The sequence below is a fragment of the Marmota flaviventris genome, chromosome 7 (genome assembly GCF_047511675.1).
Source record: "Marmota flaviventris isolate mMarFla1 chromosome 7, mMarFla1.hap1, whole genome shotgun sequence".
Taxonomy (NCBI): Eukaryota; Metazoa; Chordata; class Mammalia; order Rodentia; family Sciuridae; genus Marmota; species Marmota flaviventris.
This window is the reverse complement of record NC_092504.1, coordinates 128,653,480-128,725,568: the sequence shown is the minus strand read 5'-3', so window position 1 is coordinate 128,725,568 and position 72,089 is coordinate 128,653,480. Positions and strand designations below refer to the sequence as shown.

The following is a 72,089-nucleotide window of genomic DNA, read 5'->3' as shown; positions in this document are numbered from 1 at the left end:
TGTGTATGTTGAGCCAACCTGGCATCCCTGGGATGAAACCCACTTGATCATGGTGTATTATCTTCTTGATGTGTGTTTTGAATGAAGTTTGCTAATATTAAGAATATTTAGAGGCAAATTATTTAATTTTTTTTCCAGAAAAACTGTACAATAATATGGGTCCATTTTGATACTGTTGAGTCTTCCTGCCCAATAATATGGCAAGTCTCTCCATTTATTTAGGTTTTCTTTAATGTCATTCATAATTTTCTTCTAAAAAGATTTTTTTTTTCTAAAAAAAATTTCTTTTTTTTTATTTTTCTTTCTTTCTTTTTTTTTTTTTTTTTTTTGGTACTGGGGATTGAATTCAGGGGCATTTGACCACTGAGCCCCATCCCCAACCCTATTTTGTATTTTATTTAGAGACAGGGTTTCACTGAGTTGTGTAGCACCTGGCTTTAGCTGAGGCTGGCTTTGAGCTCCTGATACTCCTGCCTCAGCCTCCAGAGCTGCTGGGATTACAAGCATGAGCCACTGTGCCTGGCTCTAAAAAGATTCTTAAAATTTTTTTTCTAAAGTATTTTTTGTTGCTTTTTAAAGGCATCTTTAAGTTTTTTCATTTTCTATTTGCTTGCTGCTGATGTATGGAAATACAATTGATTTTAGTATATTGACAGAGTATTGAGGAGACAAAAGAAACATTTTTTAAAAAGTTTTTATTATTTTTATTTTTTAGAGACGAGGTCTCAATATGTTGCCCAGGTTGAACGTCATCTTCTGGGTTCATAGGATCCTCCCTCAGCCTCTCAGTAGCACCAGCACACCTGTAGCTGTGAAACACTTATTAATTCTAAAGATTTGTTTGCAGATTTCTTTTGGTGTTCTACATAAGTAATATCATCTGCAAATAACAACCAATTTTTTAAAAATACTTTCCAATTCCTATTCTTTTTATTTTTTATTTACCTTATCTTGTTCTACTGCACTGGCCAGATGTCCAACATAATATGAAATGGAATGACAACACAGCAGTCTCTACTATATTCTGCTCTTGTCCAACTGGAATTGCTCTCCTACTTTTTAATTTTCCCCAGTAAGTTGGCCCTCCTGATTACTCTTCCTGGAAGTCATCCAGCCATCACGCATGTCCTGTGTTGATACTTGCTTTTCTCACCCCTTACTTGTTTAGTGTCCCATTTCCTTTGATGAATCAATAGAAGGTGAAGATTCACCAGGAAGGCTCATTCATTTATTTAATAAATATTGCATGAGTGTCTCCCAGGTTTTAGGCACTGTGCAAAGGACTAAAGAGGTAGCAATGAACAAGACAAAGACCATCCCACCATGATGCATATGCATCTTCTAGTGGTAGAAGACAGACAGCTAACAAGTGAACAAATACACACAGTAGAGGAGGAAGCCGCCAGGGGCCAGCCAAGCCAGACCGGAGGAGGAAGCCTGGCCCCGCCCCGTGTGCTAGTACGGAGGAAGCCCATCAACCCTAAAAAACCCATCAAAGGGGGTGTGGCTACCAGCACGGTTCTGCGGCTGATCCAGGTACCTGGTTTCCAACTCCCCCACCCTTAGCTGTGATAACTCAAAATATTTCCCACAAGCTTTTGGGGGTTGTAGCTATCAATGCAAAACAACAACTGTACAGGCACCTGGTTTCTACCTCAGAGACTAGAGTAGGGAAGATACACGTGGAAGCTCATTTCCTTTCACACTGGCTACACCCACCACCCTGAATACAGAGGCTCAAGCTAGGAATAGACAACGCCACCTACTGGAAGCAAGGAAAACAGTGTTCTGAGAGACTTTTTTTTTTCTCTTTCTTTCTCTCTTTTCTTCTCTCTCTTCCACAACTTCAACATATGTGAAACCAAGAACTGTGCATGAACAACTGAATTACCAAAGTAATATAATATAGAGGAATTGCATATACCCCACCTTCCCCCCATTTTTTCTTTATTTCTTACTTTCCTTTTCCTTCTCTCTTATTTCTCTTTCCTTCCTTGTTATTTTTTTCCTTTTTTTCATTCGTATTCTCTCTATCCCACTTTCAATCTCCTAACTTTTGCTATCTATACATAGGGTAACTATCTAAATACAGATAGGAGGTTGAGTCTATACATTCTTCCATAAATTACCACTTTATTGGTTAGGGTTCTCCAAAGGTGCTAAGTTAGTTTAATCTCATACCCTCACTCCTTTCCCTCTAAGTATAACATCCTTCGTCTGAAATTAAGTTTTCTATATGCCACCAGATATGGTATGCCTTTTATGAAACTAATGAATATATTCTTAATTAATAATTAAAACCAATATCTATAGACTTAGAATCTAACTATAAATGTATTAATAATGAAAACTTGTGCTTAGATAATGTACTGTTGATATTGGGAACTGTTAACACTGTCTTTCTCCGCAAAAGAGAGATTTTGGAGCTATACAAGAACAATACAAGTATATAAGGGGAAAAACGTTAACACAACAGTTTCACAAAGCTAGAAAGAATCATGAGCAGTATGAAAAGACAAGGAAAGAAAGGACCACAAACAATACAGGTCAATTCAACATTAGATGAGGTAATATCTGCAGCTGATGGAATGTCAGACAAAGAGTTCAGGATATACATGCTTCAGATGATCTGGAGTCTCAAGGAAGACATTATACAGCAAATTCAGACAATGAAAGATCACTTTGACAATGAATTACATAAACAAATCCAAGAAGCAAAAGATCAACTCTATGGGGAGATAGAGGATATAAAAAACAAACAGAAATCCTGGAAATGCAGGAAACAATAAACCAAATTAAAAACTCAAATGAGAGTATTACCAGCAGAGTAGAACACTTAGAAGATAGAACATCAGACAACAAAGACAAAGTTTTTCAACTTTAAAAGAACATAGACAGCTCAGCGAGAATGTTAAGAAATCATGAGCAGAACATCCAAGAATTATGGGATAACATAAAGAAACCAAACCTAAGAGTTATTGGGATACAAGAGGTCATAGAGGTCCAAACCAAGGGAATGAGAAATCTATTCAATGAAATAATACTAGAAAACTTCCCAGACTTAAAGAATGAAAAAGAAATCCAAATACTAGAAGCTTACAGGACACCGAATGTACAAAATCATAAGAGATCCACACCAAGACACATTATAATGAAGATGCCCAACATACAGAATAAGGAGAGAATCTTAAAAGCCACAAGAGAGAGGAAGCAGATTACATTTAGGGGTAAACCAATCAGGATAACTGCTGATCTTTCAACACAGACTCTGAAAGCTAGAAGATCCTGGAACAACATATTTCAAACGCTGAAAGAAAAAAGGGTTCCAACCAAGAATCATGTATCCAGTGAAATTAAGCTTCAGGATTGAAGATGAAATAAAAATCTTCCACGATAAACAAAAGTTAAAAGAATTTGCAGCTAGAAAATCAGCTCTTCAAAACATCCTCGGCAAAACATTACAGGAAGAGGAAATGAAAAATAACAATGAAAACCAACAGCGGGAGGTAGTACAGTAAAGGAAAAACTCATCATAGAGGAAAAACAAATCATGTTAAGTAACATACATAATCAAATATGGCTGGAAATACAAACCATATCTCAATAGTAACCCTAAATGTTAATGGCTTAAATGCACCAATCAAAAGACATAGGCTAGTAGAATGGATTAAAAAAAAAGATCCAACAATATGCTGCCTACAGGAGACTCATCTGATAGGAAAAGACATACACAGACTGAAGGTGAAAGGTTGGGAAAAATCATATCACTCATACGGACCCCGGAAGCAAGCAGGGGTGTCCATACTTGTATCAAATAAAATAGACTTCAAGCCAAAGTTAATCAAAAGGGATAAACAAGGACACTACATACTGCTCAAGGGAACCATACACCAACAAGACTTGACGATCATTAATATATATGCCCCAAACAATGGTGCAGCTACGTTCATCAAACAAACTCTTCTCAAGTTCAAAAGTTAAATAGACCACAACACAATAATCATGGGAGATTTTAACACACCTCTCTCACCACTGGACAGATCTTCCAAACAAAAGTTGAATAAAGAAACCATAGAGCTCAATAATACAATTAATAATTTAGACTTAATTGATATATACAGAATATACCACCCAACATCAAGCGGATACACTTTCTTCTCAGCAGCACATGGCTCCTTCTCAAAAATAGACCATATATTATGTCACAGGGCAAATCTTAGCAATTACAAAGGAGTAGAGATACTACCATGCATTTTATCTGATCATAATGGAATGAAATTGGAAATCAATAATAAAATGAGAAAGGAAAAATCCTACATCAAATGGAGATTAAACAATATGCTACTGAATGAACAAAGGATTACAGAAGACATCAAAGAGGAAATTAAAAAATTCTTCGAGGTAAATGAAAACTCAGACACAACATATCGAAATCTCTGGGACACTATGAAAGCAGTACTAAGAGGAAAATTCATTTCATGGAGTTCATTCCTTAAAAGAAGGAAAAGTCAACAAATAAATGACCTCACACTACACCTCAAAGCCTTAGAAAAAGAAGAACAAATCAGCAGCAAATACAATAGAAGGCAAGAAATAATTAAAATTAGAGCTGAAATCAATGAAATCGAAACAAAAGAAACAATCAAAAAAATTGACAAAACTAAAAGTTGGTTCTTTGAAAAAATAAATAAGATTGATACACCACTAGCCACGCTAACAAAGAGAAGAAGAGAGAGAACCCAAATTACTAGCTTACGGGATGAAAAAGGCAACATCACAACAGACAATTCAGAAATACAGAAGATAATTAGAAATTATTTCGAAACCCTGTACTCTAATAAAATAGAAGATAGTGAAGGCATCGATAAATTCCTTAAGACATATGAACTACCCAGATTGAGTCAGGATGATATAAACAACCTAAACAGACCAATATCAAGTGAGGAAATAGAAGAAGCCATCAAAAGACTACTAACCAAGAAAAGCCCAGGACCGGATGGATATACAGCAGAGTTTTATAAGAACTTTAAAGAAGAACTAATACCAATACTCTACAATCTATTTCAGGAGATAGAAAAAGACGGAGAACTTCCAAATTCATTGTATGAGGCCAATATCACCCTGATTCCCAAACCAGATAAAGACACCTCAAAGAAAGAAAATTACAGACCAATATCCCTAATGAATTTAGATGCAAAAATCCTCAATAAAATTCTGGCAAATCGGATACAAAAACATATCAAAAAGATCGTGCACCACGATCAAGTAGGATTCATCCCTGGGATGCAAGGCTGGTTCAATATACGGAAATCAATAAACGTTATTCACCACATCAATAGACTTAAAGATAAGAACCATATGATCATCTCGATAGACGCAGAAAAAGCATTTGACAAAGTACAGCATCCCTTTATGTTCAAAACACTAGAAAAACTAGGGATAACAGGAACTTACCTCAACATTGTAAAAGCTATATATGCTAAGCCTCAGGCTAGCATCATTCTAAATGGAGAAAAACTGAAGGCATTCCCTCTAAAATCTGGAACAAGACAGGGATGCCCTCTCTCACCACTTCTATTCAATATAGTTCTTGAAATACTGGCCAGAGCAATTAGACAGACAAAAGAAATTAAAGGCATTAAGATAGGAAAAGAAGAACTTAAATTATCACTATTTGCGGATGATATGATCCTATACCTAGAAGACCCAAAAGGGTCTACAAAGAAACTACTAGAGCTAAATGAATTCAGCAAAGTAGCAGGATATAAAATCAACACGCATTAATCAAAGGCATTCCTGTATATCAGCGACAAATCTTCTGAATTAGAAATGAGGAAAACCACCCCATTCACAATATCCTCAAAAAAAAAAAAAACTTGGGAATCAACCTAACAAAAGAGGTGAAAGATTTATACAATGAAAACTACAGAACCCTAAAGAGAGAAATAGAAGATCTTAGAAGATGGAAAAATATACCCTGTTCATGGATAGGCAGAACTAACATCATCAAAATGGTGATATTACCAAAAGTTCTCTATAGGTTCAATGCAATGCCAATCAAAATCCCAACGGCATTTCTTGTAGAAATAGATAAAGTAATCATGAAATTCATATGGAAAAATAAAAGACCCAGAATAGCAAAAGCAATTCTAAGCAGGAAGTGTGAATCAGGAGGTATAGCAATACCAGATTTCAAACTGTACTACAGAGCAATAGTAACAAAAACAGCATGGTACTGGTACCAAAACAGGCGGGTGGACCAATGGTACAGAATAGAGGACACAGAAACCAATCCACAAAATTACAACTATCTTATATTCGATAAAGGGGCTAAAAGCATGCAATGGAGGAAGGATAGCATCTTCAACAAATGGTGCTGGGAAAACTGGAAATCCATATGCAATAAAATGAAACTGAATCCCCTCCTCTCGCCATGCACAAAAGTTATCTCAAAATGGATCAAGGAGCTTGATATCAAACCAGAGACTCTGCGTCTGATAGAAGAAAAAGTTGGCTCCGATCTACATATTGTGGGGTCGGGCTCCAAATTCCTTAATAGGACACCCATAGCACAAAAGTTAATAACTAGAATCAACAAATGGGACTTACTCAAACTAAAAAGTTTTTTCTCAGCAAGAGAAACAATAAGAGCGGTAAATAGGGAGCCTACATCCTGGGAACAAATCTTTACTCCTCACACTTCAGATAGAGCTCTAATATCCAAAGAACTCAAAAAATTAAGCAATAAGAAAACAAATAACCCAATCAACAAATGGGCCAAGGACCTGAACAGACACTTCTCAGAGGAGGATATACAATCAATCAACAAGTACATGAAAAAATGCTCACCATCTCTAGCAGTCAGAGAAATGCAAATCAAAACCACCCTAAGATACCATCTCACTCCAGTAAGATTGGCAGCCATTATGAAGTCAAACAACAACAAGTGCTGGCGAGGATGTGGGGAAAAGGGTACACTTGTACATTGCTGGTGGGACTGCAAATTGGTGTGGCCAATTTGGAAAGCGGTATGGAGATTCCTGGGAAAGCTGGGAATGGAACCACCATTTGACCCAGCTATTGCCCTTCTTGGACTATTCCCTGAAGACCTTAAAAGAGTGTACTATAGGGATACTGCTACATCGATGTTCATAGCAGCACAATTCACAATAGCTAGACTGTGGAACCAACCTAGATGCCCTTCAATAGATGAATGGATAAAAAAATGTGGCATTTATACACAATGGAGTATTATTCAGAACTAAAAAATGACAAAATCATGGAATTTGCAGGGAAATGGATGGCATTAGAGCAGATTATGCTAAGTGAAGCTAGCCAATCCCTAAAAAACAAATGCCAAATGTCTTCTGTGATATAAGGAGAGCAACTAAAAACAGAGCAGGGAGGAAGAGCATGAGAAAAAGATTAACATTAAACAGGGACGAGAGGTGGGAGGGAAAGGGAGAGAGAAGGGAAATTGCATGGAAATGGAAGGAGACCCTCATTGTTATACAAAATTACATATAAGAGGATGTGAGGGGAAAGGGAAAAAAAATCAAGGGAGAGAAATGAATTACAGTAGATGGGGTAGAGAGAGAAGATGGGAGTGGAGGGGAGGGGGGATAGTAGAGAATAGGAAAGAGCAGAATACAACAGTCATTAGTATGGCAATATGTAAAAATGTGGATGTGTAACCGATGTGATTCTGCAATCTGTATACGGGGTAAAAATGGGAGTTCATTACCCACTTGAATCAAATGTATGAAATATGATATGTCAAGAGCTTTGTAATGTTTTGAACAACCAATAAAAAAATAAAAAATATAAAAAGGAAAAAAAAATACACACAGTAACTGGGGCTCGGGGATAAGGGATGACAAATGAAACAACCTGGGTGATACGCAGAGGGTAAGTGGGGGAACGTCTAAGACAGGATGGTCACAGAGGAATCTCTAATGGGGACCTGTGAGTTGTGAGTGCTGAAGTTGGGGAAGGGGGACCCAGGTAAAAGGCTAGAGGAGAATTTGGGCAGAGGAGCCAGCAGATAGCCAAGGAGCCAGGAGCTTACTTGGCGAGTTTGAGGAACAGAAGTTTTGGCTGGAGCACAGTGGGGCAGGGTCGAAGCAGGGAGGGACTGAATGAGACTGTAGAGGCCGAGGGAATCTGGATTTTACTCTGTGATGGAAAGTCATAGAAGGGGCTCTGCAGGGCAATGGCATGATCTGCTTCCCTGTCTTAACAGACCAGTGCAGCTGCTGTGAGGAACATTAGCTAGGGGTGGAAGTCAAGAGCAAGCCAGCACAGGCTACTTCCTGTCCATAGCTTTGCGGAGGCTTAGCCTGTGACCTGCTTCCCAAGCCCCACTGTCTCAGGAAAGAACAGGATCTGGTGGAAAAGCCTAGCTGCAAGAGTTTCTTGGAATGTGAATATTTAAGGCACAGAAAGGCAAGGGGAAAATGTCCTGTGAATGGCTTTTGAATAACCAATCCACAGCGTCTGCAGCTAGGAGTCATCTCCACTGTATCGGAAATGAGCCTACAGAAATAGACGGGACAATTTTTATTTATCTCATTTATAAAGGGCTAAACCATTAAAAAGCACACAGGTTGGTGTTGTAGCTCAGTGGTACAGTGCTTCCTAGCTTATGCTGGGCCCTGGGTTCAATTGCCACACTGGGAAAAAGCAAACATACAAACAACAACAACAACCAAAAGAAAAAACCCAGCACACAGTTAAAAGGGAAGATCAAGAGCTAGAGTTCAGATTTCCTCCCCCCCAGTACTGGGTATGGAACCCCAGGCTTCCTGAATGCTAGGTAAATGTTCTACCACTGAGCTGCATTGCCAGTCCTTTGAAAGAATTTTATTCTTGCTGGGTGTGGAGAGGCATGCTTATAATCCTAGTGGCTTGGGAGGCTGAGGTAGGAGGATTGCAAGTTCAAAGTCAGCCTCAGTAATTTAGCAAGGCTCTAAGCAACTCAGTGAGACCATGTCTCTAAATAAAATATAAAAACGGGCTGTGGGGGGGGGCTGGGACTGTAGCTCAGAGGAAAAGTGCTCGCCTGGCATGTGCGGGGCACTAGGTTTGATCCTCAGTACTGCATAAAATAAAATAAAGTTATTGTGTCCATCTATAATTGAAAAAAAAAATTTTTTAAACCTTAAAAAAAAAAAAACAACGGGCTGGGGATGTGGTTTCGTGGTTTAGCACCCCTGGGTTCAATTCCTGGTACCAAAAAATAAAAAAAAAAAAAAAAAGGAATTTAATGCTGAGTCAGGGTCTCCCTAAGTTGCCCAGGCTGGTCTTGATTGTGATCCTCCTGTCTCAGCCCCCTGAGTAGCTGGGATTAATGAGTTCATATCTTTTGATCTCATATTGAATGTGCTCTCTTATTACTTTAAAGCAATAAGAGCCCTGCAAAACGCTAATCTGGTTACACATGTCCTGGTGTGTCTACTAGTGACCCTTTCTTGGAACTCTGTGAGCAACATCTATCATGTGTGCAATTATTAAGGCTGGACAGGCACTGAGGGATGCCAGATCACCAAACTCAACTTTAGAATGAAAAGAAGCCTAAAACAGGAGACGAAAAAGCAAAGTGATAAGCAGTGTCTTCTATTAAACTCGGAAATATTGTTTCACCAAACAATGATAAAATGGAGAGATATACCCCAAAGGACAGGAAGGACATTCCCCTGGATGCGGGGAACATTAGAGGTAAACATCGGCCTCCTCACCCTCCATTCGTCAGTGGATTATGACAAAGGGCCTAGGCAAGTGGCTTTATGATAATGTATCTTAAACTCCTCCAATTCCTTTGTAATGATATTGGGAATTTCAATGAAATTCTACCCAGAAATAATGCTTCATAATGTGATGTATGTGTGTCTCACATACACACTATATATATTTAAGAGATAATAAGTATATTTCATATCTGTCACATGGCACTGTAGGCAGAATGTGGCTCTGTAGATTACTTGAAGTATTTAACTCAAGCAGTGAACCATCTCTTTCATTCATTTCCTTCGTTTAACCAATTTGGAAAAAAGTCTTGCTAAGGAATTGCATACCATAAAACATGCATATGGAGGGCTGGGGTTGTAGCTCAGTTGGTGGAGTGTTTGCCCTTGTATGTGTGAAGCCCTGGGTTCGATCCTCAGCACCACATAAAAACAAATAAAAAAATTAAAGGTATTGCATTTGCCTACAACAACAACAAATTAAAAACAAACAAACAAAAATCATGTGTATAGAAATTAAATGAGATAACCAATGGGAAGGCCCCAGCAGAAGGTTTGCTGCACCATGAGCATTCAATAGGTTATAGCTATTGTTTGTGCAGAAATTCAAGGAAGGAACTGTGAGCTGGAGGGGTGTTTTTGCACCTTGGTGGCTGCTTGCTCTGGGTCACCTGGGAGATGTTCATTACGTTGGGAAATCTTCCTTGATTTAGTCCCTTTCCTGGTCCTTAAAGGCTCCCAAACTTTAAGTTTTCAGCCCACTCTGAGCAGCCATGCCTTTTGGGACAGACTCACTAACCAAACTCATAAGACCAATGTTCAGAACCAGAACCCAGTGTAGTCACAAATAGAAGGATGTGATTGTCCCATCAATTGAGGGGCTATGCTGACATGAGCCATAAAACATGAATATATGTTTTATATTCTATATGCATGTTTATGGTATGCAAAAAAAATGAAATATTTTCTCCTTGGTGCCGAATTGTCAACCAGAGAATCACTTGGTGAGCAGGGAATCTGGAACAGAGGCGTTTCCACACATGTAAATGTCATGTTTAATGATACCTGATGTATCCATTTTACAAGAGAGATTAGTTGCCAGGGGGCTCAGGAAATTCAAGGTAAGGCTTGCCTCTGTGACTCCTGTTTTTCGACATGTTTGTAGCTCATAACCTTCTGGGTTGTAGATATATATAAAACCTTTATTTTATGTATTTATTTTTATGCAGTACTGAGGATCGAGCCCAGTGCTTCACACCTGCTAGGTAAGCGCTCTACCACTGAACTACAACTGCAGCCCTGGGTTTTAAAATTCTCTTCCCCGCCCCCTCTTCATTTGTTTTTATTGTGGAGACTTAAAGACCTGCACAACTCCACCTCTAGTGCTGGGCTTGGTGCCCAGCCCCCATTACCCACACATGGCCAGTCCAGTTTGTCCACACCTCCAGCCACTTCCCTCACCTCCTGCATGATTGTGAAGAAAATTCTAAACATTCTCATTGTTTTCAAAGCTATTTACCCAGTCTTGCAGGTTTGAGAGTTGTTTTTTTCTTTCTCTGGTGACTTTAGATGTCTCTGCTCAGATCTTAAAATGGCTCCCAGAGAGTGATCTTAATTTCTTGGGGGGGGAGGCCAATGTTCTGTCAACAATCACATGGACATTAAGCCGACTACTTCCACTTACTTTTATCTCTTCATAATCACTTGGGAACATTAGGAGTATCAGTTATGGGTCTGCACTGGAAAGCAAGGATGCCAGTTTTTCTGTGTTCCACCCAGGGGACAGCCCAGATCTGCGGGCTCTCTGCAAGTGCAGCTCAAGAACCTGTGCCTTTAACAAACTCCCAGGTGATGCCTCTGCGGCCGGAGTTAGAGAAGCACCTGGCTGAGGACGTTTTCAGAGATTATTACGGTACATAGGTCACAAGCCTGGTGCGGAAAAACTGGAAAGGAGACTTTTAGAAAACCAAGTGCATTTTTCTAACCCTTCTCCCTCTGGCTCTTGGTCACTCCTCCCTGGGCCAGGGCTCTGAGGCTGATCTCTGCTGTTCCGCGATGGTGTGCCAGGGCAAAGTGCATGAACTCTGGAAAAGCTCTTGACTGCTCAGAGGTCACTTGGTCCCTGGTTTCTGGCTGTGCCCCAGCTGTGGGTCTCCACACACACCCAAATGCACACAGGTCAAGGGCTCGAAGCCTTCTCATGTGTAAAGGAATTTCTTTACTGTCTCAATCCTGTGGGGCTCTTTTAGAAATCAGTTTCAGTCCCCGTGGGATGGACACGAATCTCCAGCACACAGCCCACTCACGAGGCGAGCCTGAATATGACTTGGTTCATCTCACTCTCCCTTTAAAGGTCCTCAAGCCTTCCCTGTTTTGGAGACATTTTCTCTTTCTGTCCCAGATAGGGGCTAAATTCTAGGATCTAGAAGAAACCCAGGAAGTGGTTGATGGCACATTGATTTAATTCCAGATGGTTTGTGCCTGTGATTAACGAGAGGGCAAGGCAACTTCCTCTGGTGAACCAAGACTCATTCTCCATAAGACACTGACTCATTTGAAAAAAAAAAAAGAAAAAGAAAAAGAAAAAGAAGAAGTGATAGGTCAGGAAAGTGCAGAACTGTGTTATTTTAAGACACTTGAACCTATAACCCATACTTTGGCAAACAACTGTGCTAGCCATACAGAATTTAAAGAGCCACATAACATAAAAAATGCTTTTGTTTGTTTTAAAAGATAAACTTTTGTTCAACTTCCTTTTGCTGCAGGCTCTAAACATGCTATTTAGCCCTTTTGAAATTGGGATTTATTTAAAAAGTCCTGGAAATTGTATGTTCAGTCAGCTACTCAAAGTTCACCCTGATGATAGGAAAGAGCATTAGGCAAGAATTTTTAAATTTTTATTTATTTATTTATTGGTACCAGGGATTGAATCCAAGGGCACTTAACCACTGAGCCATGTCCCCAGCCCTTTTTTGTATTTTATTTAGAGATTGAGTCTCACTGAGTTGCTACTAAGCACCTTGCCATTGCTGAGGTTGGCTTTGAACTTGGGATCCTCTTGCCTCAGCTTCCTGAGCTACTGGGATTACAGGTGTGCACCAAGGAGCAGGCTAGCCAAGAATTTGTTTGTTTGGGGTTTCTTGTTTAGCAGTGCTGGGGACTGTATCCAGGACCTCACATGTGCTACACCTCCACCCCACTGGTCAAATTTCCACATTTGCTTTTAAAATGTGTTAAATCATCCTCTCCCTTACTGCTCTGTTCTCGGTCTTCTTGTAAGAAACAGTGTAATAAATTCTTACCACAAGAGGGAGCTGGACCATGAAGAAATTCATGGATTGTTTTGGAAACAAAAACTGGAGCGTGGGAGATTGAGGTTAGCCCAGGTGACAGTTTATTTTCACTAAGTGATTACTTCTGTCTTAGTGGCTCAGACCCAAAACCATAGACCTCACGCTTGATTCCTTACTTCCTAATGTAGGAGACATGTCTTTTTCTCTTTTTGGAGCTGGGGATCAAACCCAGGCCTTTGGGCAATGCCAGACAGGTGCAGTTCCACCACGTAGATGCACCCCCCAGCCCTGAATCCTGTCTTTTTTTTTTTTTTTTGGTGGTACTGAGGATTGAACCCCTCAATCCTCTGCTTCTTAAAGGCAGAGACAGTAGAATTTGCTGAGATGTAGGGTCAGGCATTTTTAGATGTAGATCTTATTAAGGTACTATGAGACCAAGATCAGGAGAAGAGTGTCGAGTGAAGACAGTTAATCACAGTTCCCGTGAGGTGGTGGTCTTCTTTGTTACATAAGCCTATTGAGTTGGATTCTCTTTCCTCTTTCCCTCCCTCCCTCCCTCCTTCCTTCCCTCTTTCCTCCCTTTCTTTCTCCAGGGATACTTTACCAGTGAGCCACATCCCCAGCCCATTTTTTTTTTTTTTTAACTTTGAGACATGGCCTTGCTAAATTACTTTGAGCCTAGCTAAATTGCTGAGGCTGGCCTCAAATTGGAGATCCTCCTCTTAGCCTCCCGAGTTTCTGGGATTACAGGCGTGTGCCACTGAGCCCAGCTTGGATTTTTATATCTTGAAGCTAGAAGCATTCTCATACTTGTAGAAGTAAAAACCTGGTACCAATTGAGATGACTGTTAATCCCCTTTCTCTATACTGTACACTATAAGAGGTGAAGCTCTGAAATCAAATGTTGCCTTTTTTTCTTTTCCTCCCACAGCAAAACAAAACTTTAGGAAAAACACATTTACTGAATTCATCAACATGTTTTGGGGGAGTTAGACAAAAGTTATTTTCTGTAATATTTGGGAGCAGAATCTTATTAAACAACCACAAATCAGTCATATGCTGAGTTCAAACTGGATGACTATGCTATGGTTCAAATGTTGTGTTAGAACTGGGCATGCCGATGCACAACTTTGATCCTAGTGATTCAGGGGGCTGAGGCAGGAGGTTCACAAGTTCAAGGCTAGCTTCAGCAACTTAGCAAGACTCTGTCTCAAAATAAGAAGATAAAAAGGGATGGAGATGTAGCTTGGTGATTAAATTCCCAGCAGCCCCCCCAACCCCCCCCCCAAAAAAAAAAAAAAAAAAAAGAAAGGAAGGAAAAGAAAAAGAAAATGTTGTATTAGCTTTCCACTGCTGTGACCGAAAGACCTGACAAGAGCAACTTGGAAGAAGAAAAGTGTATCTTGGGCTCATGATTTCAGAGATTCAGTCCGTTTGTCAGCTGACCCCAGAGCTCTGGGCCCAAGGTGAGACAGAACATCATGGCTGAAGGGCGTGGTGGAAGAAAGCTGCTGACTTCATGGCAGACAGGAAGCAGAGAGAGCTTGAGCTAGGGATAATATAATCCCCAAGGACCCACTTCCTCCAGCCATGCTCTACCTGCCAACACTTACTACCCATTAGTCATGTGATTAATCCATCAAATGTATTCCCATCATTAGGTCACAGCTCTCATAATCTAATAATTGCACCAATGAACATTCCCGCATCATCTCACACATGAGCTTCTGGGGAACACCTCACATCCAAACCCAAACAAACGTGTTCCCCAAATTTTACGTGTTGTAAACTTGATCCCCAAACTCATATGCTGATGGTATTTGAAGGTGGGCCCACTGGGAGGTAATTAGGAACAGAGAAGGTCATCAGGGTGGGCCCCAGGAGGGGACTGGTGGTTTTATGAGAGTGGACACACACTTGCCCTGACTGGCCACGTGGTGTCTGTGGCCAGGTCACGATGCAGCACACAGCCCTCAGGGAGTGCTGAGCAGATTCCGGCTCGGTGCTCTCGGACTTCCCAGCTTCCAGAACTGTGAGCCAAATAATTGTATTCTCCACAAGTTACCTATCTTAGGTATTTCATCATAGCAACAGAAAATGGAGTAAGATAGCCCACTTCTGAATGGCTGGTGCCTTCACCTGGAGGTGACTGCTGAACGGGCAGGTTGAATGATGGAGGTTTCAGTAACAAGTGTACCTGGATGGTTACTGACATCAGCAGTGTTTGGTCTTGATCTTCTTCACATGACCTTTCTCTATAACTCTTGGGCCCACAGGGAAGCTGCCTGATTCACTTTTGAAAGTTTAGCTTCTTAGAATTACCTGGTTTGTATTAAAATTTTAATTCTACACCCCTTTTCCCCCACAGGGAAGGATACCACCGTTGTGGTCTAAGCCATGAGTGCTGGTGGGGACAGACCTACCTTAAGATCCGGCGTGGGATGTCCCTGTGCAAGCCGAGGAGCTGACCCAAGTCCACTTAGATCATCACCCTTGTTTCTGTTTCCTTTCTTCTGCAGAAGGAGGAGTGATGAGATCAAGGACTGGGCAATGGAAGGAGCCAGCAGAGCAGTTATGTCCTCTTCCAGGTGAGGCCTAACTGAGTCTCAGGTCGCCTGACCCAACTCCCTGAGGTTAACTGCTTTGGGGTCCTGGTGACTCAGCCAAGAGGGAAGCACCGTTTTGACTCTTTCTGTCGTTGGCTTTTGTGTTTTGGGAATAGTGGAGGGGATGGTTTAGGAATGTAGATTGTGATTGGGCAGGAATCAGTTCCTGGGTTCTTCACCCCAAATGCCTCATAAGACTGCCAAAATCTCTTGCAACGTCTAACCATTTTTTTTTTTTTTTTTTTTTTTTACATTTTCCTTAAGCCATAAGTTGAAGCTTTTTAGCTTTCAGATAAGTTTCCTTGACACTTACGTATTCACTTCTAGTGCTGTGGCTAATGGTTCAAGATTCATGAGTATTTGGGGACTCAGCTACTTCTTTCCCCTCCTGCTTTCCTCCTCAGATCTTTCTGCAAAGCTTTGAAAATGGAAAAGGCTGAAGAGTATTTTTAAACAATTTGTAATGTAAAGTTTTTTAGTAATTTAGATATGACAATAACATTGCTTTTGCAATAAAAGAAAGACAAAGGCGGATGATTGTATATTTTGTTTAATACTTGCATTGTTTCTATAGCGCAATTATAGCAATCTTTAAATTTACTTTTCATTACAAATATTTGTCAAGTTTTGTTTCAGAAACATTTTTCCTACTCTCTTGCACATGCACCCAGACACGCTACAAAAAATTCATTCATAACACAGTAAGGGCAAACATTACTCATGTAAACATCTTCCATTAATTTCCCATAATTTAAAAAAATCATAGAATTATAGATATTGAATAAGGCTCATAGATTTAGTTCAAATTCCACAAAAGACCAAAGATGCTTCTTAACTGAGATGGGGTTGACTTTTGGTTGCGGCGAATGCCGGGAAGCATCCCCCTGGCTTCCACTCCTTAAACATACCTCACAACCTAAAAAAATGCATTTTTAGGAGAAAAAGAGAACAGAGAGGAAAAACTTTTAAAGTAGGGAGCTCAGAATCATGGACATAACTTTCTTATACCATAAGCAGGCATTTATGTCATCCCTGTCATTTCTCCATACAGCAATCAAGATTAAGTAGAGTAACCCCGAAATGTAACCAAGTAGATCTGTTAGGAGACATTGGCATGTGTGTTCATATTGCTAGTATACACAGTGAAAATTTGTCATATTTATATTTCATTATATCCAGGACCAAAATGAACAAGAACAAAACAACCCACTCAAGTCCAATGTCACTATAAAGGATTTTTTTCCCCCCAGTAACTCAAGAGTCAGGGGGCTGGGAGGTATGCCTAGGGATGGGAGTGGTCTTGATATTTGGATGACTTCTAACAACTGTGAGTAAAGTCACAGCAGAGGAAGCAAGGATTCCCGTTATCCGAGGACGTCTCTCTCTCTGGTTGGAAGTTTGGTGCTGGGGTGCATAGTCTTCCAGAGCTGAGACAGGGAATGGGCTGTGCTGAGAAATGCGCCCCTGGCCGGCGGCTGCCTTCCCCTCCCTCCCTGGGAGGTGGAGGTCAGAAGGCAGGGATCGCTGGCAAAACCGTGAAGTCCCACCCTGGGGTCTGAGCCCCAACTCCACTGAGGGCAGCCTCCCTGACATTGTGACTAGGCAGTAGGGGTGGCGGTTGGTGGCCGGGCTTCACCCGGCCAGGTCTGGCTTCTGATTCTGCTGCCCTGCAAAGAAATTGTGCTCCAGATACTGCCCCGGGTTGGCTCCCGGGCCCCTAGTGAGTCACTGAAAGGCGGACACACCTTCATTAGCACCAAACTAACCACCAGGAAGCGGCGGAGGCACTGGCGAAGCCTACGGGGCTCTCTCCGGACAGACCGACAGACGGACAGACCGACAGGAGGCTGCCTCGGTCAGAGTCGTGCGTAGGCTTTTTGATTTTTAAAAATCAAAATTGATCTGCATTATATCTCAATAGACTCAGATAATTCTCACCAAAATTTTTTGTAATGTGTTTAAATAGCACTGGAATAATTCAACTTCATTTAAATATATTCATTCTACCATGAAAATATTTCATACAAACATCTATTTACATACAAACACATTAAAATTTGTGAAAAGGGTTTCCACCCCTGTGGTTGTATGGCTTGAAATCGTTTCATTGCTTTGAATATGTACGCACACATTTGGCAAAAGAAAAAAAAATTTAATTTAGAATTAAAAAAACAAACAAACAAACAAAAAACAACCCAAAACCTGACACCAAAGCTCCAAATTCCTCAAGGAAAGATCCAAGAAAAGAAACAATCTATTGAGGTACCTCAAGAACATGTAAATTTAATATATTTTGTGAACCTTTGATCTGTGGCAAATTAACATTACAACTATCCATCTTGCAACACAGTTTTGCTTGTTTTTCTACAACAAAAGATGTCTGGATTCTAAATCACTACTCTTAAGACAGAACTTGAGGCAAAGGTTTGAAAACAAAACAGAGAACTCTGTCTTCTTGGAGGATTTTAAATGCATTTTGCACTGAGTGATTTAATTTTTTACATATTAAATGAAAATTACTAAAAGTGCCACATACTGTCTCACTAAGACAACCCTTTACTTCACTGTTCACAATTAATGCAATTTTATTTTTTCCCAGTGCTGGGGATAAAACTCAGGGCCTCAGACTTCCTAGGCACATGCTGTGCCACTGAGCTAGTCCCCAGCCCAGTGAAATCTTCTTTTGTTACAATTAAATGTTGCAAATGGTTATATTTGGCCTTGTTGGCTATTTCAGGTTGTTCATGATGAGGAAATAGTTTTTCAAGTTTGATCAACCTACAGGGCAAAGAGGTTGAATTCTATTCCCAGATAGGTCCAAAGAGATCTTGAAAAACGAGTTCCCTTCTCAGGTGCTCAGGAAGACCAGGGGTGAAGCTGGTTAAAATCAGAATAGGTACTACAAAGCTCAAGTCCTCCTCAGCGGTCACTGTTAATTTCACCATTCCTTTGTGTCAGAAATTCAATCCTCCCCGTTGCTCTTGTTAGTCCACACAAATGCCAATTTGGGGACATGCTCTTACAGATTAGTTCCTATTCCTAACTCTAACACAAGATAATATTCATAATAGAAAAGATGCTAAGGCAAGGTCTAGTCATGCAGGGATTGGCTTGAGAGCTCCGAGTGAATCCCCTTGACCCCAGGGTGTCATGCACACACAGGTGCTGGCTGTTTTGGGAGAGCACAAGTCCTTATTCTGCACCATATGTGGGAGATACTATGCTAAGGCCACTTGATTCAGTTGCTTCCTGACTATGTTCTTTTGTAAAGGATGTAAAGCAGAAAAATACATTCTGAAGCTTTTCCACTTTGGTTCAACCAAGGAACAAACCCCTACCTCCTCAACAGTGAATTCTTCATGGAAACCCCACCCCATCAACTTCTTCACCTACCTACCAACACAGTGAATCTCCACCCCCTGAGTGCCAACTGTGACAGTCAGAAGTTTGGGAGAGAGAGAGAGAGAGAGAGAGGGAGGGAGGGAGGGAGGGAGGGAGGGAGAGAGAGAGAGAGAGAGAGAGAGAGAGAGAGAGAGAGAGAGAGAGAAGACTAGTAAGAGAGGAGAGGCTCTCTGCATGGAGAAAGAGATGGGCTGGCGCTATCATTCCACACGGAAGCCCAGGCAGTTCTCATGCACGGAGAGAGAAGAGGAAAGAGACACAAGAGATAGAAGACAGGTGAGTATGAGAAGAGGGAGAAAGACACAGAGAGATTTCCTCTGATTTGTTGCAAGGTCACAGACAACCGCTAGATTTTAAACCCAGACTGTGAGCATTCACTGATGTGGAGAATTGATTATCTGGTTAATCAATTAACTTACAACTCTCCAATCCCATTTATCCAAAAAATATATATTTAAAAAAAATCCCATTTGAATGGGATAAGAATAGCCCTTTAGAATAGAAATGATACCCCACTGAAACCACCCTCAGGCCCACCCATCCTCAGGCACGAAATGACTGAGCCAGCTGTGAGGAGGCGTGACCTGCATTCTCCCCTCCAGCCCAGGTTTCACTGCCCAAGGTCCTGACGGGGTGGATGAAAGCCATCTTTCTCCTGAAGACAGTCACTCACTTTGGGACACATTTAAATTAAAGCACCTATCAAATACAGATCCAGAGCCTTCGCCCACCTGTCACAGTTCACAGACCAGTCTCTTTCTACAGAATAGAAGCAATCCTATCCTGGTGCTTTTCATCTAAAAACTCTATTGGGAGATCTTTCTGGAAGCCTGACAACTTCCTCTCCTGTGGGAACTGGCAGCTCAAGCTCATAAACAGGGATCCAACTGGATTCTCCGGAAACCACTGCCATCTAGCTGCAGAGGAGGCAGCTGGATGTTCCAGGAAGCCTGTCCTTGCAAAGAGAAGAGCAGCCCTGTCATTCACTGTCCTGAGGGTTGAACCCTGAGCCCAGAGGCCGCCTCAACCAAAAATCGGGAGCAGCCTGGAATCAAGCACTTTTGTCAAAGGCTTGGTGAGAACAACGTGTCACTGACAACCAACAGGGAACTTCCTCTGCTGGGTTCCTCACTCTCTCCCACTCCCAGCAAGCATCTCTCATCAGTTGGAGCTCTCTGCACAACTTGGAAGGCATTAGCTTTCAAGACCAAACCGACAGAGGTGACAGGCGGCACAGTTGACAGCTGCAGACTGGCACAACTGCTGCTCCCAGGCCTTCCAGCCACCTCATCTGTCCAGGCGGCTAAAGAAGACAGAGCCATGGCATGTGATGAGGGGGCTTATCAAAAATGACAGCTCTCAGAATTCACTCAGAGCAACCCCAGTTATGTTACAGATCTAATATGCTAAACTAAAAAACAGGGTTTTTTTCCTTATTTCTGAAGTGGTGATTATACATGGCTTGTGAAATGGCTGAAATGCTATCAATAATGCTTTTAAAGTATGCAGGTGTGAACTCTTAGCTTACAGGTAAGTGCTCTGAAATTACAACGAGGAAGAGTTTTAGCATTAAGGTTTGATTTGTACCTAGTGATCAGTATGTCTGCTTTCATAGTACTGATTTAAAATACATTTTTGAATTCTGCATTAGAACTCAAGTTTTCTGTTTGACTTCTGAATTCAATGCACTGGGCACCCCAAGCTAGGCTGTGCTAGGTTATGTACATGTAATGTGTACCCAGGGAGAAAAAAGAGTCGCTAGCACTATTGAAGATATTGCAAAATTGCCACAGTTACTGCTTGGAAATAACTAATTTTCCTCTCTTCTTTCTTAAGGTATATATTACAACTCTTCCATAACTTAATGCAAACAAAGCAAATTCATTTCTTCTCACATCTGAAAGCAAAGATATCTTTGTTTACATGCGAGAATAATAATTCTATAGTAATATCCTGGCCTTAGGAGCCAGTACTTATATTAGGACATAATAATGAAATAATGATATAGAAAGAACCAGAGAGACGTACACATTGCCACGGATGCAGAATCCATGTGGAAGTTTCTCCTGTGAAGGGCATCTACGATAGGAAATGAGAAGAGTAACTCAAGTGGGCTTCTGTTCACTAGGAAAAAAAAAAACAAAGCCATTCTATTGCAAGATACAGATCAAAGGTTAAAAGGCAAATTATCCTACATTGAGAGAATAAAGATGTCGTCGTTCTCTACTCCAGCACGGCACAAAGACAAGTGCAACGACACAGTCTGCTTTGGCCGTAGGAAAAACATCATGGAAAACCCCCGACAAAAAAAATGACTGAAAAAAAAAAACCCTTTCCCTTTTTCAGTCTAATCATTTGGCATCTCTGAACGTGGTACAGATTTAGACTTGAACCACCAAAGTACATGGTGCTGTCTGTGTCAGCGCTCGGCAAGACCTCTCAGTAAGACGTTGTTGCAAGGCTAGCTAATTTTAAATCTGGTATGAGTAATACAGTCAAACCTAGTTAGTATGCGAGAAAGTCGTTGCTAACGCAGGGTGAGAGGATGTGATGTCACAGCATGAGCAGTCCCTGGTTGTCCCATTGTTGGATAAACGTAGTGCATAGATCCAAGTTTCTATTCCAGGTCTCTGGACTCCGGAGCCAGGCCTTTCACTTTTGCTGGGTGGCCTGGAAGGCCTTCAGCTCCACCTGGTACCACTCGGGGGCTTCAGGCCCGCTCTTTCCAGGAGGGCTGTGGTCATAGCCGTAGGCAACCGTGAGCTCCTCGTCGGCCTCCACTGCTCGCAGGGTGCGGATGCATTTGATGGGCCCGAAGCGGGGGTGGACAAACCTAGACATCAAGATGCACACGGTCATGCCAGGGCCAGACCTGGGAGGGAGAGGCAAAGGCCAGCGAGGGGCCAGCGCAGATGAGCCCATGTGCTCTTGCCTGGGCACCGCTGGAGGGCACTGGAGGTGCACGCACAGGTCAGCCAGCTTCTGCTTCACCTGGGCGCTCATTAGACTACAGCATCTCAGCCATGCCTAGACATAGGTGGGAATGTGCATTTAACAACACCTGGAGATTCACTGGCATATTCAAGTTTGAAAAGCACTGCTTTATCTTCCGTTTTGAGCATATTGGGCACTCTATTTTTTTTTGGGGGGGGGGTACCAGAGATGGAACCCAGGGATGCTTAACTACTGAGCCACATTCCCCATCCTTTTTATTTTGAAACAGGGTCTTATTTAGTTGCTTAGGGCCTCGCTAAGTTGCTGAGGCCGACCTTGAACTTGTGACCCTCCTGTCTCAGCCTCTTGAGTCGCTGGGTTACAGGTATGTGCCACTGCACTGGGCAATGGCACTCTGTATTTCTTAAGCAACAATCAGGGTCAACAACAAAAACCTGTCCTTAATGAAAAGTGAGATCCCGTGCAGCTTCCCACAGTTCAGCTCACTGCCTGGTAGCATCAGGCTCCTTGGCTATTTCTCAAGCAGAAAGAAGGCTTGATCAGATTGCTTTTTTGGAATTGTAAGGACAGCCTTGTGGCTTTTCAAAAGCAAAAAAAAAAAAACCCACTTGTATTGCACCCTATCCATAGAGAGGAAGTATTACTTTCTAGCATAAGAGTAGATGAAGATTTCTTCCCAAGAGGGAAGTCTAGACCTTTCTGCCTACCTGCTTCTTCCATATTTCCCTTGGTGGGAAGCATCCTGTGAAGGGAAGAATATCTCCTCCTAGTAAAATCCTCTCAGAACCAGAAGTGGAGTTAACATTCTATAATCACTTGCCACAGGTTCCCACCACTGTTCACCTGCCCAGCGCCCTGCATAACAGGTGCATAAATAAGTAATGGACTTAGCTCCCCTGACAGTTGCTGAAAGGGATCTAAGGCCAACAGGCCAGAGAGCAATCTACTTTATTTTTATATGCATTTGGCCAACTCAATCTCATTCACTTATAGTCATATGTTAAACAAAGGGCCCTGAGTTGGGGTGCATATGATAGTTTGGCTGACTCCCTCTGTTGGTGGTGGAGATAGGAGCATCTGAGGTTTTGGGCTATCTTCCATGTGGTATAAAAAGGAGCAACCTATACCTCACACCAAAGAGGACTCCATGTCCACCAGAACTAACACCAGAGTCTCCTGACCCCAGGTTAAATGTCCCTTTTATGAAACATCACGAACATCTCTTTTATGATAAAATACTATTTCACCAAAGGGATACTTAACTTGGGGTCAAAAGACTCTGTTGTTAGTCCTGGGTCCACACATATTACTGGGTCTTCTTGGAAACTCCACCTTGTATTTCTCTCTCTCTCTTTTTTTTTGGTGGTGGTGCTGGGGATTGAACCCAGGGCCTTGTGCATATTAGGCAAGCACTCTATCAGCCCCTCCACCTTGTATTTCTGAATCCCACTTTCTTAACCTATAAAATCATAATGATACTAGTAAGACTTACCCTATGGGGTCATCATGGTGACAAAATGGGGTCACACACAGAAAGCACCCCACACAAATCCTGGTACAATAGAGGACTTGACTAATATTAGTTACTGTGTGTGTGTGTGTGAGCATGCCTATGTGTGAACTTGTGTGTGAATGTGCGTGTGTGTGTGAGCATGTGTAAGCATGTAAGCACACAGTAGTATCAGATTGTGTCCATCACAAAGGAGCAGATGCCTACACCAGGGATTGAGGAATTCCTTGTTAAAAAATCACAACTTTGTAAATTAAAATGTTCATCATAATTTCCATCATGTTCTTTCAGGATGAAGAAAAAAACTGCACTCCTGAAATAGAGCTCTGATTAATCTTCTGACCCACTGAAAAAATCCTGGGTTGCCTTTTCCGGGCCTACAGGGTTTCTATGATCCTCTTGTATTTCCATTTTCTTGCTCATCATCATTGTTTTCAGAGTAGATAATGGGCAGATTGAAAAGAAGGAACTTATTTCAGTGTTGATCCTTGGAGAGGGCATTTCTAACCCCTGGGCCTTCCTGATCTGCATTTCCTGGTCTGAAATCTGGAAAGTAATACCAGTGGGCTCTTGAATTCCTGGGCTGATCAAATGAGATAATGCATGAAAAGCACCCAGAGTGAGGATTGGGGTGTGGCTCAGTGATAAAGTATGTGCTTAGCATGTGTGAGTCCCTGGGTGTGATCCCCAGCACCATCACCACCAAAAAAAAAAAAAAGTACCCAGAGTAGTTACTGACCATTTTCAGCTGCATGATTGGCCATCAACCCAAACCTCTGTGCTAAGCAGTTTGACCCCTGTCCACATGTTACCTACATTTACAGCTAGGAAAGACCTTGTCTGTGTCCATTTGACATTTTGTGCCTGGTTACATTTAAAACAGCTTAGGAAAGTGTTGTTTTACTTATATTAAAGTGTATGTAACAATACCAGTGTTGGGAACTAAATGAATGCCATGAATTGCAATCTGAATGTTAGATTTGATTAGTATTCAAGTAGTCCTCCCCTGACCCCAAATAACTAAGGTTTGATCACACTGAGTTTGCAAACAATCAGCCAACCAACAACCAAAGCAAAACCTGCAGAATGGGTTGGGGATGTGGCTCAGTGGTGGAGAGTTTGCCTAACAGGTATGAAGCCCTGAATTCCATCCCAAGTATCAAAAAAAAAAAGCCCTTCTGAGTAAAGAGACTTGCATTTTTGCATTTGCACCAATGGAACTTTCTCTTATCTCCTGTACTCTTTTCCTTTTAGTGAGAAAAATCATGTCCTTGCAATAGAATCATAGAGCTAGTTTGTTTTAAAGGAGTGGTCTCAGTGGCATTTACGATGGTTAGTTCCCATGCTTTAGGGGCCTTGTTGTTTCACTGTGTGCAGCTTGGGTTGATGCTTTGGCTAATGTACTGGCCATGAAAGCCTTGCTGTTAATAACAGTGTCAGTTTCATTTCACTTGACACATGTCCTTTGCCATTTCTGCCGCTCTTTGAACAGAAGTTGTAGCTCCAGTGCTTGTTATTGGCTGCCAAAGAGAGCAGATTACTGCCAGAATGATTTTTTAAGCCATCTCAGGGATGCAAGAGGAGACATTCCTGAGGAACCTTCAACTCTTGGCAATTTCCCTGCACATGAACTGCCTACGATCTGCTCTTGCTTATGCTAATAACCTGGGTGACCTGAGGAGCTGCAGTTATAATAAAGCAGAAAAGGTCATGTGCAGCTCACTGGCTCCCAGGAAAAGTTGGCAGGCTCAGGCCAAGCTCAGGAGGCAACAGAGAAGACCAGATGTATCCTTCAGAGAACAGTCAGAGATGCTTGGCTTTGGGAAGAGGACATTTGGGGGCTTGTGAAAGCTGCTAAAATATTTGCAGCGCTATCATGTAGAAGAGAGATTGACAGATTACACAGGAAAGAGACAATTAGAACGGAGGGCTGAATATTACAGGAAAACCCATTTAGGCTCAATAAAAGAAACCTGCTAGTTCTCAGAACCCAAAGGCAAATTTCATGCTGTCTCTTTCAATTGCCTTTGTGGATAACAGTAAGCTCCCCACCAATGGAGGTTTCCAAGAAGAGAGTCAACGAGCAGATGGAAGGGCAGGCTTGAACACCAAGGGGGACAGGGGTATTTGATTTTTTAAAATACAGCTTTGTCAATATATAATTCACGCACCATAAGATTCACCCTTTTAAAGTAGTCAATTCTGCAGTATTTAAATATTCACAAACTTGTGAATCGATCACCATCATCTAATTTTGGAAATTTAATTGCCCTCAAATGACACCCCACTCCCATTAGCAGTCACTCCTTAGGTGACCTCCCAGCCCCAGGCAGCCACTAGTCTACTTTCTCTCTCCATGGATTTCCCCCTTTGGACATTTCATACAAATGGAATCACCCAATATGTGGCCTTGGTGACCTGATTCTCCCATTCGGCGTAGTGCAGCTAACTCTCACCACACTGTGGCGGGTGTCAGTGCTTCATGCCTTTTTATTATCATAATTGGGGCTCTGATTTTATGGTGCTCTTCTATGAAACTTCATGCCCTTGGTGTAGGATTTTATTTCTCTCTTCACATCATAAAAAGGGTTTCCTAACTTTCTCAATTGTACAGAGTAATTTCAGATAATCCTAAATTTTTTATTTTGTGTTTTTTTTGCATTGCTGGGGCTCAAATCCAGGGCCTTATGCATGCTAGGCAGGTGCTCCATCACTGAGCTACACCCCCAGCCCCAAGTGAGAAAACTGAAGGACAAAAGGGCAGTAATAAAACAACCACTAAGTACCCTCTTCCTGTGGCATGTCCTACTGTGGGAAGCACTTGTCTATCTCTTGGCTTGCCAAGGCCTCAGTGTGGGGATGTCTGGATTTTTGTTTGTTTGTTCTTTTTAGATACAAATAACAGTAGAATGCATTTTGACATAGTTTACATACATGGAGTGTAACTTCCCATTCTTGTAATTGTACATGATGTGGAGTTACACTGGTGGTGTGTTCATATATGAACATAGAAAAGTTATGTCTGATGCATTCTGCTGTCTTTCCTATTCCCATCCCCTCCCTTCCCTTCATTCCCCTTTGTCTAATCTAATGGGGATGTTCAGATTTTGAGTTTCAAGTCATAACACAGGCCTGTGGCACAGGCCCTTTGGTTATTCTGATGGGGCATCTTTTATCTGAAATTTAGGGATACTTCCCAAGGGTGCTCCTCAGTCCCAGGGCCCCGGGCATAGATGCATCCAGCAGCTCAGGGCCCCACTTACATATCATAGATGCAGTTTGGAGTGAAGGAGTGGTTCGCCTTGTGTCCCAAGGAGGCACAGTACTTGGATACGTGGTTGTAGGGTTCAGGCACATCAATGACTGTGTCCTCATCGAGGGAGAGGGTGTTTCCATTAAGGGCCCAGTCCCTGCTGTCGACCTGCAGGGAACAAAACAGTGGGCATTGGAGGGTGCCTATCTCTCAAAACTCATAAGATGCCAGAGATATTAACTCATTTCTCCTTAAACTTCATAATTTGAGTATTATAGATGTGGAAAAACAAACACAAAACCCAAGACATCTCTCCACACATGGATGGTGCAAGCAGACAACTCAATTTACTTTTCATTGATTTTCCCCCCTCATTTTATATAGAAAAATTGAGTTCCCTTCCTTGTAAAGACACACAAAAATCTAACTAGATAACTTGAATTAAAAGTAGATGAAAGCTGAAGTGGTGGTGCATGCCTATAATCCCAGCAATTCAGGAGGCCGAAGCAGGAGGATCACGACTTCAAAGCCAGCCTCAAGCAACCTAGCAAGGCCTTAAGCAACTCAGTGAGACCCTGTCTCTAAATAAAATATAAAAAAGGGGCTGGGGATGTGGTTCAGTGGTTAAGTGCCCTGCGTTCATCTCCCAGTTCTGGGGGCTGGGTGGGTGGGGAGAAGATGAAGACGAGGCAAATAAATATATGAATAAATAAATAAAATAGGAACATCAAATGGATGTTCATGTATGAACATAGGCTAGTTATGTCTGATGCATTCCCATCCCACCTCCTTTCCCTGGGAGAAGTGGGGGGTGATGTAGCTCAGTGGTAGAGCACTTGCTTAGCAGGTGCAAGGCCCTAGGTCCCATCCCCAAGAGATCTCATCATGTATATGCAAATATTCCAAAATCGGAGAAAATCCCAAACCCCAGACATTTATGGTCCCAAACATTTCAGATAGGGAACCCTCAACCTGAATGTTTCGTTTTTCTGAAGCCACTGTTCATATGCTGAACTTCTTGGGCTTTCTGGAGTGCCTTCAGAGGTCACAGGGACCCTGCTTCTTTGGAGTGCACTGTCCCTTGGCTGGTGCACCAGCTCTGCATGTGTGAACATCTCATGGTATTTTGTTCTTTATTGTTTGGCAGGGATGAGTAAAAAAAGTGGAGATAGGAATGTGAAACATTCACCGTAAGCTTCAGTTCCACTCAGTAAAACTGAATCAGGGATGGAAGTCACTCACTGGGCAGAAGGCTTCAAATTTTGCCCTTAAGCAAACTCTCAGAGGTTAGCTGAGAAGTGAAGAAAACAAAACAAAACAAAACAAAAAAAACCCCAGAACATACGTCAAATATGTCAAAGTTTGTGTCTCAAAGGGAAGAGGTGATTCAACTGAAACATTCTATCAGCACCTAGAACTCTTCCCAGCAAGACACAGGCTGCGTATAGCTTTTGCACTACCAGGAGAAGGGGCTTTCCTAGAGGGCACCCTGCCCAAGGTCATGAATCAATTACTGACAGAATCTGACTGGATCTCAATTTTCCAGACATTGGGTATGTCTTGTACAAAGCAGTTACTGTCTCAGGGACGGCACTGCCCCCCTTTCTATGAATTAGCTGTGGAACTTTAAAGGGACCCTGTTTGAAACAAATGCTTTAACCAATCCCACAGCTTGTCACCTCTCCCCACTCACCTCTTGGTGTGTGATTCGGACTCCATTATAAAAAGACATAACAGTATTCGGTCCCACTGCTACCTTGGAAAATAGTCCTTCTCCGGCACTGGAAATGAGAGACTCAGCAACATAAACCCTACATGGGGGAAAAATAAAAATGTATATGTCACTCTTTACGTCAACCACCAAATTATCAATATGGCTACTGGATCCAAAATATCAGTTCCTAATAACCAAATGAAGAAGAAAAGAAGGAAGAAAATGTTAAACCACAACATTTTAACATCAGAAAAAGAAGAAATAGCAGTATAAAGCTACCCAGGACTTGCTATAGCAGCGATTTTCTTTTGGTGGATGGTGAATGACAATTTTGAGTCTGATTGTACAAGTCGATCAGTCTCCAAAGTTAGTTAAAACTATACCCAAGTTTGTCAATGTCAGTGATGAACCCAGCCTAATTCCATTTTAAGATTGGGAGCCATCTCATCACAAAGTCATGAAAAGTTAATTTCTGTTTTACTATAAATTACTGAGATTTCTAAACTTGTTTGGAATTCCTGCCCATGCTCTGAACTCACCCATGTCTGGCTCTTCTTGACCAGATAACAACCCTCTCTAAAACCTTAGTGGCACCTCATAAATCCTGGCTCCCCCTGACCAGATAACGATCCTCTCTGAAACCTCAACAGCGCCTCATAAATTCTGATGTTGGGATCTGAAATTACTCCCTACCTTGAAATATCATGCCATGTAGATCATTAACCTACTATCTGCCTTTGTATTATGCTTGACAAAATCCTGTTTTTTTCCACCCCCCTTTGAAACTTTTTGTGCTATAAAACCTTTTTCCTGGAGAGCTGGGGGGCTGATCTCTAGCTCAGAGTGGGGAGAGACAGTCCTGGCCAGCTTTATTTGTGTAAACAATATAAGCTTGCTTTAATTTGATTTAAAATTGGAGTTGGTGATCTTTTCTTTGCATCGTGGTTCAACAGTCAGGAGGGGAACACTGTTTCAGTTAAACCCCAAGATGAATCTTCTACATGGAGGAGTGACAGTTAATAGGAATAATTACTTCCCCCTTCTTTTTTGTGTTGCTGGGGATTGAATCCAGGGCCTTGTGCTTTTGAGACAAGCACTCTACCTACCAACTGATCTATATCCCCAGCCCTCCAACAAGTACTTCCCAACAAAGTGGTTTGTCCAGACACTGGCTAACAAAAGCCCAAGGATCAAATCTGGCTGCTGCTCATTTTTGTAAATAAAGTTTTATTGGAGCACAGCCACCCGTATAGGCTTGGTATCTTCCTGACTGCTGTAGCTCTACTAAGGCAGAGCTGAGTACTTGCAATGAAGCTCACCGGCCTACAAAGCCTAAATATTTACTATGTGGCCTTTTGTAGAAACGGGTTGCCAATCACTGGTTTATAAGAAGCAAAGACAGCATTCTGCCATAGAACTCTCTCTCTCTCTCTCTGTGTGTGTGTGTGTGTGTGTGTGTGTGTGTGTGTGTTAGTTACTGGGAATGAAACTCCAGGGTCCTCTACTATGGAGCTATATCCCTACCACTTTTTTTTTTTCCCCACAATGCCTTTATTTTGTTTATTTGTTTTTATGTGGTGCTGAGGACTGAACCCAGTACCTCCCACATGCTAGGCAAGCACTCTACCACTGAGCTACAGCCCCAGCCCCTTCCCGCTTTTTATTGATATTTTAAGACAGGATCTCACTAAGAGGCTGCCTTCAAATTTGTAGTCCTCCTGCCTCAGCCTCCTGAGTCACTGGGATTACCAGTGTGCACCATTATGTCCAGTTGGATTTGAATTTTAAAACAGAATATATGTTCCATCAACAACTCTTTCAGTTCTTTGGACACCATGATGGAATGATGCTGCAAGGATTGGTCATTTGTAATTTTTGTTACATGGAATTTGTGTTTATTTCATGGACTGAATAACAGCTTCCAATTCTACTCTGTGATAGGAGTATACATCCTGCCACTTTACCAGGTGACCTCGAGGAGTCTCCCCAGTGGTGGATCACACATGTCCGCCCTGCTGACTTAGTACTTGGCTATATTCTGCTTTGTTAGCAGAATGGACAGAAGCGACTGCATGCTGGGTCTCAGGTGGAAGAGCCCTGGAAGAGTTCTGCCAGCCTCCTCCAGCATTTCCATGAGAAGAACATGCCCCGGGGGCTGTACTCCTGTAGTCCAAGTCTTGGAATGAAGATGCACGAAACAGACCTGAACCCAACTTGAAGCCTGGAGTCCAGCCTAGTCCAGCTGAACTAGTTGATCTGGGTCCAAAGGGGCTGAACCTCAGCCAACCTGTAGAACTGTGTCACATAGAATGTTTGCTTTGGAAAACTGCTCATTGTTTGGAGGGTGTCATGAAGAATCACCCCAACAATAATAAGACTGATATATACAGTTATGATGCTGTGTTGTTTTAGGGCCAACAGAGACACAACTGTCTTCTTTGTAACTGGGCCAGAGCCTCTTGTCAAAAAGAGGCCATTCATTGCTTGTGACATTGCAGGGTCAGCCCTGTCAGCTAAGTCAGGGGACAGAGACCGAATCAGAGCGAGGCAGAGAGAAAACCAACCTCAGAGGTGTCCTTGCTCAGAAACACCAGCTGCTAGGGAATAAGGATCCCAAGCAGGGTATCAGCAAAAGCCACCCGAGAATGGAGGGTACAGTGCAGCCATCCTCAAGGATAACATGTGAAGTGGAACAGAACTTGACACTTGGAGTGAGCTTGTAGAACCAGAGACTTGTCATTTACAAGCTGGAATGTTTTTATGCTTTATATGTTCAGTTTCCAAACTTTCCTTGATGATTGAATAAATTGCCTTGCGCTCCGGACCTTCAGCTGGGCTTAGAAAAGGAACGTTCTGGGGGTGAAGGCTAGGGCTTTAAAGAACGTGAAATGCTCCCCTGGAGGACTGCATGAGTGTGCAGCAGAAACCTTGCCACCAGAGCTCTAAGAAAGGGGGCCCTTGGGCAGGGCGGAGCCACCTGGCCTATGGCTCTGATCACCTGGAGCTTCCATGCCAGGAAACATGGGAGCCCTGCTCTGCGCTTGATAAGTGTAGAAACCCTCTCTAGGGAGAGATTCTGTATGAGATTAAAAACACTCATCCTCAGAATATGTAAACATTTATTTGGAAGGTTTGCATAGGACAAGGGACACTCTCATGAGGGGCTTTGACAGAACAGAAGGAGCCCAGCTTCAGCAGAGCGTGAAAGGCATGTGAATTCCCATCACTAGGATGTTTTTGCACCAAGGATTGAACACAGGGCGCTTAACCACTGACCCACATCCCCAGCCCTTTCTATATTTTTAAATTTATAGACAGGGTCTCACTGAGTTGCTTAGGACCCCTCTAAGTTGCTGAGGCTTGCTTTAAACTTGAAATCCTCCTGCCTCAGCCTCCTGAGTCACTGGGATTATAGGCATGCACCATAGCACCTGGCTCACCACTAGGATTTTTAGCTCTACATAAACAGTACAATTAAAACCACAAGGAATTGCAGCACCATACAGATTTAATGCAATTCCAATCAAAATCCCAATGGTATTCCTCATAGAAAAAGCAGTCATGAAATTCATCTGGAAAAATAAGAGACTCAAAATAGCTAACGCAATCTTAAGCAAGAAGAGTGAAGCAGGCATCACTATACCACACTTTAATCTATACTGCAGAGCAATTGTAACAAAAACAGTATGGTACTGGCACTGAAATAGACTGGTAGACCAATGGTACAGAATAGAGGACACAGAGACTAACCCACAAAATTACAATTATCTTACATTAGACAAAGGCACCAAAAACATACATTGGAGAAAATACAGCCTCTTCAATAAATGGTGCTGAAAAAAATTGGAAATCCATATGCAACAAAATGAAATTAAGCCCGTATCTCTCACCATTTCTCACAAAACTCAACTCAATGTGGATCAAGGGCCTAGGAATTAAATCAGAAACCCTGCGTATAATAGAAGAAAAAGTAGGCCCTAATCTCCATCATGTTGTATTAGGCCCCAACTTCTTTAATAAGACTCCTATAGAGCAAGAATTAAAATAAAAAAATCAATAAATGGGATGGATTTAAACTAAAAAGTTTCTTCTCAGCAAAAGAAACAATCAGTGAGGTGAATAGACAGCCTACATCTTGGGAGCAAATTTTTACCCCTCACACATCAGATAGAGCACTAATCTCTAGGATATATAAAGAACTCAAAAAGCTAAACACCAAGAAAATAAATAATCCAATCAATAAATGGGCAAAGGATGTGAACAGACACTTCTCAGAAGATGACATACAATCAATCAACAAATACATGAAAAGGTGTTCATCATCACCAGCAATTAGAGAAATGCAAATCAAAACTACTCTAAGATTTCATCTCACTCCAGTTAGAAAGGCAGCTATTATGAAGACAAACAACAATAAGTGCTGATGAGGATGTGGGGAAAAGGCACACTCATACATTGCTGGTGGGACGGCAAATTGGTGCAGCCAATATGGAAAGCAGTATGGAGATTCCTTGGAAAACTGGGAATGGAACCACCATTTGACCCAGTGATCCCTCTCCTTGGTCTATACCCAAATGACTTAAAAACAGAATACTACAGGGACACAGCCATATCGATGATTATAGCAGCACAATTCACAATAGATAAACTGTGGAGCCAACCTAGATGCCCTTCAGTAGATGAATGGATTAAAAAAATGTGGCACATATACACAATGGAATGTTACTCAGCAATAAAAGAGAATAGAATCATGGCATTTTCAGGTAAATGGATGGAGTTGGAGAAGATAATGCTAAGTGAAGTTAGCCAATCCTCCAAAACCAAATGCCAAATGTTTTCTCTGATATAAGGACGCTGACTCATAGTGGGGTAGGGAGGGGGAGCATGGGAGGAATAGATGAACTCTAGATAGGGCAGAGGGGTGGGAGGAGAAGGGAGGGGGCATGGGGGTAGGAAAGGTAGTAGAATGAGATGGACATCATTACCCTAAGTACACATATGAAGACATGAATGGTGTGATATACTTTGTGTACAACCATAAGAAAAAAAACAACCCATAAGGAAAAAGTTACCTGTCCGATTCATAAGGATCTGGAAGGAGAGCATTGGTTGAAATGCAAGATGAAGTCGACTTATCAAAGTGGTACACGGAGCCTAAAAAGCAAAAACAAACAAGCCAACCGTCAGTGCAGGTAGAGGGTTGGGGAAGAGCATTTAAAACATTTACTTCTATCCAAGGCACAAGAAAGAGCTAAACAACCACAGAGATTATTCTGGTTATACCTTTTCGAATGCAATTTTTCCATTCAAATAGATTTATTCTTCAGTTGTATTTTCAAGTCTTAATGAACAGCCATTAAAAGTGCATCTTAAAAATCCCTATTTTGCGATAGGGATTCAAGAGAATTTTCTTCATTCAAACAATTTAAAAGATACTTGGCTACTTAATAATTGTTTTTTTTTAAATAAAAAATGCTTTGTTGTGGAATTTTCAGATATCTGGTCAGATCAAATTGAATAGTGGTTAAAAATTTTGTTGTGGTTTTCTTCATACCAGACAGTCTGTAAAATCTAACAACTGAGCCCTGGCTGTTGGTTCTTTCACTAAGAATAAACATTCAGTCTCCAGAATTCAGGAGGAGTGCACTCACTGCTTTTGATAAAGCATTAACAAAGTCATCTTATTTCTGTTGAGGTGGTTCAGAACCCAATCAGTAATTTTTTCCAGAAACTAAGATGTGCAACCATTCGAGAATTACCAATGACTTCCTGCAAAGAATAAGCCTCAGAGAATTCTCATCAAGCATAATGGAGACATATGATGTTCTGAAGACTAATAAGTAAAGAAACAAAATTTAGAACCGGGGGGCTTACTGCTGCAAAGTAAATTATTTTAGGCATTGAGACATCACTAATAATCCATTAGGCAGTTCTGCGGTGGTTACCAATGGCTACCAGGTCCTCTATTTTTTTTGTACAACCCAAGCCCAAATAAATGTCTCAAATTAAAAGTTAGAAAACAACCCAAATCAGTCAGGACTAAGTAAGAAATAGGCCATTTAAGTATTTCAAAAAGAGGGAATTTAACTCAGGTAATTAGTTATACTGGAGACAGGAGAACTGAGAAGCCAAGATGGAGTAGGGAGGAGACCGGAAAAGGAAGCCTCCACTCTAAGTTAAGGGGTCTAAGGGGACGTGGTGCACCTGGGGCTCTAGGGCTGGGGTGGCCAGAGTTATGGTGGACTTCCCTGGTGGGAGATGGAATCAGGAGGCGATGGCTAGGCTGCTGCTGCAGATGCACAGAGAGGGAGCTTCCCCAAACCCCCTCCCTGTCTGCCCCGGGGCCAGTAGCCTCCCTGTGGCCAAACCCAGACAGAAGACTGATAACAGAAAAGCCTAGGAAATGCAGAATCCCCTTGCAACAGAAGCAGGTGAGAAAGAATGAGAAATAGATCTGAGAGTAAATCAGTAAGAAACGAACCAGCAGACAATCCATGAAAGGCATTTAGTTCAAAAGAGAGAGAGAGAAAAAAAAAAAAACAAACCACACAATTTTTTTTAAACCAACCTTGTGTGTGTGTTGTGTTTGTATGTGAGTGTGTGTGTGTGTGTGTGTGTGTAGTCCAACCCAGAGCCTCACACATGCTAAGCAAGTACTCTACCACTGAGCGAAATCGCGAAATCCCCAGCCCTAAATCAAACATTTGTGTGAAAATTCTATAAATTTCCATCTCCTTCCTTAGACTAAAGCTTTCAACCCCAGTGTACACTGTGTGCCAGCTACATGTAACACAACACCTCAGGGACGCTGCCGATACAAATGGGTTACATCTGTCCTGTATTCCAGGCTGCAGAACAGCTTCTTCCACTCCCTAGGACACGCAGGACTCCAGGCAAGCACAACACTCCCTTTTCCGTCTCCTTTCCTCCCTAGTTTTCACTGTGACTTGGGATTAGAACACATCACGCACTCAGCAAGCACTGATTATAACAGTGAGCCAGAGAGCGCAGGGCCTGGCCAGGGGAGGGAGTCTCCAGGGAAGGCTGAAGAGTGAGAAGAAAGTCCAGCCACTGGAGACCCAGAAGCAGTCTGTGGCCACAAAAGCACCAAGAGAAAGGGGGGGGGGACAGGAAGCCAGTGAGGTGGCAGGTGGGGGAGAACTTTATGGAGCAGATGGTCACATGACCCTGGAACATCTACTTCATTGGTTAGTCAGCAACAATGCCAACTAACAGGAGGGCGGAGGAGAGCCATAGGAACGTGGCAGGACACTAGATCTTGGGTGCCTCAGAGGTGCCCAGGACAACCATGGTTCCTGACGCTCTTCAGTTTAGCGCTTTCCCACAGAGCTGTTTCCTGACCCCTTTGAAGACCATTTCCTTAAAATGCCAGAGGCCTGCCAAAATCTTGCCCACGAATGTGCCCCTTTCTCTTTTAACCTACATGGATTCGAGAAGGGTGTTTGCTATTTGTAACTAGGAAGTATAAGAAAAACAATCATCCCCTTGACAATTATCACTCTCAAAAATCAGTTTTTTATTCATACCAAGAAGAACATAAGAACAACAGTAACTTGCATTATGGTGTTTTATAGTAGGTGCTAACACCCATATTCAAAGTGAAGAAATAGGTTCTGAAAGATAAATAACTTGCTCAGGACCACAGTATGGTGGATGTTAAAACTGAGACTCAAACCAGGCGACTCTTTTTTCATATATATATATATATATATATATATATATATATATATATATATATATATATATATATATATTTTAGTTGTAGTTGGACACAATACCTTTATTTTATTTATTTTTATTATGTGGTGCTGAGGATTGAACCCAGTGCCTTGCATGTGCTAGGTGAGTGCTCTACTGATGCGCCACAACCCAAGCCCCTCAAACCATGTGACTCTTGCTATCAACAATGTTGTCATTTCTGAAGTGTTAAACTTTGCATCACTGGGCTGGGGAGGTAGCTCCAGGGGAAGATGGGCTGCCTGGCAGGTGCAAGGCACTGGGTTTGAACTCCAGCACCCAAAAGATAAAAATTAAAAACTGGAAATATTGGATCACCAGTTGGGATTCTCCCCTGCCCCAGGTCTCCTGGTTTCAAAACATTATAACATTATCTTTTTTTCAGAACATATCAAGAGCTGAAATACTAGAGTTTGTAGCTCAAAGATTACTGCTTCCCTTTTTAAAAAGACACTGTTCATCTTGGAATAGTTTTAATTATACAGAAAAGTTGCAAAGATAGCACAGAGAGCTTTCACTGTCTCTCCTAATGTTAACTTCTTACATTACAGGGTACATTTGTCAAAATTAGGAAACCAACATAGATACATTACTAGGAACCAAACTCCAGACTTTATTCAGATTCCACCAGTTTTTCACTAATGTGCTTTTTTTGTTCCAGGATCCAATCCAGAACCTCACATTGCATTTAGACTGCTTCAAAATTTAACTTAAAAAATAAAAATGGAGACATTTAAAGCAACCCAAGTTGGACTTAAATGTAAATGTGAGATTTTCTATTTTTGGAGAACTTTCCTTTGCAGATTCTCCTGCAGATCCCAAATAGCTAAGTATTATTTGGGCCTACTAAGGCATAGGTTTATTACCTTTTTAATTTTTTCTCCTTCAAACCTAACCTGGACCAGAGATACAGGCATTTATAGTTTCCAAGGCATCAGACTAATTCAAACAACGTTCTTAGGCTGTGCCACCCAAAATGCTAAATTTTGAATTTTTTCTTTGTGTTTCCCAATTTTCTACAATAAATAATTTTATATCCAGAAAAAAATATTTTAGTGTGGTATATTGCACATGCAAAGAAGATCCTCATATGGATTCTCTTGGGTTCACACATATATTGAGTGTGTGCTCCATACAAGATGCTGGGTTCTGGAGAGGGCAGGGGAATGTCACTATGCATTTGTCTTTTCCAGTTAGCGCTCAAGTTGAATCAGCCTTCCAGTATGTACAGGTTCGGAGGTCCATCTGATCTGGTTCTTTTTAATATCATTAAATCATGGTTCTGTGCTTTGGAAATGTAGTCATTTGACATTGATTGGATTACTACTGTCATTTCTTAGCTTCTGCACTGTATTATAGACTCATCTATCTGTGCTTCTTGTCATGGGACTTTTCAGTGACTCCCACTAAAGTGTATGATGTAATTTCTGTTTTTCTTGTATCTGGCTTAGCCGTGTGACTTGTTTTGGCCAGAGAAAACTGGTCACTCTGTCAGTTCCAAGGTGAGGCTTTAGGGGACATCACTGGGATCTGCTTCTGTTGTGACATGTTATGATCCACTGTGAGAAAAATCTTGCTCAAAGTTGCCACTGTCCCTTCAGCCCAGGTCCCATCATTAAGACACACAGTGGCACATGCCTGTAATCCCAGTGACTCGGGAGGTAGAGGCAGGAGGACTGCCAAGTTTGAGGCCAGTCTAAATAACTCAGTGAGATCCTATCTCAAAAAGAAAAAAAAAAAAAAAAGCATAAAGCAAATCAAACCTGAACAGAATCTTCCGGCCCAGCCTTGCCCAGCTGTAGCATAGATGGTCAGCAGACCTACATCTGCTGCTGTAAACCATCAGGTTGGTGAAGTGTCTGTTCTGCAGCAAAACTTGACTAAGGCACCATTACAGTGTGCTACTCAGGTCGAGAGACTTCTCTCGGCCTATCACCCATCTGAAGTGCGTTCAACTTACTTCCAGGCATCAGTTCAAAGTGAGGCTTCCCTTCTTCAGTGGCCATGAGCGTGGCCAGTTTTCCTTCGATCATCTCTCCATCAATGAATTTCCCATAAAGCGCAGTCCTCTCGTCAGGGTACACATAGGCTATCTTCTCTCCAGTCATCTCCCCATCCTCGTTGACATCCCCTACAAGGCTGCCTCCGTCCTGATGGGAGAAACCAAAACCCAGAAAATATTATATATAGTATTTATCTATAGGGCACGAGTTCAAGAAATTTCCATTCTGCACTATTAGTAGCAAGAGTGAGAACATGAAACATAGCTCCTCAAGTTAATGTCCCCGTGTGCATGTAACTTCCCAGACCCTTACAAAAACACTGCGGTGATATTACATACACAAGGGCTGGTAAAGGGTGAGAAACCGAGTTACACTTTGTATCCCCAGACTCCCTGCAGATTCTCTATCTTGCTTTGTTATTTAAGAAACAAACATGTTACATTTGGAACATTAGTTGCAGACATTTAAAACAATGTAACATTACCTCTGGCTAATATCAAGGCAATCCTACCTGCCATTTCTATGATCTACTTAATGTTAGATTTTGGATTTCTAGTCTGTTAAGAAAATCTTTGGTTTAAATGTATCTAAGAATTAATTTTGTGTGCATGGGTAAATATAGATTTGTCTGCATTTTCTAAGAGAGAAACAAAAGGACTTCCAGACACTGCCTTTCTGAGAATCCTATATCATTATCTTTTTTTCTGGTACCAGGAATTGAACCCAGGAACGCTTAACCACTGAGCCACATCTCCAGTCCTTTTTACAATTTATTTAGAGACGGGGGCTGGCTAAGTTGTTTAGGGTCTCGCTAAATTCCTGAGGCTGGCTTTAAACTCATGATCCTCCTGCCTTAGCCTCCCAAACCATTACCCCTAACCTTAACACCAAAGGCAAAGTGAAATCAGATGAACTCAATTCTCTCTCAATCACTTCACACTCTATTTACTGCTTCCTTTTGCCTCCTTCAGTAAGAGGAGCCGGTTTTGCTTCATACCTAAGGATCACTGTGTACTTTAGCATAGAGGCTATGATAGAATTCTGTATCCTACTAGATTCCACGGACATAGTAGGTAACCCATAAATACTGTTTTAATTGACCTAGGGGTCCAAGAAACAATGCATAATTCAATCCAGTTCCTTCCCCCTCATGCCCTACCCTGAAGGTCCTTATGGTATAACTTTGAAATCTAAGATCTTTACATGTTTGATATAATGTAAATGCCATGACATTGCTAAAAGCTTGGTTATTTTCCCTGGTTCAAGGATCTAGAAATAGCTACTCAAAGTCAGTGATGTGGGTGACTTTTGCTGCTTATTGAGAAACAACAGAAATCAATTACATGGTATATTTGATTTCTATGCCTCGCCACAGTCTAATTGTTCTTTGTGGGAAAAAGTTTATAAATTAAAATGAATCTCAGTGCTCCCATAAGAGGAAAAACACTTGGAAGCATTTTTTCATAGGTAGAAAGTGCACTAGTACTCTATTTATTGCTCTTCCTCCTCCCCAAATTAATTCTTACTAGGCATAAATGAGGACAATACTTTGTGCATAATGCCTTCAGGCTGTCAGTGATGATTACTGAGCCTGGGCTTATGACATGCCCGAACATAAACCACTACCATTACTAGTAATTTAAAATAGAAGTCTTTCTTCCTACTCTTCATACCTTTTCCCTTAAATGCTTTAAACTTCTGGTTTTGGAAGAAGTGAATGTATTTCTCTAGAATGATAAAATAGAATTCTTTTATTTCCCAAAGGAGTTATGCATTTTTATTTTATTTTATTATTTTTGGATACTGGAGATTGAGCTCACAGGCACTCTACTGCTGAGCTACCTCCCAGCCCTTTTTATTTTTTTTTAATTTGAGACGTGGTCTTGCTCAATTGTAAGTTGATCCTATCCACAAGCTGGCCTTGAGCTTGCCATCCTTAGTCACCCAAGTAGCTGGGATAATATTCCAAATAATGTCCAAAGAGTTATGCATTTTTAATCAAGAACTTTGTTTTACAGTTTGAGGGAATTTCTTGAAAGAAATGAACTCTTCTTAGAGTGAGCCTATAAGCACTGCGGGAAGAATAAATTCTTCTTTTCCTGTTTTGATTCCTTCACACAGAAATATCCTTGTCTGGTCTCTGGGGGGGTGCTGGGTAGGAAGCTGTGGATTCTGGCCTCTGCTCGCTGGCTCCCCCTGGTGGAGTGAGGAGTCATTCAAGCGATGTAGCCGGCTAGAGGGCAGGTCTGACACCAACACCCATTTCTTCTTTGGGTGGGGAGTATCAAGATAAAGTTTTCTTTCAGGCATCTGCCTTTTTTTTTCTTTCTCAGGCCCTTATCTGCTGCCTGATTTCCCCTTTCCATTGGAAGCTCCTCCAGGCAGGCCCACAACCCCTGGGCAAACATGCAGCCTTCTAGCCACTGTCGAGAGCTGGCCCATCTGCTCAGTTCCCAGGGGAAGGAGTAGAAGGCCATGGGCCCATACCACACCTCCAACCCAACCCTGCCATAATAAAAACTGACAACTTGACCTCTGACACCTGAGTCTATTTCTTAACTGTTTCAGACTCCAGACAGCAGAGGAGTGTGAGCCACCCCCTCAACTGCCCACAGATACCACACTTAAAACAGGCATTACCAACCACTTCTGAAAGCTAAGAACTCATTAGCCCTTCCTTCCAAAGGCAGCTTCTCTTGGCATTTAATAAGATAATAATTAAGGCTACTTATTAACATGTAGCTGCATTTTTAGTTTTCAAAGTGCAACAACACTGAGAGAGGTGAACACAGTCCCCCAGCTTAGAGCATCTTTGATCTCACAGCGATTGTAAGTTGATCCTATTCACAAGTTAAATGACAGGCAGTGGGAGAGCCTGGGGATCTCTATTTTGCCTCTCTCTGCCTACAGAGTTCCACTTACTTCTGTGACTTCAAGGTTCACTGTCATTTCAGCACCTCCCCAGCAGTGGGCAGCCAGAGGCTCACCTGGGTCCTCAGGAAGCCCAATCTCAGTCTCCTTAAGGTGGCAAGTGCCTCCCCTCTTCCTGTCCCACTTGCCTTTTTCTAGGTGGTAACTGAAATGACTTATGATCAGTCATGGATCCTACCACGAGGATATGTAAATGCTTTCGTAATTAAAAAAAAACTATTAGTTATTGATGGACCTTTACTCATTTATTTGTTTATATGTGGTGCTGAGAATTGAACCCAGTGCCTCACACATGCTAGGCAAGCGTGCTACCACTGAGCCACAACCCCAGCCCCGCTTTTGTAACTCTTAGCAAATGTTTTACACCTTCTTTTCCTAGAGTATATGTTTCTTCCTTCCTTCCAGATGGGTCTTGCTATGATGTCCTGGGTTCAAGCAGTTCTCTTGCCTCAGCTTCCTGAGTTCTTGGGACTACAGGCATGCACTTCAGTACTCAGTTTAACTTTTTAAGAACAATAATGTGTAAGTAGATTTAATGGGAGCTATTTTTCTCGTTACATATGTAATAATTTGTTTTTATTAACATTTTTAAATTGTAAGAAGATAGGGTTCAGAGTAAGCATCTGGATATGACAAAATATTAAATAAAATATTCCCTAAGGTTTATTTTCTGAAATATTTTCTGGAAACTCACTAAGAACAGATGGGATATTTGAAATGTGAACAAAAATTAGAACATTAATTCTGAACTAGGGGTTTTGCCATGTCTACTTGCTCTAATAAATTCCAGTTTACTCTCACCAATTACTCAGGCAAGTTAGATTAAATCACCTTAATTCAAGCAATATAAACTATAAAGCGACTTCAAAAGTAGTGACATTGTGAAAGTAAACAATGGTGTAGTAACAAAAAAAAAAAAAAAAAAAGGAAATCTCTGGATTTAATCTTACATATGAGAAAGAAAACACAATAAATAGCAACAATGAAATAGCCTACCACTTTTTCTATATGCCAAAAGGAATTAAAAGCAATGTGTGTGTATATATCTATATATTATCTTTTACTTGGTTAGTGGTATGATAAAATTGATTCATCCCAGTTAATCATTCTTTCCCAAAAACGACTCTAAAAAATGACCAACTCCCAGGACTAAGCCTACGTCAGCAGCGCACAGCATGCCCGGGCCTCCCAGACTCTGGGCTTCAGCGACTGGGCTGCTCGGTTCCGCAGCGCCTCCATTTGGAGCAGAGCGCGCACCCGGCTCTTTCTGTCTTACTGCACCACACCTTCCCACAGGAGCAGACGCAGGCTTACTGGGTAGTAGATCCAGCACACTCCGTGGCGAATGTTGTCTTTGTACTGCCCCTTGAAGATCAGGCGCCCATCCGTGTCGTACTCCTGCGCTGGGCCGTTCAGCTCTCCGTCCAAGTAGGTGCCCTGGAGAACGCCGCCGTCCTCGTAAGTGTAGACGCCCTGGCCCTGCAGGGCGTCGTCCACGTAGTACCCCTCCAGGGTGCTGTGAGGGGGAGGACAAAGAGGGACAGTCAGACAGACTCAACTCTCCCCAGGACAGGACCACGCCCGAGGCCCTGATGTCCAGCCCTGTCCAGCCCGACAGGCGCAGGGCACCCTCCTGAACCCTGGTAAAGTGGGTGAGGGGAGGAGGGAGGATGAGATCTAACTCCCATAATCCTTTCTCGGCTGGAGGAAAGAGAAGAAGAAAGCCACAGGTGGAACTGAGGGCAGACCTCACCTAAATATGTTTCTGGGGCTAGAGACCAAGCCACATGGGGCCAGAGAAATTCCGGCATTACTTTTGCCACTTATAAACCACTCACGTTGATCTCCCTCAAGAGAGGGCCAGAACTCACTGGGAGTTCTCAAGCTCTTTCCGATGGTTACAGGGATCGCCAATAAGACGAATGCAGGTTAGAATTTTTTTTTTTTTTAAGAATGCATGGCTACTTATGTGTGTGTCTGTCTACCCACATAAGTTCCAAATCACTAACGTGCAGCTCACCAATGATCGCCTTAAAAGGCATCCAGACAAGTAATCCCCTTGTATCTCTTTGGAAGGTCCTGGAGATTTATTTAAATGTATGGACATATGTGTATGTTTGTGTGACACACAGATATAAGTCATGCATCACTCGACATGAGAACAGCTCCTGAGAACTATATACATATATATTTGTACTGGGGATTGAACTTGGGCACTTGACCACTGAGCCACATCTCCAGCCCTATTTTGTATTTTATTTAGAAAAACGGGTCTCACTGAGTTGCTTAGCACCTCGCTAAATTGCTGAGGCTGACTTTGAACTCAGGATCCTCCTGCCTCAGCCTCCTGAGCTGCTAGAATTACAGGCATGTGCCACCATGCCTGGTGAGGCACATGTAATTTTGCTATTGTGTGAACATTGTAAGTGCACCTATACAACCCAGATGGTATAGCCTACAACACACTCAGGCCACAGTATAACTGTATGGGGTTCACTATCCTACATTCTGCCTGTCACGCCATTCTTAGGTGGTATGGGGCTGTACACACACACACACACACACACACACACACACACGATCATGGCCAGTGGGGGCAAGAAGGAAGACCATGGCTCACCCTGCTGATGTCATGTCTCTGATAACACCTGAGCCCTGGTACTAGGTGGGAGAGCAGTGCTGTGGTGATGTACCAGCACCCCTTTATCTCTCTCCCCAGAAAACACCCTTGGAAGTTCAGAAACAGGACTTCTGTGTCCTATCAAAGGCTATGCAATGAAACTAACCCTACCAAATGTTTCCTTTATATACTAAAATTTGGAATAAGAGCAGCTCAAATTATTATTATTATTATTATTTGGTACCAGGGATTGAACTCAGGGACACTTGACTACTGAACCACATCCACAGCCCTATTTTGTATTTTCTTTAGAGACAGGGTCTCACTGAGTTGCTTAGCACCTCGTTTTTGCTGAGGCTAGCTTTGAACTCACCATTCTCCTGCCACTGGGATTACAGGCATGAGCCACTGTGCCTGGCTCAAACTATGTTTAAAATTTAAAATGTGAGAAATTTAGAAACAAAAACATCATGATTGTTTTAATATATGCATGTAACACTCATTCATTGATTATTTTAGTATGTGTAACTATATTCACTCATTCATTCATTCACTCAAACAGTGAGCATTTAGAGTGTGCCTTCTGTGTAGCAAGCACTGTGTGCGGCTCTAGAGAACATGAAGACAGAACACACAACTGGACTGTTTGGCCTGGTGGGCACACACTGTGTCCTGAGCCAGGCAGGATGAGCACACATGGGGTGCTGGGGTACATGGGATGCAAAGTGGCCACAGGAACTGAGGTGGCTGTCCCTGACTGCCTGGTAAAGACTTGTCTCATTTTAATGAATGACTGAGAACGATCTATAATTATTAAATGAAAAGTACAGCCTAACAGGCGATAGCCCCTGATGACATTGTAATTACACTATTTGCAGCCTCCCAAGGAGATAAATAGTTCTCTTTCAGCTTTGTTTGCACTATCAATGACAAATAGGCTTACTAAATTCATGAAGAAAATGCACTTAGCATAGCCGTTGCATAAATAATCAAAATTCCAAATCAGTGAGGCTGAAATTAATGAGATTCAACCATTATTAGACTCCCACAATTAAAGAAAAAAAAAAAAAAACACCTTGGAGAACGATTACTAATCAACTGACATATTGATGCAATATACAGTACAAAAAACAACTTAATCATTCATCTTCATATTTTGGATTGTCAGATAAAATATCAATGCCCGGTTAAGTTTGAATTTCAGAAAAATAACAAATAATTCTTTAAGTATGTCCCACCAATTTTTAACTTAATTAATTTATTTTTAATTTAAAAATTTTCTTTTAGATAGTCTTACACTATTGCTCATGAATGCCTAGGCTCAAATGATCTTGCCACCTCAGCCTCCTGAGTAGCTGGGACTATAAGCATGCATCATGGTGCCCAGCCCAAATACTAAATAGTACATAATTATACTAAAAATTTTTGTTGTTGTTGTTTATATGAAATTCCAGTTTAACCATGTGTGCTGGATTTTATTTGCTCATCTTGGCAACTCTGTGGACTTTGGATTCTCAGCAACATTCAAAATGTTCCTGTGTATGTTTGGGTACAATTATCCCCCAAAGGACCAGTCTGCCAATATTCCTCAGGTTTAAGACCAAATCTTCAAGGCACAGGTCTTGCAAATCAGTTAAATAATAACAGACTTGCACATATTTTCCCATAACCATATCCAGTGGCTTGTCCTATTCCTTGCCAATGGCCAATGAAGAAACTGCTGTTTCCCTCTCTTAGTCCAGGGGACTTTGGACACACGAGTGCAAATTCTTAAGGTGCTGGACAGTAGTCTTACTGCATGACTCTTTAGCATCTGCTTATCCTTAGCTTTCTTGGCAACTTTTTATGGTTAACTTGGATGGAATCTTATGACAAAAAGGGCATGTCACACACTCGAACTGGGTTCTCCAAGGAAATAAAAATCTCTGAAATCCTCTGGCATTGAAGAAATGAAGGAAAAGCTCCTTAGATTGGCCTTCAAAGCCAGGCTTTCTTTCCAGCTTTTCCTTCCAGAGAAGGCTGGAAATTGTGACCCATGACTTGCTTTTGTAAATAAAGTTTTATGTGAACACAGCCATGCACATTCCTTCTTGCCTCCTGTGACTGCTTTCCGACGCTGGTGGAAGAGTTGAGGAGTTGTAGAGACGGTATGTGGCCCAGGAAGCCTGTTCCTCTCTCACCCTGAATAAAAAACATCTCCTGCCTCTTCGGCTTACATTATATATTCACAGACTTCTATGTACATTAGCTTCCATACTGTGTGTTTCCTTTCATCCTCCTTGAAACCTAAGTGAGCTGACTTTTTAGCTCTGCATCTCCAAGGACATATTCAGGAAAAAATCACGAGTTAATTTTTCTATCACCTCCCTTCCTTCCTTTTCTCTTCATTCAAAACATAAAGGCCTTGGGATAATACTGAATATTTTCAATCCTCTGGCATTTTTCCATTCAAAGAGAGGAAAAAAAAAAAAAAAAACAAGAGAAAATGGTGCTATTTTGTAGCCACTAAAATGTCAATGTGGTTATATTTGAAAAGTAGGTACACAGAAGTAGCTTTCTAATCTTTCTTGCAGAAACTGGCCTGAGAGTTGTTTTAGAGCATCTGCTTATCACTGTATGAACATAGATCCCTCATCTTCCCCATGGAGCCCTAATTTCCCTCAAAGTCTATCCTGGCCAGGCAGCCCTGCAGACCATTACTCATTGCAGCTTAGTCAGGCACTATTCTAGAACACTCTAAAGCTCTACTGAGGTTAAACTCCATGTCCTGGGCTGGGGTGTAGCCCAGTGGCAGAGTGCTTGCTTGGCATGTGCAAGGCCCTGGGTTTGGTTCCCAGCATTGCAAAAAGTAAATAAATAATGTGTCCTATTTTTCTCTATCTAGGTTGTAAGTCCTTTACATATAAACAGCAGATCATCCTTAAGCAAGAACCTCAAGGCTATTATGGGGAGCTTTCCACTGAGAAACTGGGTTTAAAGCAAGGAGACAGTTACAAAACACTGGGATAGTCAAATTTAAAAACTGCTTCAATTCTACTTTTTTTTTTTTTAAGCAAGAAAGAGTCCTCTCTTTTTGCAGTAAATTATGAGTGACCCAGTTGAAAGGGGAAGGGTGGAATAAATGGCTCTTTATGTTAAAAAGGTAACATGTGTTTACTGTCAAAGAAAACACACACAAGCACCCTGAGCCGTGGAAGGCAGAAACCCAGGATTTGTGCCCAATTATGCACAGCATCTGAGACTTTTTCAAGGGTGTACCATGCATTTTCCCACCTTTTGTTTTTGTTGTTTTAACAAAAATGGGATCACAACACACAATTTCTTAACTTGTATTTTCTTGAAGTCCTTTTCAACATCTTGGCAGATTTTTCAGTAGGTTATGAAATTACAAAAAAAAAAAAAAAAAAAAAAGGTCTTTCAATTTTTCTGGCACCAGCATCTGAATTAAACAACTGGAAAGTTTAGAGGAAATGAAAACATCAATTTTAATTAAATTTCTTTCTCTGCATGCACACGGACCATTTCTGGTTTATCAAAGCTCTCATACTTCCAGTGAAGTTTTCAGTAATAAATTAGGAAATCTAACTTAACATAAAAAAATACGTTTTATAATAGTTTGCAAGATGCACTTGAGATCTGATACACTTGCATTTTATACAGACACCACTGCATTTTCACTTAAAAATCACCTGCAGTATCTGAATTTGCAAATGTCATTAGGGACTAAACAGTGTGGGCTTGTTGTCAGGGTCTGAGGCTCTAGAAGATTTGCTGCTTTCCACCTCATGGGCCTAAATTCTATTCCCTTCCTTTTGTCAACTACAGCAACATGAGAACCAAGAGGGAAATATAAAAATGAATCATAATTCTACTTTAAATTTCCATTCTTAACCAAATTAAATTGTGACTCTTAATATTAAAATATTGTTTTAGGAATTATTTTACATTATGCATTATCTCTTAAAATATGGCAAAGTAGTGAGGAACAATAAGACCCAACTCTGCCCAATCTTTCTTTCTTTCTTTTTAGTTGTAGTTGGACATAATACCTTTATTTTTATTTATTTATTTATTTATTTATATGTGGTGCTGAGGACCGAACCCAGCATCTTGCATCTACTAGGTGAATGCTCTACCACTGAGCCACAACCTCTGCCCCTCTGCCCAAACTATTCCCTTTTTCTTTTTTTAAAATATTTATTTAGTTGTAGATAAACACACAGTATCTTTATTTATTTTTATGTGGTGCTGAGGATCGAACCCAGTGCCTCACACATGCGAGGCAAGCGCTTTACCACTGAGCTACATACAGCCCCAGCCTAGCCCAAGCTATTTCTAACCAATAACTTCATGCTTCACAAGTGTGATAAGCAAGACTGTAGTGCTTCTAGATGTATGCTATATTGTGTTTCTATTTTTCTTTTTGTTGTTGTTTGTTTTTAACCCTGAAAAAACATATTGAAGATCTATGAGTCTATAAGATCTGATTATCATAAAAGCTCAAAATAGCAATAAAATATCTGAGGAGCAATTAGTGCAATTTAGCTTTACTCTCAAAGAACAAACAACTACAAAACTAAACAAACAAACAAAAAAGAAAAAAAAAAAACCTAAGAAAAGTTCTGACTCTCCAATATTTGGGTTGAAATCCTAACCCCCAGGAAGATGGGCTCAGGAGGTGGGGCTCTGAGAGATAATTAGGTCATGAAGGCAGAAGCTTCCAGAATGGGTTTAGTGCCCTTATAAAAAGACATTAGAGAGCCCACTTCCTCTCTCCCTCCTCTGCACCATGGGGAGGCAGCACAAGGAGAAGGAAGCCATCTAAACCAGGAAGCCATCATCACCAGACATGTACCAGCCAGCTCCCTGGTCTTGGGCTTCCAGCCTCCAGAACTGTGAGAAGGGAATGTTGTTTATTTTTTTTTAATTTATTTTTGGGACCAGGGATTGAACCCAGGGGTGCTTAACCATTGAGTCACACCCCCAACCCTGTTTTGTATTTTATCTAGAGACAGGGTCTCACTGAGTTGCTTAGGGCCTTGCTAAGTTGCTGAGGCTGGCTTTGAACTTGTGATCCCCCTGCCTCAGTCTCTTGAGCCGCTGGGATTATAGGCCTGTGCCACTGCGCCTGGCTGGTGAATGTTGTTTAAAACACTCAGATAGCATTTATTACAGCAGGCCAAAACTGATTAAGACACTGAGATACTGTGATATATTTATAGTTTGGTTTTCAGCCATGCTTCTTGACCCATAACTCCCTCCCCCGGGCAGGCTATCGAAACTAGAATTTCTCTTCTCCAAGGCAGATCACAGAAACTCTAATCATCCCCTGCCTTTCTGTGCAGGAGCTGGCCATAGAGAAAATCTCTGACCAGCCATTGTCTGAGAGTAGGTCATAAGACCCCCTCATTCCAGAGGGGTCCTGTTCATACCCTGGAGGGAGGAGTGCTGCACAGAGACCCAAAAAGAATCTGAAGAGACAGGCTTTCTGCGCTCCCCACCAGCTATTAGCAATCATGTTACCACGATGAAATCTCCCCACAAACCCCAAAGGATTGGGTTCCAAGAGTGTCCAGATACGGACATGGAAAGTTACACTTCTAAGATGGCTTGGTGGTGCCACGCAGGCCCCTTCCCCAGGCCTCGCCCTGTGCATTTCTGCATGGGTACCCTTTGCAGCATCTTATATAAGATGAACCAGGGAACATGAGCGTCTCCTTGAGTGGCTCCAGCTGACTAACAGAACGTGGGAATGGGACTGTGGAAGCCTCAAATTTCAGCTGGTCAGTCAGAAGCACGGGTCAAACGGCATGGACCTTGAGCTTGGCATGTAGTGGGAGCAGTCTTGGAGACTGAGCCCTCCGCCTGTGGAGTGTGACGCTGTCTCATGTAGACAGCATCAGGACAGAATTGGATGAGAGGACACCAGCCACAGAACTGTTTGCTTGCTGGTGGGGAGACATCTCCACACCTTTTGAAGTCACAGAAGTCTGCTGTGTTGCCTGTCGAGTGACACTGGGAGCAGAAGGAGATGCAGGCACTCTGAGCTTTTCCCAACATAGTCCCCAGTCACCGTTGTCCACTCACAGTGACCACGATGATGACGGATCATCGTCTCCATCCATCCACCGATTCCTCTGAGCACCTAGGAGAGGCCCTACATTCAATAAGGTCTCTCCACATTTCCTCATTTAATCACAACAACTCTGAGAAGTAGGTTTGTTTATTCCCATTTTACAAATGAGAAAGCTGAAGTTTAGGGAGGCCAACCAGCTAGAACCTTCCATCAGTCTGCCAAGCTCCTACCAAGTTGTTAAAAGGACTGGGTTCACCCCAGGCCTCCTTTGAATTTTTCATAATTATAGCTATTGAGTGACCTGAAGCCCCATGAGAGTGTGGAGGGAAGGCGTGAGGACCAGCTATCTCCCTGTTTGTAGTTGGAGGAGGGGACACATGTAGTGGACAGAGGGCCTCATCTTGGTTGAATCCCAGCTCCAGCTCCTATGAACTAGGTGGTCACGGGATGGTTATTTAGCTTTAGTTTCTTCATACCTAAAATGGAATCATGAAACCAACGCGGCGGATTGTTGTGAAGGCAGAGCCCAGTGCTGAACGGATGTGCAGATATTCAGAGGTACCTATTTCTTTTGCATTCCCTTGCTTGCTGCATGTTACAAAATCTTTTGCCTCAATTCGGACTGTTCTTTAGAATACAGATGAATACATTTGCTGAGCCTAGTCCTACAAGAGCTGGACAACACTCAGGAACATGAAGGACTTTTGCCTTGTGTGGGAGGCTGGGAGACATGACTTCAGAAGTCCACTCCAACTCCATTTTCTCTGAAATGTGACCAAACCCTTTCTTAAAATGTAGCACAAGAAATTCTGCATAGAAGTATCACTTTAGGGGCTCATCAGATACCCTCGTTCAGGTTACTGGGCCAGTGATAAACTACAAGGAGCTCTCTTGGCTGGACGCACCAGTGTAGCAAGCAACATCAGAAGATGACTTGGACACAGAATGAAGTCATGGGGAAATTAATACTTTGAAATCTAACTGGCATGTCAAGGAGAAGCATCATGTTTACACAGCAAACAACACATGATGCATTATAGATTTGTAACTATTTTATATATTACTCATATATCTACATGTGTACGTGTGCATACATAGATATGAGCAAATGAGTTAACTCATCTTTTTCTCAGGCTAAGAAACAATTCCCTAATATCCCAAAGCCCCAAAGAAAGCCAATCTAAACTGGAACTTCCTCCTCTTCTAACCATTCTAGGACAGTGACAAATTCTGCCTTGAGATCCATAAATCTTGGTTGAAGTGAGAACAATTAAAGAAAAATACATGATAATAAACATCCAGAATTGGGGAATTATAAAGATTAGAGATGTATACATCAAAATATTAGATATTTTCCTAATATCCCTTAGTACTCCCATAAATCCTCTAGTGCCAGATTCCAGATCCACACGAACAATGCCTCGAGATCCCGTTTACCTTCCCACACATGTGCCTCTACCTTAGAACCAGAATGATATTAAGAAGAAATCCCAATTACTTAATTTTAGGAAAAGTTTCTTCTCTCCCCTCCCTTTTTCTCCCCCCCCCCCTTTTTTTTTTTTTGGTGATTCTGGTGATTGAGATCAGGAATGCTTTACCACTGAGCTACATCCCCAGCCCTCTTTATTTTTTTGAGATAGAGTTTCCCTAAATTGCTGAGACTGGCCTCAAAATTGTGATCCTCCTGCCTTAGCCTCCTGAGTTGCTGGGATTACAGGTGTGTGCCACTGTACCTGGCTTCTTCTCTCTTTTAAGGAGAGAGTAAAATGGAAAACAATAGCTGTTTTAAAAGACAATTAAAAAAAAACTAGTTTATTTTCCCATTCCTTCCTCATTCTGGGGATAAACTGTCAGGTGAAGGATGAGTGGTCTAACCTAGGTTTCCAACTTAACCAGCCAGTTCCAGTAACTTAGTTTTCCTGTTGCACATTTTGTCACAAATACAGGGACGACCAAGTCTTGATTATGTATACAAACCTGCAAACTTTCTGAAGCTGAGACAGTAGGGAAGGGGAGAACAATGACCGTTCTTGTTTCTTTCAGCTGATTTAGCGATAGCTAGCTGTTTCTGTTTTTACCTTGAGCACCCTTAAGATGCTCACCTTGGGGCTGGGATTGTGGCTCAGCGGTAGAGCGCTCACCTAGCACAGGAAGGACCGGGGTTTGGTCCTCAGCACCACATAAAAATAAATGCATTGTGTTGTGTCCACCTACACCTCAAAATAAATGTTAAAAAAAAAAGATGCTCACCTTTTCTGTCAACAGTGGTCACCTTGGTGACATGGGGTAGGGGTGGGGTTTAAAAAAAGGAACCCTTTTTTACATTTCTGTGATTCTGAAGAGTTTTAATCCACCAAGCATTTGCTATATTTTTAACCTTTAAAATATTCTGCTTCTCTCTAGGAACTTGGTTAAAAATTTTAACAAGATCATTTCTCCTGTAAATGTGGATGCTTATTGTTCTTAATCAGGCTTATTATATTCTATGTCAAGGGGAAAGTTGATTCTAAAATTTTCTTCACATTCATTTGAGCCCTTCGCATGATTGCACATCTGGGTTCAGGTTTCATATAAGACTAAAAATGCATCTTCTGTTACTACATTTTGTGATTTTCCTTCTTGCTTTCCAAACACAGGTTTCTACAATTGCAAAGGAACCCTTTATTGGGATCATAGATCAGCACTAGAGGTTTAAGCAAGTTTCTTTAACAAAACTTTTTGTTTCCTGACCTTTACTTCAAAAGCTTGATTTCAGACTTTTGCAGGGAATATTTCAAGACTAAAGGTCTTGACTGACTAAAGGCCTTGACTGTAGAGTCCCACTTAATTAAAAAATATATATATAATAAATGGACACAAACCCAGCACCTCCCATGTGCTAAGCAAGCACTCTACCAACTGAGCCACAACCCCAGCCCCACCCCCACCCCCACATAATTTTAACAATATATAGATCCTAATAATCAGGAGTGGTAACAGGGAGGAAATATTAACAGATAAATGTAAATAGAGATGCTGCCCCTGTAGAAATAAATGGCTTCCCGTGTGCCACACCCCACCAAAACTATACCCTCTTAAAAGACGCAATAGATTCCACAGCCTTTGTTTTAGTCATAAGATGCTCACTAATTTTTGCAGAAAATTCTCTTAGCAGACATTTCACATCAAGACATGTATTGGGATTATGAAGGATGACAGTGACCTTCTGAGGGCCTGTCCCTGCATAAATTCTCATGTGCAATAACCACCCTCTTACCCAGGGTATTGGCCCTGGCCTCTCTGAAGATCAACCAGCCCCCCCCCCCCCGCCCCGACATCCTTGCCAACAATATACTGTGTTTTTTTTTTTTTGGTACCAGGGATTGAACCCAGGGGTTCTTAACCACTGAGCCACATCCCCAGCCCTTTTAAAAAATATTTTATCTAAAGACAGGGTCTCGCTGAGTTGCTTAGGGTCTTACTAAATTGTTGAGGCTGGCTTTGAACTTGAAATCCTCCTGCCTCAGCCTCCCAGGTGGCTGGGATTTTAGGCCTGCACCACCCTGACTGGCAATACTTGAGTGGTAGGTATGGAAATTAGTGAATGGGAGCCTTGAGAAGGAAAAAAAAAAGAGTCAATGAATTTATTTCTAGCTGGAGGGTCTGGGCTTCCACCTGACCCCGTGCTTTGAAGTTTTCATGTCATCACACACACACACACACACACACACACACAGATTTCTGCATGTGTGTGGCCCACTAGGTCAGTGGCTGGAGCTCATGGGGCCTGGTCTTCATGAAGGCTCAGGCCTTGCTCAGCAAACCGGGGGGGCGACATCCTGCTCGTTCTTGGCATTCTGGTTCAGAAACTGGGTCTGGACCATCAGTACTTTTGTTTATCAGATCTGTGAGGCAAGAAGGTAACCAACACCAAATCACCAACTTTAACCGAATCTGTTGGGCCGTTTTCAGTCACTGGTTATAATTATCAAACTATCAGATTGGGGAAGCCTGGGGGGAGGTGCGTTTTGGGCGAATTCCACACTTTTCTTTCAGCTCCCTACTCAGCAAGGACTCTATTACGGTTTTGATTTTAGTATCAAATCAAGGGAAAGTGCTATGGAGCATAAGAGACGTTATAGACATAGAATCTGGCCCACGGAAATCTCTGTCCTTGGATATGGAGCAGCCGAAAGAAGACATTCATGTAAGTGGTCGCAGAGAGAGGAGAATGCTTGCAGTATAAGGTGAAACGGGACTGTCAAGAAAAAGAACTTTACGCCAGCTGCGGTGGAAATGGGTGGGAAAAGCCACCCTCTGGGCAGGTTGCCAGGCACGAGGGAGACCAGCACCTTGGCCAGGTCTCCAGTGGGCATTCCCATTAGGATGAAAGAAGAGAAGAGAGCTACCTGGCCAGTTTTACATTGACAGCGTGAAAGCAGAATTCTGATAAATATCATGTGGGGTGAGGGGTTGGGGACAATAGGAAAGGAAAGGGTGGCATTAGTCATTAAAATGAAACTTTTTTTCTCCACTGCCAAGAATGGAACTCAGGGCCTTCTGCTTGCCAGGCACTGAGCCAAATCCCCAATTCCTGAAATAAAACTTTACAAAAGTCCTATGGTCAATTCTTATTGCTTTCCTCACTTTCTTATATCAGAGAATGGAGGAACAATTGTCATCTCTGAAATCAACCCACAGCATTTCAAAAAAAAGGTTTGTGGTGGCATGCCAGTGCCTGGGATCACCCTTCAGCTGCCAGCTAGACATCCCCTTTCCTCAAGTTTAGAAAGTGCTGGCGCATCACCAATGCCAGGGGTGTAGTAAAGGGTGCCATCACCCACACGCTCCTGTAACCTTAGCGAAGTCTTTTCTGTATTTCCCACTCGACGGGTCTGATAATAGATTTCTTTAACTGCTTGAGAAATTCACTGCTTCTGAAGCTGACATGGAAGAAGACCTTGCTGAAGAGGGGGGCCCATGGAACCCTATCTCTCCCTCAAAGAGAAAAGTCCTCCAGTCACACCTGGCCATCACAGGAGGGCAAACAGCTTCTGCCACGTGGCATCCTTATGAAAGGAAGCAAGAAGAGACGTGACATACCTTGTCCAGGTGGTACAAGTGAAAGTGCTTTGACTACAGGTAAACCATGGAAAATACTAGCACAGACATCAGTGTGACGGAATCACATAGAAGGACCAATTATCCCAAAGGCAGGCATCTAGCGTGCCGTGAGTCTAGAGCTCTGTACCCCACTGTCTACCCCATTGTCTTACTTCTTGAACTGCGATGATGTGGCTTTGTAGGGTTTTGCCAGATGTATTCTTCCACAACCTCGTCAGGAGAGGGAATGTAAGGAAGGGATGAAGCTAAGGAGTCACCCAGGCAGCCGAATTGAGAAACCACAACTGCTGACAGAGTAGGCTGAAGGCAGGTGTGCTCATTACACTAAGAAGAAATGGAATCACTCTCTGATGGAATTGCCCAAACTGGCCACCAACAGAAGTGACCCGCACTTGTGTGACCTCACTGAGATGCATCACAGTACTTGAATGATCAGGTGAGATCCATCAGAGAACTGGGTGACCATGTAATGAATGAACTTGTGCAAGATGGGGGTCCCTGAATCTGGCAGGGCAGAGTATCAGCTAGACAGATCCATCATGGGCTTTGCACACCTGACGGTGGCTTCCTGATAGCCACCGGGGTGACATCTCAGCCACCAAAGCAGCACATACATATTGGGGTTACCTTTTTACCTTTTGTATAAGTTGTACAAAAATTTCCACTGGAATTCTTTCATTTGTATCATTCCTTCATGTGAAATAGTTCAGTTCCCTCCAAAACAAAAAACAAAACAGTGAGTGCTACCTGCCATCAAAGAAGAAGAACTTCCCACGTCCATTCTTTTCTCCATGAACAAAGTTGCCCTCAAATCTGTCGGTGGAGGAGTAGGTGACTGTGCAGAACCCATGCGGCAATCCATCGTCATCCAGGTGTCCTGCGGAAAGAACCACAAGGCAAAGCTTAACAGAGTCTGGGCTCCCCACCACTGTCAGCCCGGATGCTGCCAGGCAAGTCCTGGGGTTGCCCAAGGACCCCTTCCTCGGTACCAGGTGGTCAAACATGCAAAGCTTTCTCAATTCGCTCACACTGGTGGCACCCACTGGATCATGGACACTTGTGAACTAACAGGTCTACAGGGACTTGGCCACATTTCAGAATATGAAATTTAAATAGGCTTGCATCTCATGTGGGACTGAGGGCTATTATCAATAAGATCTGCAGTGCTGGCTACAATGTACCACCTACCCCCCCCCCCCCACACACACACACACTAGATCTTCTCATGTTTGAAAAGAAACTCTGTGCTTAACTGAAATGTGGTTCAGAGTCATTGTTAGAGTGTATCGCTAGATACATTATCTTGGCAATAAATTATCCAATTCTTGAGTTTTTAAAGTACCCAGTATGATTTTATATATCATTCTGTTTTATGATGTGGAGGACTACAGCCTTTCTGAGACCCCCCCAAGTTTACATGTTATGCTCAGATAACAAGAAAGAGAGTCATGTCTCTAAAACTGCCCTGCTATTCATACACAGCCTCATTGGCTGAGAGTCCTTTTTTAAATTTTTTAAATTTTGGTATTGAGGATTGAACCCAGAGGTGCTCTACCATTGATCCACATCCCCAGCACATTTTATTTTCTATTTTGAGATAGGGTCTTGATAAGTTGCTGAGGACCTTGCTAAATTGCTGAGGCTGGCCTTGAACTTGCAATCCTCTTGCCTCAGCCTCCAGAGTCACTGGGATTACAGGTATGTGCCACCACCACACATGACTGGCTGACAGTACTTCTAAGCTCAAACTTGAGCATAACCTGTTTTATTTTGCAAAATCATTCAGCTTTGAATGTTTAGCAACAACCTTGTTGCATACCCCCTACCACTGTGTGTCAGAGGGTTTGTATTCTAAATGGAGGCAGAAGTGTCCACAAAGCCATTTCACTAGTGATCTTGAACCTCAGCAGTAGTCATTACCCAGATCTTTCAATTGCTGACTCTTCCTGGATCCCAGGCGGTCTATTCTAATGTATATGTTTGCAGTCCACGTTTCAGTTCTTTATTACTATCTACATATTTCACAAACCCCAGGGATCACCTCCTGGGGTCTCCCCACTCATTCTGGCAAACTGATTTTGCAGAGCTGGGTGAAAATAAGGGCAGTCATTACTCTACTGGCTTTTTCCTGGGTTAACAACCAGGGTCATGGATGGAAAAGGAATAGAGACATTACACACCGTGTGCAGCACAGGACATTAAATACTAAAATGTGGCTTCCAGATGGTGCACAGACAGGAGAAAACATACCAAACCACCACAAGGAATGTTTTCATCTCCTAAAATAATTTCTTCTAGCATGATAAAAGAATATTATCAGGCTGGGCTGTAGCTCAGTGGTAGATGGTTGTTCTAGCATTCGTGAGGTCCTGGATTTGATTCCCAGCACCACAAAAGAAAAAAAAAATTAAGAATATTACAAAGAATTAAAATGCTCCTTAGTTCTATTACTGATTACAGAAGGATAAAATAACAGCCAACAGATCAATACATCTGACTCCACATAAAATGGGTCTCGCTGAACGTGTACAGTAAGACATGACTACTTAAATACATGACAATCAAGATAGTCCCTTTCCTCTTAACATATGCTTTTTCCACCAGGGCCAGGAAATCAATTGTCAGGAGGGAACTAGGTCATAAGTGCTTTCTTTTTTATATAAAAACCAATGGTACATGATCCTTGAGTCATATGAAATATGTGGATAGTGTTTTCTAAATATCTACTGATGACATTTTTCTCACTGAAACAGATTGTTTACTTTTTTTCTTTTCATAAAAAATCCACTCAGTGTACAATAGCTAAAGTTTTTTTTTTTTTTATGAAAATGTTGTTGGGATAAAATTAAATTTAGCCACTAAAGTTCCTAAAAATTTAATGTCCTATTTTGAATTGGGTATAAAGTTCAGAATAATCAGGTTAGCCTCATATGAGATATTTACTAATTTGTTGAAAATGCTTTTTTTCATAGAAATCAGTTCACACATTTCACACTTTACACAGTCCATGTTGATAAATCTGTTATTTCACTTTAGATCAAGAGAAATATTATGATAAACATGAACACTAATTCCAATGTAAATGCACCCTGCTTTCCCTCTAGCCTGTCCTATTTCTGAATACAGTGCTCACGGTTCACCCTCAGCAATGGAACTGAACTATTAGGGAAATGGAAGATGTCAGATGACACACCAAAAGCGCATAGAGGTCAGCACTGATCCCAGGTGAGATGACCAGAGGCTCAACCCTGCTCCACGAGGGATGCCTGTGTTGGTGCCTTTCAACAGGCCAGCGGAGAGGAGTCCCATCATCCTTTTAATCTCTTAGGAGAGAGGGACATACTGAATGATGGCCATTTCTCAGGTGATCTTGTGATTCTAGAAGAAGGTGCATGGGTGTGTGACCCTTCCCTGTCATTCTTAAGGTTTTTATGTTGCTGGTGGGGGAGTTCTGAAATCTTTCAAAGCACACTGGGGTCTCGTTCTCCTCTTTCTCCTTCCTCTACCCTTCCCCCTTCCCCTCCTCCTTCTTTTCTTTATTTCTTTTTTTTTCTTCTTCTTTTCACAGTACTAGGGATGGACCCAATGTGTAGCTAAATATACTGTACATGTTTAGGCAAGGTGCTAGGCAAGTGCTTTACCACTGAGCTACATCCCCAACCCTTTTTATTTTGAGACAGGGTCTCTCTAAGGTGCTGAGGCTGGTCTGGAACTTGGAATCCTCCTGCCTCAGCTTCTGGAGTAGCCGGGATGACAGGTGTGGACCCACAAGTCCTGCTCAGGGATGCCCCACTTGACTGGCTATGGTTTTTTGTTTTTTTCCATTTCATCAGGATGTGATCAACTAATAGCATTAGAAATTAGAGGCTGTGATCATTCAAGACTTCCACCCTGAATATTTAATAGCTCAGGGGATTTTTCCTGAGCAGTAAAACTTTACATCTAGAAAACAACCAAAACAATAACAACAAAGACTTTTCCAAACAAATAAACACAGGGAACATAAGAAATTGGGTGGCTATGCCCCTCCATTTCCTTTTAGCATTAGTTCTATGAGAGATTCCAGCATGATTTCATTTCAAATGTCCTTTAGATAATATGATTTATGATATTTTGTCATGTCAGTGATAGTCTTATTTAGTTAATTTTTGCAGTGTGGGAGATGGAATCCAGAGCCTTGTGTGTGCCAAGCAAATTCTGTACCCTTTTACCCCACCTCTAGTCCTACGAAGAGTCAATTTAATGAAGTAGGATGTTGATAAACAGAAGAAGAACCCACTGGGTCAAGTGTTTCCTGTTATCACTTTAAACCTCAAAACAATCTTCTAGATTTCCACCTATTTCCGTTGAGGACACCAATGACACATGACTTGTCTATGAATGCTGCAAGCCCTTCCCCCAAGGCCAACAATTCCTCTTCTCTTGGGAGGAGTGTTGAGCACTCTTTCTTCCTGGCTGCTATAGAACAAGGTGTCACTACGAAAGACAGGCGTGTCCAAGGCCCTGGTAGAGAAGGTAATCCTCCTAGAACTGCAGAGATTTTCAACAGCATGTCCAGGTTGTCAATTCCTGTCCCTTGCCAGTGTTACCTAACTTAAAGAGAAGCCCTCGTCCCCCCAGCTCTGATTGAGGTCAGTCTGCAGAATGTGCCAGGTCAGCCAACAGCCTTCCAGGCCAGTTTCCACTACACAGAGGGTGAGCACCAGGCCCAGAGGACAGGGAAATTAACTTGAATGACTGCTCTGTGTTTTTAATGCTGCCCCAGCTAATCCACCGTATATCCGTCTGCAGCATGATTTTAAATATTTATAGGCATTAGAGAAAGGAAAAGAAAAAGCAACAATTTCACAAGTCTACTTTTTCATTTTGTTCTAAAGATCATTATCTACTGAATGGATAGAAAGTTAAATATTTCCCCTTGAGTTACTTTTGAGTAAGGTTTTTTCCCCTGAACCTGATAGAAGCCAGGCCTCTACTCTGCCAGCAATGTTTGCCTCAGCAAAGGAAATTCCCTCCAGATCAGACTCTGCTGCTGACTGCCTCAGGCTCACAAGGGATCTGGGAGTGCAGTGTGGGTTTCCTCAAAACAAGAGACCCTTCCACATTATTACTACTTTTGGAGGGTTTTACATAGTCCTCCAAAAGTAGTAATAATAAAAGCCAAGCTTATTCTAATAATAATAATGCAAAAAAAAAAAAAAAAAAAGCCTTCCTGATGATACACTCACACAGGCTGTTAAAAATATAATTTGATTTTTAAGGGCAATTCACTGCAAGAGCTCAACTGTTAGTTGTGAGGGTCATAATTTCAGCACGTGGCCCACAGGGAGAGGGTGCTACCAGTACACTGAGCATGCATTTGTCCTAGGAACACAGCGTGGGTAGTCTTATTACAGAAGCCAGGACAGGCTATTGGGTGGCCTGTTAATAGAAATATTACTGTTTTGAGGGCGCTGGGTAGGGAAACTCTGAGCAGCTGTTTTCATCCTGGTCCCTTGTTCTGGGGATTCTGCTCTTTCCCCCTTTTGAGCAATTTTCCTTGGTGTCTCCTAGGCGTTTCCAGGGCTTCCTGTTTTTTTTTCCTGCTTCATAACTGCACACCTGGACCATTGCAAGGGGCCTATGAGGTGACATTCAGCTGCCCATTCAGCCCCTCCCAGTGTCCCTGCTTACCACTGTCCAGAGCAGAGCTCCAAAGGGTAGCTCCTGTGGCCTCCAGCTGTCATCCTCTGGTCCTGTGACCCACGCTCCCCTCCCTCAGGCACCCTCCACTTCTCTCCTAAGCCCAATATTACAGCAGATCCCACAAAATGATTCTCTGGATGGGCCCCAGTAGTTCCATGTGGGATGTCTTTACTTTCAAAGTTTTCCTCTCAACTCAACTCTGTGCCACCTCTTTGGGGGAAATCTTTCCCCCTCTACTTCCCCAAGCTACAAGTTAATTGTTACTTCCTCTCAACCACTGAGATCCATCTATGTAGACATGCTACAATGTTAAACTGCTAATAGGGACTACATTGTATTCATTTCCATCTATGGGTGGACAAAGAAATAGAAAAATAAATGTTTCCAAAGCCCCTGATGAAAACTAACACATGAAAGCTAAACATCACTCTCCACTGAACAAACTAGACTTTTAATGTTTTAAAAAACCACAGTGAGAACAAGGAGCAGTGACATGCACCTCATCTCAGCTTATCCAGAGGCTGCGGCAAGAGAATCACTTGAGCCCCAGAGTTCGAGGCCAGCCTGGGCAACATAGCAAGACCCCTGTCTCAAAAGTCATAATAATAAAAATTTTAAAATAAAAATAAAAAGCCACAGAGAGAGCTCAAGTTCAGCCTCCGGGTCTCAAAGCTTGTTGTTTACCCAGAGGAGCAGGGCAGGCAGAGGTGCAAAGAATGTTCCCTCCTGACACCCCCATTTCCCCTCTGGGAATTCATTCACTCTGAGTTTAGAACTTCACTAGGTTACAATTCTACCCTGATAGAGATCCAAATTGTATATGATGCACAAGACATTTAAACTCAAGTCCTCAAGAGATCAGTTTCTCTCCCAGGGTACACTTTAATGGGGGAGGGGAGAGGAGAAAGAATTCCTGTGGCAGAGGCTGAAATGAAATTATCTTTCCCAGATGCATTATTCTGAGACACTGAACTCTGTCAGAAAAACCTCTGAAGAGTTATTCTGATAAAGAACGATGTTGACATAATATTTAGCTGTTTCTCAACTCAAACACCCAAGTACTTCATATAGTTGACTGACAGATCAAAAATTTAAAACTATGTGGGGAGACAGTTTGGTATAGTGGAGGGGAAGTCCAGCCTGTCCCTCCCCCTTGCTAAATGTCCTTGAATTAGTTCTTCTCTATGTCTCATTTCCCCTCCTCAGTAAAATTAGAATATTTGTACCTGTCTCATAAGACTGAATGGATAATATGTGCGAAACACTGAGCACAGAACTTCCACGTAATAAGAACAAAAAAATTATAGCAACGATAATAATAGCTAAGACAATGAACTTCTGAGCAGAGAGGCTGTGTTTATGGAGAGAGGTAGATTAGTTGAACACCAAGATATTCAGACTAGTTTCTCTTTGGGAGAAGGTCATGAACAGTTTATATCTTATACCTGTGTTAGATGTTAAGCAGAGACCACTGCACAAGCACTAAAAAGGCCAACAATTGCTGAGAAAAGCCCAAGGGTGCAATTTGCCAGGAGCACAAACAGAGCTTTAGACATCCTGCAAATTTGAGCCTGACAGCTCATTATTATTTATTTATTTTATTTTATTGAGACAGGGACTCGCCAGGTTGCTCAGGCTGGCCTAGAACTGTCAAGTGATCCCGCCTCAGTTCCCAGAGCAGCTGGGACTTCAGGCATACACCACCATACCTGGCTTCTCTAAGGACTTTTAAATATCAAAAGTTATTCTAGGACTGGGAATGTAGCTCAGTGATAGAATATTTACATAGCAGGCGCTGGGTGTGATCCCTAGCACCATAGGAAAAAAATAAATTAAAATTTTAAAAATTTAAAGTTAATCTAATTGTCTAGTGTTAGGTGCCACTGAGTGTGTGTCCCAGATTGCCCAAGATAGTCAAGGTTTAAGCCAGTTGTCCCAGCATAATTATTAATAGTGCCCACTCTTGCTCTCAGGAGTGTTCTGATTTAGGACAATAATGTATATGCTCAACCTGTATAACTGCCTTTCCCGATGATAAAAGGAAACTTCCCTGCTTCTAATCCAGGAGATTATCTCAAAAACAACATAGATACATGTTGAAAGCCTCCTTAACATTCTGCAAAAGGCCCCCAGGACCAGAGGGGAAGGAGGCTTCATCTGTGATCAGGGTTTTTACAAGTAAAAAGTAAAAGTAAACTTTGAGGAATAAGAGTAAACCCTAACAAGCCCTAATTTGAGAAGAGCATTTTTTCCCCCCATGACAGAGGCAGAAGAAGTCAGTAACTTAATTCAAAGTCTTGTGGACCAACTCAATCAATGCCTTTGGGTCCCACTAAGTTCCAACATTAAGTTTACTTAAGGGGTACAAGCTCTGAGTTCACAATATTGTGAAAATTTTCTAAAGTTAAAAAGCATACTAATTGCCTTTGAACCTAGATGAAAAAAAATAATAAGTTTTAATATTTACATCAGATTGAATACCTTTTGGAGAATTCATAAATATCACTCTGATTAATCTCCTTCAAGAGCACTGCAATAGGAATTATGTTTATGAAATCATAAAATTTGATTTTTCCTACTGTAGCACTGACCATGCATCCTTATGCATTTGTAAAGCCTTGCCACTTTAGTTTTTAATTGTTTGTGAGAATTTGTTTATACAAATTAGATAGAAACAAGATTCAACCAATAGCTAAAAATTATTTGCTGGGATGCTGTTTAAAATATTCTGGAACAATACCACACACAACATTGCAAAACATCACGACGCACGGTTTAGGGTAGAATCGAATAAATACGCTAAAGAGTATTTTCCAGTATTCAGTGTTACAAAATCAAAACATCTGATGACACAAACAACGAGATTGTATAACGTCCCCACAGCGTTTTTCAGAACTAGCAAAAAAGAGGTGGAGAAACTCAGCAAAACAAAGTGGCAAGGAAAGTCGGGGGAGGGGCGCCAGAAGAGAAGGGGCGGAGAAACACGACACCGCGGTGGTGATATCACCCACAGCCAACTGCAAGGAATTCAGAAAGTTAAGTGTCACCCAGCAATTTCGGTCGGGGTTTGCGACGCGCCCGCACAGCGTGGCGGCGGCGGCGACACCCCGGCTCGGAAGCAGGAAGGGGGAGGGGGGCTTGACAGAGTTCGCTCGGGGAAGCAGAAGGGAGGGCCACCCGCCTCCCCGACCTCGCACGATCGAGCCCGGGGTCGGAAGCGTGGTCCAGTACCCTGCAATGATTTCATCCTTTTGGAGGAGCCGCCGCTGCCGCCACGTGCCAGGTTCGGCCCGGTGCGCGGCGCTGGGGGACCCACCCGGTGGCGGCCGCGGTGGCCGCGGGGCGCAGCGGCGAACGGAAGCAAAGGGCTATTGGCCGGAGAGGGAATCAAGGTTGCCCAAACTGCACAGGGGGGTTGCTCCGCGGGGACAACCAGGTCGCTGACCTCCAGGGTACCCTACCCTCCATCCCCGCGAGGGGAAAGACCAGAGTGCAGGGCAGGTTAGCAACTCCAAGGGAGGATGCAGGCTGTGGCCGGGCGGGATGAAGCCACCGTGCATTCCCAGGGCCCCCGGCCCAGTGAGCCCCATTCCCGGCCTGCGCCCCGCCGCGAACGGTGAGCTCCCGGCAGCGTGGCCGTAGCTGTCCGGCCCCCGCCCGATCGGGGCAGCCCTCCACCCGCATAGGGGACAGTGGCTGCCGCGGGGCCCGGCACCGCGCAGGTCGCAGCCCGCCACTCCTTCGGCGCTCCGGGCCCTAGGAGTGTCCTCCCCGGTCCCGGAGAAATGCTTGTACCTTCCACTGCCTCCTCCACCATCTCGTCGTCGCTATCCATGGCGGCCGGGGACCCTGCCCAGCTCGGGGCCGCGCGGCTGCCTCCCGTCCCTCCGGGTGCTCCCGGCGGCTGAGCGAGCGCTGGGGCTGAGCCCTGCGAGTTTGGAGGAGGAGGAGGAAGAGGAGGAGCAGTCGGGGCTGGCTCGCACTGCCTCCCCCTACAGCCCTTTCAATTCCTCGGCCTTCAGCTGCTGCCGCAGCAGCCGTCCCCCCTCCCTTCGCCCACTTGCCCCTGGCCTCCGAGGCTCTGGGGTGCCGCGGTGGCCGCCACCGCTGCAACTTTCTCCTGTGATACCCCCTCTTTGTTATCGAGCAGCTGATCCGCTGACATCACCCAGCGCTGGTGCGCTCCCTCCCTCGCTGATTGACAGTTCCCTGTCCCTTCCCAGAAGTAAGGCTCCTTAAAACGAAAGGCGCTCCGGGGCCGCGCTGACTCTGTGCCCCAGCCAGCCGGTCCCTGGGCCCCTCGGCGTTTATCTTTTTGCTTTTGCGCGACTTTGCGCGCTCCGAGCGTGCCACAGGGTCCTGGCAGCTCCGGGCTTCTTACGTGCATTCAAGACCTCAGGGTACCCGCCCTCTGGGGGTCTCCCGCAACTTGGAACTCCGCAGTGCAGTGCCCCCTCCCTCCCCGCACTTCGGGACAACCTCCAAAGCTCAAGGGAAGCCGAGGAAGCCTTGCTGCCGCCCCGGCGCCTCGACTTCCTCTCGCCCTCGCCCCCGCGTCACCCGGTGTGCCACCGGAGCTGCACAGTGCGGCAGGCACAAGAGCGCAGGTGCCCGCACGGCCCCGCATCGCACCCGCGAGCCGGTTTCCGAGACTCGAGGGGGTGTCATCCCGCCTGGATTCCGCCGGACTGTGGGTCCCACCCCAGGGCCCCCAGGATCCACCTTCCTTCGGAGCGTCAGGCCCTGGGGTGATTCAGAAACGCCTCGAATACCAACGGCAGCAGGCTCTTTATCAGGCAGGAAACTAGCCGCACCGAGGGCTTGGCAGATTCCTCCTCGCGGTTGTAGTCATGGAAAAGGAGCCACCGAGCGGAGCTAACGAGGAAGGACCCTCCGTCTGGCGCGCCTCCTTCTCGCGCTTCCCGTCCTGTACGTGTGCTGTCCCCAGCTGTCCCTGCTTCTCCAAGTGCCAACTACTTCACAGATTCAGGCGCCTTCGAGTGGAGAAAACCACTGGGCACCCACTTCACGGCCCAGCCACTTATCCACAGTGTCATTATGGTGCTGCCTCTTACAGGTGGCGGTAAAGGGCGGCAGTAAATAGCGGGTTAAATGGATGCAAATGTACACAATGTACCGTGGAATTACCGGGTGCCGCTTTGGGCATCTGCCAAGAACAGCTACTGCACGGAGAGGAAGCGGGTGAGGCGGGGAGCGAGGAAAGTTGTTCCATTTTGTTTTCTGAACAATGAACGAGGCTTTAGAGATTTCGAAGTACTTCCATCACCCAGGAGACCACTCCTTTTTTTGGCTCTGTGTTTGAATGCCAGTTTTTTTTGTTTTTAAATGAGTATTGCTGGCTCTTTTTTTTTTTTTAATTCAATTTTTCCTCAGTGAAAAAGAGAACAATGCTAGGGATATTAACCCCATCAACTGCCAGGAATTTTAGGGCCTCAAATTCCCCCCTCCCACCTCGGCTTTCTTTTGGGGGGGGGGGTAGTGGAGGTAGAACCCAGGACCTCAGGCATGCTAGGTGCTCTACCACTGAGCTATCCCCCCAGCCCTTAGAGTAGTTTTGTTTGTTTGTTTTAATTTTGAACCGGGGTCTCACTGAGTTGCCCAGGCTGGCCTCGAACTTAAAATCTTCCTGCCTCAGGCTCCACAGTAGCTGGGACTGTAGCCCTGTGCCACTGCCCCAGGCGTCTCAGCCCTCTTTGACTTTTGGAAAGAGGGGTGGATCCTGATGCAGGAGTTAGGACACTAACTGCAAAGCCAACCTGTCACCCCTGCATACCCAAATTCCTCCTCCTGACTGCTAGAGATTCAAACTGTACTTTAAAGCTTCCTGGGGTTTTAGGTTTGGCTATTCTGAGGACCTTTAACTTAGGCTGGACCACTCTGGGGACTTCTGGCTCAGGTTAGGCCATTCTGAGTTTTTCCAGCTTAGTTAGACCTCCCTGAAATCTTTCTGCTGAGGGCTGACCTCCATAAAGTCCTCCGGTGGGGATACCCGGGCCTCAGGCCTTCACAGGGAGAGGCATTCTTGCAGAGAATGATGAAAGGGCCACCCCAGGTCACGTCATGTTCAAATGTGAACCACATGTACAAGATTTTATTTTTTTTTAAGTTGACATTCACTGATCTTGGTCACTCCCTGGTTTTGAGTTATGTGACATTTTTTTTTTTTAATTCCATTTTTATATATCATTGCTTTTCTTATTGTACTGATACACAAAACCACACCAGAGCCTCATCTTCCCCGGTTCCCAGTTTATTTTCAGGGGCAAAAAGGATACTGAAAGCTAAAGGAAGAGGCGAAAATAATTTATCCCCTTACACTTAAGGATACAGGGTAGGGGAGGGTGGATGGGAGGAAAGCTCTCAGAGATACAGGTTCATATGAGTGGGTATATGTGTGGGGTAGACTCTGTCAAGTGTCCTGCCTCTGTCCTTAGGTTCAGAGAAGGAGGTCCATCTGTTGTCCCCTTGGTGTGGTTCTGTCCAGTGCCTTTCCATCTGCTGCTTTGAGAACACCTGGGACCCAGCATAGAGCCCCCATCAGGGAAGCAAACCTCCTATACACCCCCAAGGGGCTGGGCTAGGAAGCAGCTAGGGCCTTGCTGGGAAGCAACTAGGGCCTTCTGGGCAGAGTGGGCATAGAAGGGAGGAAAAGCCACCTGAAGACCTTCACCAGATCTGCTGGTGAGGCAGGCAGTAGCCAGACAGTCCCATCTCTCATCCTTCATCAGTCATATCTGTTGGCTCTGGGCCCAGAGTTTAGGCAAAATGTTTTATGACTCCCTTAAAAAATACTAGCATCTTTACAAGTCATTTTGCGTATGTTCTGAGTCTCCTTCCCTAGGCGGACTGATTCTTATTTATAGCCCCAGAACCCAACACAGTGGTTGGTAGTGAATGTGGGTTAAGCATTGTCAGCGATGATTTTGCAGATAGGAATATCCTGTTTTATATAAACAGTACTGAGTCTCTCTCACAGACTAGCTCCTCTGCCTGTGTTTTGGCAAAGTGTTTTGTTTTGGCTCAAGACTGGAGAGCATTTTCAAGTTGTTCTACTTTCCCACCTCCACTGGCCCCAAATCGGCTTCCATCACATCCTTCCCCACAGTTTCCTTCATTGAGAGCTCATTTCATAAACCCTCTTTCCACTTGGCTTCCCACCAGTTTCTCGTGTCGTACTCTGTCCCCACCAACGTGGTCATGGGCTAGAAAATCAATAAAGCTCTTAATCACAAACAATGTGCAGCAGCGGTAGTGACTGCAGCTGGCAGCAGTGTGGCTGAGCTCCTGACTGGCAGATCCCAGCATGCCGGGACAAGCCCAGCCAGGGACGAAAAGCACTGCCCAGGACTCCAGCATCTGGGCCCTGCCCAGGGCCTTGCCTGCAGACTGACACTGCGGAGTGACTTTTCTGAGCTTCCCTGGCTTGGCTTTCACCATATCCGATGATCACTGCATCCAACCATATGTCCCCTCCCTTTAGACTCAGCTTGGGAAACAGAAGTTTCTCTGCCATTGCAGCAAGCAATCAGGATACTGAGTTAATTTGATTCATTTTACCACCCATGTCTTTCCACAGAGAACTTACACGACTCATTTACTTAAGAGACTGATGTAACCTGCAATAAGTATATTTCTGCAAGCTTTTTGTACTTTCTGCACCTTTCTACATTTAGGGGAAGCAAGTCTGTCCGTTCACTGCTGTGCAGCTGAGCACATGGGGAGACTTAGTAAAAGTGGATTCACTGGAATTGGCTCTTGTGACTGCTAATCCTGTCCCGTGAGTAAATCCTGGAGGACCTCAAGCATGGAGTCTCCCATGTCTGCATGTTCCTGACTCAGCTTTAGGGAGTCTCCTCAGGGCCTTTCCAGGTGCCCTGGTAAATTTCTGGTCGGTACTCTGGCTTGGGTTTGCACCATTTGCCAATATTACCCACAAGGAGACAAGGACAGTGAAGGAACTCTCAAGTAGTCATCAGGTCCCATTTTGGCACTGCTCACTCCTTAATAAAAATTTATTTCCCACCAATTGCTAGTTGGATTGAATTTGCACCTTATGTATTTTGGTTCTGCCAAGAGCTCACTGAGCAACTGGGCCATTAAGCTCTCTGAGCCTTAGTCTTTCCATCTGCGAATGAGGATGTTGGGCTACATAAATTCTAAGCTCAAACATTTTCTGCTGCTTTCCTCAGGGAAAGCTAAGTAGAGCATGGAAGCCCAGGGAGGGGCAGAAAAAGGAAAGGGGAGGGAGTCAGGGCAACCCTGACAGCATTCAAGTCTCCAGTCATTTCTTCTTATGCAGGGAGATGGGGGTCCCCGAAAAGGCCCTTTACCTTGACCCAAGGAAGGAGGGCGTGGGGATTTCAGTCCAAGGTTGTCGGACTCTGAATCACTGAGTCACTAATCAAGTGGCTAACAGACTTAGTGACAACTGCAGGAGCTGGGGGGAGGGGCAGGGAGAGGAGCAGCAAGGGGAGAAGGGCGTGGGGGAGGAGGCTGGATGAAAGGGAGGCATCTGCAGCAGCCGCTCTGGGAGGGCAGCGAAAGCAGGAACATCAAGGGCACCCCAAAGAGGTCCGGGAGCAAAGGGAGACAGGGGGAAAATTCCTTCTGCTGGAAATAGATGTCTGCAGTCGGGAGAGGGCTCACGAATGCAGGGTGACCTGGTTTGATTTGATTACAGCAACAGGAAGTGCAGGAGAGAGAGGGCAGAATAACCTGACCGAGGAAGTGAATGAAATAAGAGAGAAGACACCCAGTTGCCATGGCATTAAAATGCCTCCTGCCACATTAGGCTTCCTTTTTTCTCTTTTGCTTGATTCTTGTTCTTGCAACATGTTCCTGTCATTGCAGTCTATGCAGTAGACTAAAATTAGACCCTCCAGGGGTGTGGGGGAAGGGAAGATGTGGCCCAGATCTCTCTGTTTGGGTCAACTCTGGGCCAATCTTGTCCCCCCACGGTGTGTTTGGGTCTTTTGCTCTTTGTGAGAACCCTCTCAGGCTTGGGTCTGTGAAGCTGCCAAGTGACATAACTTGGGGAAAAGAAAGAAAAAGAAAATCAGAACAGTTTGCAGTTTGCTTTAGATATTACTTCAGAAAAATCAATAGGATTCAGAAACTTGAACAATAAATCCCATCAGCATTGAAACCAAATGTGTTTTCTAAAATATTATTTTGCTTTATTGCTTTTCCAAAATTACTCTGAAGGGCTACCATTAGAGTGATTGGGTCCTGGGCAAATAGAGACATTTGGGTAGGAGGTGGGTATATACTCTTTTGACACTATTCTATACAGGATGAATAGAAGGCTATTTCTACATTATCACAAATGTCACCACATTTATCAAGTGGACTCATATTAATACCAGACCCCAGAGACTGATGTTCAGACCTGAATTATGACTGACAGACTAGAGTACTCGTGTTGTCGTGGCAAGCTCAGCCTCTCTCTGTAGATGAATGCACTTGAGGAGATAAATTCCATCCAGAAGTTCGCTTAGCTAGCCTGGAGTTAGAGTAAACGAAATTAGTTGTGTGATCCACAAGAGAAGTACTCCTGACACAGTGTCATGAAAGAATGAGACTGTCCACCCATCCTTCCTGTCCTGCATGGGTGGCCCTGCCAGGGTCTGAGATTCTGAGCTTCTTTTCCAGGTTCTATCTCTTCAAAATGATTTTTCTACATAGCATCATGTAGCCAATTTGACCGATTTTCACTTTTTTTTTTTTTTTGGTGTTTCTGGGGTTCAAATCCAGGGCCATGCTAAATATTTACTCTGTTGAGTTATAACCCTAGATCAGATTTTAACTTTTCAAGTCATAATCACTGTTCAAATACCTAACATGAACAACTTAGAGGAGGAAAGATGTATTTGGACTCACAGTTTCATGGTTTCAGAGGTTCAGTCCGTGGTTAGTGGGCTCCTTTGCTCTGGACGTGGGGTGAGGCAAATCATATGGAAGGTGTAGTGTGGTGGAGGAAAACTGATCAGCTCCCAGCGGCCAGGGAGGTAGAGTGAGAGAGAGGAAAGGGGAGGAAGGGAGGCCAGGGACAAGGTATAGTCCCCAAGGGGACACTCTAAGTGACCTACTTCCTCCAGCTAGGCTCCACCTCCTAAAATTTCTACTACCTCCCTAATGCCATCAAATTATTAATCTATCATGGAATAATGAGGTCTGGGTCCTCATGATCCAATCACTTCCCCAAAGTCCCATCTCTGAACACCGCTGCATTGGGGAACAAGTCTTCGACCATTACTATCACATTCTTTCTATCTTCCTGATATTATAATCATGTCACTTTAATGGGAATTGGAGGTTTCCTTAAATTCTTCAGTCACAAGTTCAGTCAGTCTTGGTTTATTCCCACTGATTTCTAGTCATATCCATTTTATGCACAGAGAGGTTTAGTCTATGGTTGTCTGAGTTCATTGCCCTGGGCCCACGGGGAGGTAGAGCATCATGGTGAAAGGGTATGGCCAAGAAGCACTGCTCATTTCATGCTGGACAGGAAGCAGAGGTGGGTGGCCCCCTGGGAAGGTGAACCCTTCCTGGGGCACACCCCCAAGGACCTGCCCCCTCCAGCCATCCCTCCCCTCACCTGCCTATAGTTACACCCAGTTAGTCCATTCAAACAAGGATGGACTGATTACAATCCAATTATCTCATCTCTGAATTCCTGCATTAACACAGGAGCTTTTGGGGGACACCTCATACCCAAACCATAAAAGGCAGTCCACATCCAGAGGGCCTGGATGCTAGGCTGTCCCTTCCTGAAATATACTTTGCTGGGGGGACCTGCCTTGCAGTCTCTTTGCATCTAGAGTGTTCTTTCAAATCATTTAAGATCCTATTGAACTTCTTTGCTGAGTCCATAGATCAATTCCCAGGAAAAGAGGCTGCAGCCAACCTTTTGGAATATCTTTCAGACAGATTTAAAGAACCCAGCTCAAATGCTCCTGTGCTCAAGATAGAGGGATGTGAAGAACGCTGCATCCAGCTTCACACGGCCTCCTTGGAGAAGTGCCGGTGGGCAGCCCTGCTGTGGGAGGAGGGCTCCTGCAAGACATAAACATCTCCTACAACCTGGCATCTGAGGAATACCTGGGCCTGAGACAGGAGCCTGGTCGCTGCTGGGGTATGAGTTCTCCTCGTCCACCCTGCCTGAGCTCCCCCGGGCTCTCCGCCAACATTCTCCACCTTTCCTATCTTAGCAGCTGTGCCAAATGGTTGGGCTTTGAACAGGCTAGGTTCATTCACAGCTGTGGATGCCATAAGAGAGAGGGACCACCCAATGACCCTTCCCCTCCCACCAATCCTCTAGGTTGGGGTATCTGCAACTACATTTTCTTTATATTTCAAACTAGTCCCTCTGAAAAGTGTGTATTGAGAATTTGGGGGCCGAACAGTGGACTCATCT

The 72,089-nt window shown here is 43.1% G+C and overlaps 1 protein-coding gene across 1 annotated transcript; it reads right to left on the bottom strand.

Annotated features, from left to right (window-relative positions):
- Window positions 1-16,176: 16,176 nt before the first annotated feature.
- Setd7 (SET domain containing 7, histone lysine methyltransferase) lies at window positions 16,177-64,697 on the bottom strand. Its single transcript, XM_027926583.2, has 8 exons — window positions 64,448-64,697; window positions 55,715-55,844; window positions 42,483-42,684; window positions 38,195-38,384; window positions 33,549-33,630; window positions 28,456-28,573; window positions 26,773-26,930; window positions 16,177-21,877 (listed from the first exon to the last, which is right to left on the bottom strand). Exons 1-8 carry the CDS (start codon window positions 64,485-64,487, stop codon window positions 21,697-21,699), a joined length of 1,101 nt encoding a protein of 366 aa, XP_027782384.2. The 5' UTR covers window positions 64,488-64,697; the 3' UTR covers window positions 16,177-21,696.
- Between the last annotated feature and the right edge of the window lie 7,392 nt (window positions 64,698-72,089).

Bases quoted from the DNA above. Each gene is read 5' to 3' on its own strand.
- Setd7 (XM_027926583.2), bottom strand. From the start codon at position 64,487: ATGGATAGCGACGACGAGATGGTGGAGGAGGCAGTGGAAG. The intron at 55,845-64,447 runs GTACAAGCATTT...TTCTTTCCGCAG, and splicing joins GGTGGAGGAGGCAGTGGAAG to GACACCTGGATGACGATGGA. The intron at 21,878-26,772 runs GTAAGTGGGGCC...CTTGATGTCTAG, and splicing joins CCAAACTGCATCTATGATAT to GTTTGTCCACCCCCGCTTCG.